We start from the raw sequence: 69,412 nt of genomic DNA on the forward strand, positions 1-69,412 counted from the left end.
ACTCCTGCTCCTGTTCATTCAGGTGGCCTCTCTGCCCTGACCTAGGGAGGCTAGACAACCACTCTGCTGGCTGCTTGGACAGTTATTGCCTATTGAGGAGATATCAGCAGTACAGAAGTCAATAATAGTCACTTTATACAGGGCTCAAGTTTACACTGAGACTTACCATCTAGAACAGACTGATTTCCCAGTTATCTAAAGCAAGATCCTCTAGAGCAGGGGTGTCAAACATGCGGCCCGGAGGCCAAATCAGGCCCCTGAGCAACTACCTGTCATCTGCTTCCTTCTCCCTCTGTCTTGCTTCCTTTTGAATAACAGATTGCTTTGCACGGCTTGCTTAATCGCGCAGGAGCTACAGCAAAACCCTCTGTTTTCTCCATTGGCTGAGGCTTCTCCCTTGGGAAGGAAGGGAGGAGAGGTATAGCTTTCTTTGCCAGGCTCTCTCAGTTGCACAGCAGAGCTACTGAGCCAAGCCTCTCTTCCTTCTATTGGCTGAGGCTCCCCCCCCTCCTGGTCCCCTGGGGAAGGAAGGAAAAAGCCAGAGCTTCCTTTGCCCAGTTCCCTGAATCCTATGGGAGACATACAAAGAAAGCACCTTTAAGACCAGCGAGTGCTAACGTTTTAAGCATGTTTTATTTTAAGGGTTTTTTAAAAAAAATTAATTGTGTTTGTCTGTGTCATTTATAAAGTTTATATCTCTGCTACCTAATCTTAAATAGATACACACATGGACCGGCCTGATATGGCCTGGCCCCACAAGGTCTCATTTATGTCAGATCCAGCTCTCATAACAAATGAGTTTGACACCCCTGCTTTAGAGACCTTTAAAGAGCCAAGTGGAGAACATTTACTTTCTTGAAGGAACAAAGAGGCATATCAAACAAAGCCTGATGCACAATGTAGCACATTTATATTAGTCTTGATCTGCAAACTGCAACAGAAACACACTTTCTGACCCACCAGGTCAGTCCTTGAGTGTCTCTTGACCAGGGACATTGATGTAGTTCTCTTCACTTTTGGTTTCTTTCTGCATTTTTAAATCTTCTTTCCTCATCATAGCCACTTGAGTAAAGGTATCTTTCCACAGAGGCAACCCAAGAGAAGGGGAAGGAGATGGAAGAGAAGGATGGAGGACCTGGAACAGGCAAGAGATCAAGGAAAAGTCCTCATCCCACCCTGGTTGGGAGTGGGAAGGAATCCTGGGAAAGAGCAGAGATCCTGTCACAGGATGTGATGACTGTGGATGTACGTAACCAGTGCTTCCGGCAGTTCCGCTACCATGAGGCTGATGGACCCCGAGAGGTTTGCAGCCAGCTCCATGGTCTTTGCAACCAGTGGCTGGAGCCAGAGAAGCACACCAAGAAGCAGATGCTAGACCTAGTGATCCTGGAGCAGTTTCTGGCCATCTTGCCCCCGGAAATGCAGTGCTGGGTCAGAGGATGTGAGCCAGAGACCAGTTCCCAGGCGGTAGTCCTGGCTGAAGTTTTTCTCCTGAGTCAGGCAGAGGAAAAGAGGCAGGCAGAGCAGGTGAGGGGTGTCCTTTGGTCAGTTCCAGATACTACTTTATTCTAAGGCTTCCCTGCCAGATATTTCTACCTTTAGAGAATTTAGTAGGCTGAGAATAAAACCCAACCCTGATTCTTTGCCCTGTGGTTGAAGCAGCTCTGCTGGTCAATGTACGGGTGAGGATGCCAGAGTGGGGCAGGATCTGAGACACTTCCATTGCTTCTCTTACTAGTCTCCCTTACTGTTGTTTCAGATGTGGGCAGCAGCTGTAAAGGTGGAAGGAGAGTTCTGTGAGGCGGAAGGACCTTGGTCAGAGGAAAGTCAGTGGGAGCAGGCCCAGAAGGATGCCCAAAACGCCCTGTCAAGTGGTAAGGGTGCCTCCTGACCCAATGGGATTGGGGCACATAATCAAGTCATTGGTTAGAAGGTTTGGAGCAGGAGAAAAAGGAAATATTTCAGCTCACTATGCAGACTCGACTTCTGGAATTTAGTGCCAGGGCCAGATATACATATTTTTTGAGTGGGGGCAAAACAAAAAATGATTAAGTGCATAGACTCTTATCTGGGAGAACTGGGTTTGATTCCCCACTCCTCCACGTACACCTGCTGGAGTGACCTTAGGTCAGTCACAGTTCTCTCAGAGGTGTTCCTCTCGAGCAGTTTCTATCACAGCGCTCTCAGCTCCACCTTCCTTACAGGGTGTCTGTTGTGGGGAGGGGAAGGGAAAGAAGATTGTAAACTGCTCTGAGACTCCTTCAGATAGTGAAGAGCAGAATATCTCTTTTCTTCTTTTCCTCCTTCCTGTCCAGACTCAATGGTGCATGGGAGGAGACTGGCATGCCTGGGTTCAACAGGGATATTGTAATCTTTTGAGTTCCAGAGTTCACAGGGCACATTACAGGTCTCACAGAAATTTGAAACATGTTGGCAGCAATTCTAACCACCCCACCCAAAGTCTCATGGGTACCTGGTGCTTCTCTTCCACCTCTCCCATCGTTTATTAAAAATCATTAAAAATGTAACAATGTACAAGGTTGAGGCTAAAATTCAGCCTTCCAATTTTGTCTCCCTTGCAGGCAGTGAAGAGATGTTGTCAAGGTGTCATCTTTGCAGAGGAGCGCAAATGTCTGCTTCCCCTGTGGCCCAGGTAGGGCGGGATGGGGGGATAGTCAGGCCCAACTTGTTTCTCAGGAACACCTTTGCCCCAGCTGTGCAAGCAAGAGAGGCTCTGAAAGCAATCTTTCTGCATCCTGTACCCTCTCAGAATGCCCTGTCAAGAGTGTTGTCTCTGCCTCGAAAGGTCTGTGACAAGGGAATCTGCTTTGTCTTTCAGTCTCCCTTTTCCTTTGAGGAGGTGGCTGTGTATTTCACCGTGGCTGAGTGGGGCCTGCTGGATCCAGGCCAAAAAACTCTCTATGGGGAAGTCATGTTGGAGAACTACGGGAATGTGGCCTCTCTGGGTAAGGATCTTTCATAGGCGCCAATGGTTGTCATTGGGATGATGCACAGATCAAAATATTGAAAAGCAGTTGGTGGTTGTGAGGCCTGTCCAGCTACTTGAGTGGGGTTTGATTCCCCGTTCCTCCACTTGCACCTGCTAGCATGGCCTTGGGTCAGCCATAGCTCTGGCAGAGGTTGTCCTTGAAAGGGCAGCTGCTGTGAGAGCCCTCTCCAGCCCCACCCACCTCACAGGGTGTCTGTTGTGGGGGAGGAAGGTAAAGGAGATTGTGAGCCACTCTGAGACTCTTCGGAGCGGAGGGCAGGATATAAATCCAATATCTTCTCTTCTTCTACTTGCCCCCCACACACACACACACACACTGGAGGCCTCCAGGAGTTTGAGTGGAAGTGAAAACGATCTTCAGCATGGCTGGTTAGAGCATCCGAAGCCCCCTAGCTGATCCAGGGGGAACTGAGGCCAGTGTTGTGGCCATTCCCCAAACCAGAGGGGGTGTGCTGGCTGGTGGCCAAGGTGGGGCTGAGAAGCCCTCAGAAAGGCTCTGGAAAGGGCCAGATCACAATTTCTCAGGTGCCAATCTCTACCTTATGCAATTGCATATCCTCTGACCATGATCAGGAAAGGATCCATCTCCTTTATACTGGTTGGGATTTTGGCCTTTAGTTTTGACCATGCTTCCATCCTTCCGGATAAATTATCCCTCTTCCTTAGATTTCATTCCTTCCCCATCTGAGAAAGATCACTTTCTGGCTCTCTCTCTCTGCCGAAGAAGTCAGGAATGTAAAAGAGACTACAATGGAGAGAGATGAAGGCCAGAGAGTTTTTCAGGAAGATTTCAAAAGCCTTCTTCTTTCTCAAATGACCTTCCTGCTAGTGAGTGTCCTTCTTGGTTATGTGGAGGGAATGGGCACAGAATAGCATGGTACCTTTCCTCTTTACTTCTATGCAACTCTTGGTTTGGTAGAACACTCAAGCCTGCTATGTAAGGAGGGAGGGAGTCCTGGGCCTTGGATGTGGAGATTCAAAATCTCTATCTGGGGCTGAGCTCAGCTATGGCTGTTGAGGGGCTGCACTATTCTTAAATGCCGGATATTCCATGGAGGGAGGGGTTACCTAAGAACAGCCCTCTGGACAAGGCCAAAAGCACACAAACCTTTTCCTCCCGCTGTCTCCTGCAATGCCTTCATTGCTTAGGTGGAGATGGGTCTGAGTACTTTCTTTGGAGCTGTTTTATCTCGATAGCCCCACCAGTTAACACTGCAACCCTAGAGGAACTGACTTTAGCCAAACCACACAGCCCTCTCTGCTCTGGTGAGGGGGGTTGATCCTCATCCCAAGGGGGCGAAATCATGCACTATTGAAGAGATTTCCACTGATTCTATCAATTCGGTAGAGTCAAGTTCTCCGCTGAAGCACAATTGGTTGAATGACAACAGGATAAAGAAAGCACTGTAGCCACCTCCCATCTCCTCAACAGGCAGCAACAAACTCCTTCCCAAGGGCTACCTCCCTTCACCCCCTTGAGGCAGGAAAGCAACTGAAACAGAAAAACAGATATACACAGAGAGAAGAAGCCAGTTAGACCAGTCCAATCAGCGTGCCCCAGTGCTTGGGTTGTTCTCAGGATGGCCAGCACTGTCTTCTTCTGCTCCCAGGGAAGTGAGTTGAGAATGATGACAATGTTGTGCTGCTCTAAGAACTGCCATACTAACTTCCCCACGCTTTCATTCCATCACCCTGGTTAGGCTGATCACATGTTTATCTGTTGGCTCACTGCATGTTGCACAGATTTGGGGAGGATGGAACAGGACAGACTTTTCTGGGGTTGTCTCTGAACTTTTCAGCACTACGCATTCCTCTAGCATGAGTTTCCAGAGAGCCTTCCTCTGCTTTTGACATTTTGTTACCACAAAAATGACCTTGCAGCCTGGTAAGCCAGTCTTCTGGCTCTCTTGCTTTCCAGAGAGGCTGACTCTGTGCTTCTAGGAAAGACAGAAATGCCTGGATGATCCAGTCATGGCTCCACATTACCGAAGGCCCAGAGAATGGCTCAGAGACAGTAAGAAAGTGGTTCTGAGTGTTGGTGCCCCTACACTGCAGGATTGCTTTTCTTATTGGTCATTACCTTCCCTCTTAACAAATGGCACCTCTTCAAAAACTATAGGGTCACTTTGGAAGCTCCTGGCTTCTCACTGCCCCATTGCAAACATATTTCTTGAAGGCTGCGAACCAGCTGCTTCTTGACTTTTATCACATCCAGATGGACATTCTCTGTGTAGTTGCAGGACTAGATATTGTGATAACTTCTTGTATTTAATACTCAAGAGAAGAGAATCAAAAGGGCTGTACAGCATTGTCTTGTGGGAACAATGGTGGAACGAGTCTTTGCCGCTTTCCCCTTTGAAATGTATACAGAGCGGGGATGGAGAGGGGAGGGATAGGCAGCATATGAAATCAACTCTACAGGAGGGTCTTGCACAGATAAGGTGTGACTGCCAGCCGAGTTTCAGGGGAAAGATGATCTGACCAAGGCATTGCACAACCATTCATGAGCAGGGCCTGACTTCTTGCTCAGGTGCTGATGGAAACTCTTTCTTTATTCCAGCAGCAGATGTAGAGGAGACAGCTGGGGGATTCTCCTCAGAACATGTCAAGAATGAAAATGCTGAAGGAGATGAAGATGGACCACAGAGGCAGGAGGAAAGCCCCTCAGGTAAGAGGAGGGATAAGCCCATTAAGGAAATCCCCTCTCCAAGAAGAAAGGTCATTTTAAAGGCCTGCATATGACCAAGAGAATGGAAATGAAAATGCCGCCTTTGCAAAGACATTCAGTCAGACAATGAATGTCATTTCTCAGACCCCGGTTCCCTTAGGAGAGAAACAGAATAAGTGGTTGGAGTGTGGAAACAGCTTCAGTCAGAAAACAGTCCTTACTGTATGTGGTGGAACAGTCTTCCTCATACCTACAGGTCCTGTTCCACCCTCCCGTCTAAGTTTCCCCCAATATCTGGAAGGACTTTCTAGGAATTGCTGAGAGGGTAAGGACTCCCAGCTTCCATTCCAGGTTTTGAGGCCTTGCCACTGTTTCTCCCTCTACCCAGATCCTGGTTACCATGGGGACAGCTTCCTGCCTTGTGCATCCCTGGGGCTCCTTTTAAAACAGCATATCCAAGATAATGGAGGTCTGTGTGGTACAGAGAAACACTACCAGGATCAAAAGTTATAAAGTATTAACAAAAAAAATGTTTATAAGCATACTCTTAGCACAGCACCAGACTTAGAATGGGATTCAAAAGAAATGGGTAAAACACAGTTCCTCTGTCCCTCCCTCTATACATGCCTTCTCAGTTGTTAAATATAAGGCAGGCTCTTTAGCTTAGAAACTGACGGATTACCTCAGGAGTTCCGTTAACTGCAGACCTCTTCCCCAAGTGTAGGCCACCACATGGCAATGGCTGCCTCTTCCAGACCTTAGTCAAGAGCTCTCTCCCCCTTGATGGAATGAGCACAAAACAGCCCCTCCTCCTTTTCCCAAGAGTCTTAACATCTGTCTTTCCACTCCCACTGATTAGGTGAGGCTGGGCCAAAGAAGCTTTTCCTGAAGTGTCCAAAAGTTTGTTCTTGAAGCCTTTCTAGTCTCATTCTCTCTTGCCTGCTCTCTGCAGTGAGAGAAAAACTTTTAAACTCAGAATGATGGCTTTGCTCGCTTCATACCTTCATCCAAAACTTCATTTCCTCCCACTTCACATCTGAGAAGTCACACAGATGGATAGCCATATAAATAATAAGCATCCCAAACAAGCATCTCTGATGCAGGAGGTTTAATGTACTTTGAAAGTGTATTTTATTGTACGCTTCAATGTACAGCAGGAAGAAGACATTGAAATCTTTGGAGTCTGGCTGGAATTTCAGATGCAGATTAGACCTCCTTGCGTGGGTTCTCACAAGATCTCTTTGTTCCAACAGGGGATGATCAGAGGAATGAGGAGGATGAGGAACTGCATTATCTGTTGCCTGATGAAATGAAGAATGAAGACGTGAGAGGAAACTTCAGGAAGAAAGGAAGACCTAAGAGGCAGAAAGGCAGCCACACAGTCAAGAGGAGGGGTAAACCTATGCCTTGCCAAGGAGGGGATTTGCAAGAAGCCATTCACATGGTGGAGGAAACAGACAAGGGCTTGGAGTGTGGAATAAACATCTCATGTGAAACACAATATAATGTCCATTTACCAACGCATCAATGCCTGGAGTATGGAAAGACCATGATTCACAGAGCAGAGCTTCATAGACATCAAAGAACACATGCAGGAGAGAAACCTTGTAGGTGCTCAGACTGTAGCAAGAGCTTCACAGAGAAATCAGACCTTGTTCAGCATCAAAGGATTCACTCAGGAGAAAAGCTATTTATCTGCTCAAGGACTGGAATGGCATTCTCTGATGGAAGAAAGCATAATGTACACTTCCCAAAGCACAGCATAATGAAGGCACATAAATGCTTTCAGTGCGGACAGTACTTCAGGTACAGATCACAGCTCAATGTGCACCAAAAGATCCACAGAGGGGAGAAACATTTTGAATGCTCAGAGTTTGGGATGAGAATCACTTGGAGTGGCCACTTTCCACAGCATCAACGAACCCACACAAGAAAGAAGCTCTTTGAATGCTCAGAATGTGGGAAGAGATTCAGTCACAATAGCACTCTTCAACAGCATCAACGAATCCACACAGGGGAGAAGTCTTTTGAATGCTCAGAGTGTAGGAAGAGATTTAGTCACAGCAGAACTCTTCAACAACATCAGCGAACCCACACAGGGGAAAAGCCCTTTGAGTGTTCGGACTGCGGGAAGAGATTCAGTTGCAGTAGCAATCTTCAACGGCATCAACGAACCCACACAGGGGAGAAGCCTTTTGAATGCTCAGACTGTGGGAAGAGATTCAGTCAGAGTGGCACTCTTCATCTACATCAACAAGCCCACACAGGGGAGAAGCCCTTTGAATGTACAGACTGTGGGAAAAGATTTAGTCAGAGTGGCAATCTTCAGCAGCATCAACGAACCCACACAGGGGAGAAGCCCTTTGAATGCTCAGAGTGTGGGAAGCGATTCAGTCACAGTAGCAGTCTTCAACAGCATCAACGAACCCACACAGGAGAGAAGCCCCTTGAATGTTCAGAGTGTGGGAAGAGGTTCAGTCACAGTAGTGGTCTTCAACAGCATCAACGAACCCATACAGGGGAGAAGCCATTTGGATGCTCAGAATGTGGGAAGAGATTCACTTACAGTGGCACTCTTCAACAGCATAAACGAACCCACACAGGGGAGAAGCCCTTTGAATGCTCAGAGTGTGGGAAGAGATTCAGTCAGAGTGGCACTCTTCAACAGCATCAACAAACCCACACAAAGCCTTTTGAATGCTTAGAATGTGGGAAGAGATTCAGTCGCAATAGCACCCTTCAACTCCATCAAAGAACCCACACAGGAGAGAAGCCTTTTGAATGTTCAGAGTGTGGGAAGAGATTCAGTTACAGTAGTACCCTTAAAAAACATCAGCATGCCCACAAAGGGGAGAAGCCCTTTGAGTGCTCAGAATGTGGGTAGGGATTCTTTCAGGGAGACGCTCTTCAACGGCATCTAAGAACCCACATAAGGAGAAATTATGTGACTACTTAGCCCAGAGTTATCAAACTCATTTGTTATGAGGGCCGGATGGGACACCAATGTCACTTTGGCTGGGCCATGTGTGTCATAAAGCGTAATACCAATACAAGAGATAGGTATTCAGAAAGGACACAGGCAAATCCTATTAATTTTTACTCTGAATATAAACAGACACAGTATTTCCTTTAACATTCTTTAATAACTGGCACATCTTGCTCTGAATTTTTATACGAACATTTGGAGCCAGCATCTGTGCTGTAGGAATCTTCAGTATGCTATTTAGTTGCGTATCTTTAAGCTCAGAATGTACTTTTGATTTATGGACATTTATTACAAAAAAAAAAGAATCTGTTCACAGCCTTAAGCTGGGGCTAATTTGGACCCCAAAAGTGGTAAAATTTGCTAATGCAAACTTAAGAAAACTTGTCCTTTAGCACAGCACCCCAGTGCTCCCCTGCCTACCTGCAATTTGAGGCATCCTTTTATTGGTAGGTGGGGAGCAGCGTGAATGCCCCATTCTGGCAACTACTGACCCACCATGCATAATCTTTCTTGATTAGGCCTCAACTTTAGAGAAACTTTTCCAGTACGTCGCCCTTCTCCCCCTCTTCTGGCTTCCTGGCACAAGTAGTCGTCTTCCCTCTCGGAAAATATAATTTCTCACTACACTAGATCAACAATTTTTTTCTATGTGGCCCTGGAAGCATTTTTGTGTGTGAAGCAGGGTTTCTTCCCCATTTAGAGGGGTCTACCCAAAAAAGCACACATATAATATAAATTCTTCAAGGAACTGGAGCCACCACCCTCAGTACTTGCTCAGTCCACCACAAAAACTGAACCTTCCACAGATTTACCAGCCCACCTGTCCATGACCAGAACTCATAAACCAGCCTTTTTCTTCCACCACCTCTGTGTGGTGGAAGAAAAATCCACTCTTCTCCAAATTTCAGGTCTGCTCCCACTGACTCCTTTCCTTGCACTCCAGACCCACTTAGAGACACCCATACCCACATGGTGCTGAGGTTCAAGCGTGAGTACTAACAACTGGGAGAACTGGTTCATAAGCCTCACTCTGCCATGGAAGTTGCTGGGTGACTTTATGCCACTCATTCTGGCTAACGTGGGAAATCAATTGCTTGTGTCGAAAACAGAAGTTTAGGGGTGGAGCAACACTAGTGAGAAAATGGGTCACACATACACCCTGTGGTACAGAGGTTTGAGCATGTGGACTAACAACAAGGAGAGTTCATAAACCCCACTCTGCCATGGAAGGTGCTGGATGACTTTAGGCCAGTCATTCAGACTAACAGACCTGCACCATTGTGAGAACAACAACAGATGAGACTAATACTTGTCAATGGTTTTGGGACCCCATTTGGGGAGAAAAGCCAGGTACAGACACCTTGAAAATAAAAATGATGCAACAAAATCTCATGAAATCTTGAAGATGGCTCAAGACTCCTGTCAGAGTTCTCTCAGCCCCACCTACCTCACAGGGAGTCTGTTGTGGGGAAGGGAAGGAAAGGAGGTTGTACGCCATTGACTCTGAGTGAAGGGCAGCATATAAATCCAATCTCTATCTCTCCTCTTCTCTTGAAGCCCCTCCGGGCCTGGCAGGGAACTCTGGGAGAGCCTCCAGGGCTGGCCATGACAGTGAAGGACTCAGGGAGACACTCTGGGCTCAGAGCAGTTTCATAGTACTGTTGCTGTCACCACTGGTGGGTAGTGGAGCCTGGAGTCATAATGGGGGGTGGGGAGATGGAATTCTCCCCTCCCCACACACAAAAAAAAAGCTCGTGGCCCTCCAACTGTTTTCTTAAAATTTTATAACATCAGGTCTGATAAAGAGTTCTGGTGAGGTCAAGTTCACAGTGTTTTGTGTCATATTGATTGGTCCTAATACAAAATATTACATGGATTTTGTTCTAGCTCTGCATTTGTTCTCTGGCTGCCAATGCTGGGTTTGGGTTCCCAGAAATCCTATACCAAAGGACATCCCTAGTTACTTATAGAATTTTACAGCAAACAAAATTTCTAGTGAACTCATTCATTACTAAATAGGCACCATGCATTTTGCTGGTTCACATGAAGACATACTATGATTCTGCCCCAAACAGGTTGTGCCATCAGTTCTTCATCACGTTATATGCTAATTTGCTGTTCAGCCCTGTCTGTTTGAATGGATTTCTTCCATTTCATTCAATCTGAAGAAGTGTGCTTGCACACAAAAACTCATACCTTGAAGAAAACTTTGTTGGTCTTAAAGGTGCCACTGGTCTCTAACTTGATTCTCTTGCTTCAGATCAACATGGCTATTCACCTGGATCTAAATCGCTTCCAAGTTATAACAAATTTATGAACTCATCGAATTGTTACCAGCTTTGCTTAGGTTTTGCAAATGGAGGACCATGGCTTCCTTCATGGCCTTCATGGAGGGCCATGGTTTCCTTCATGGCTTCCTCCATCTCAAGTTGGGTCTTCTGCTTTGTGCTGCCTTCAGCTTTTCATGACTTTATTGTTTTTTCCAGTGTGGTGAGCCAGCTTGGTAAAGTGGGTAAGAGCAGCAGATTCTAATCCGGAGAAGTGGATTTGGCTGCTAGGGACAGTTCAGGCTTGATTTGATCTAGAAGTATGCATGTATTTATACTTATTGAATCGCCAATCTGGGCAATGTACAATATCAATAAAAACATACACAATATGAATAAAAACATACACACACAAAACCATAGTAACTAAACAACACGTGATTTTTAAAATGGTGAATTTTCAGACTGCTGGCTACTTTGCAGGCAGGGAGAGGGGTAGTGCAACTGTAGAGAATGGGAGGGGTGCCTGCCAAGATGGAAACGGTCTCTGTCCTCAACTGAAGGCCTGGCGGAACACCTCCACCTTGCAGGCCCCGTGGAATTTAAAAGGTCCCAATTTGTCTTTTTGGTGATCTTCAATGCCACATACTCGGCATCAAATGCATTTCCCGTGTGACCTTCTAGTTCTCCAGGAAAAACAGCATTCCCAGCCTGGGAGTGGCATTTATGTGTGTCAAATCCAATGCCTTTCCTGATATGCTAGATTTTTATGTGGGGGTTATAGAGAAATTGGCTTGAGCTTGGAGGTCTGTACAAAACCTCCTTTTAAAAGTTTTCTCTTTCTTAGCAGAGGAGGAGGAGAAGAAGCCAGTTGCTCACCAGTTCCACCCAACCAGGCTTTAGAAGTGCAAATGAGCCCTTTCCTTGATAGCCCGGGCAAGCCCGATCTTGTCAGACCTTGGAAGTTAAGCAAGGCTGGCCCTGGCTAGTATTTGGATGGGAAATCCCCAAGGAATACCAGGGTTGTGATGCGGAGGCAGGCAATGGCAAACCACCTCAGAACATTTCTTGCCTTCAAGCCCCACTAGGGGTCAACAGAAATCAGCTTGAGTGGATGGCAAAAATATTTAAAAGAAATGGAAATAATAATGATAATAACTATAATAATAATGACAACAATAATAATTGCACTTAATTGATCGCCCCATCCTGGCTTACACCAGGCTCTGGACAATGTACAACATATTACAAAAACAACATACACATTAAAAACTAACGTATCAATGTCAGTTTAAAAATCTTTAAAAACCCAGATTAGGTTTTTATCTATGCTCTGGACTAACCAGGGCATCATTGTGGCGGGAAGAGTGCTTAAAATGCATCTGGAGGTGGGGAGTAGCAAATAGAAGGAGTAGCAAATGGAAGGTCCACGCAGAATCCATGAAGTGGTCAGCACACATTCATACACACACATCCAACTGGAAAGGTGACATCTAGCAGGAACAGACTTTTGGAGGTTGAAAATCCCACTCTGGTATTTAGCTCCCAGATCTAGAAGACGGGATGGAGTGGCATCCTATGTTCTTGGTCTGTCAGGTGTGCCAGGAGCTAGCCTGGTGATGGGAGAGAGAAAGTAAATCCTTGGAGATAAATTGGAAAGTGAGCCTCCCAAGAGCAGGGATTGGGCGGAAGCTGCCACTTCATCCCATTGCAGCCCAGTGCATGTTTAATTTCTTTATATCTTGCTTCTCTCCCCACTGGTGACCCAAAGCGACTTATGACCAGGCCTCACTTTGGATAGGAGTTCACAGGAGTGGAGCTCCGGAACCTCTAAATATTTTTTGTGCTCTTTCTCTCCACACCACCCCGCCCCCCACCACCACCAATACTTGCTTCTGGGCTCCATTGTTCAAACTCCTGTGAGAATTTTGCTTAACTCTTTAAGATTTGACAAACTTTCTAATATTTCTCCCCACAAAAAATGGGAAAATAACCCAAACATATAAAGCAGACAGATGGAAATCTTCATCATGCCACTGTGACCACAAAGGAGAAATTTAAAAAGTATGATGGGAGTAAGTTTTTATTATGACAACTGTAATCCAAGAAGCTGATATAATTTAGTACACCTTTTGGTTATGCTGGGGTGTGTGGTATATGCATGTGAGTTATGCAAATGAGTTGTGCTAATGAGCTCCTGCACCTCTTTTTCTGCAAAATGACCCCTGCTTACAACCTTGTTCTCCCCTCCTCTCTTTTATCTGGGGATGGAGCCTGGGGAGAACAGGGGCTTCAGTGGGGTACAATGCCAGAGAGTCCACCCTACAGAGCATCTATTTTCTCCAGGGGAAACTGATCTCTCTAGTCTGGAGATAAGCTGTAATTCCAGGGGATCCTCAGGTCCCACCTGGAGGCTGGCATCCGTCCACCTGAGAAGCTGGGAGGAAAGAGAAGGGGAGCGGGGATCTTGCAAACAGGCGTACACAGCTAGCCCTTAAAGAGAGGAATAAAACTTTGCTGGTCTTAAAGGTACACTTGACTCCTACTTTGGTATACATTTTCCTCTTCTTCTCCCCCCGCCCCCCGTCACCGCATTTTCTGCGATTGCTGAACAACATGGGACACCCTAGAAGCGCAACCCTGTGCAGTTACTCCCGAGTAGTTCTATTGAGCTGCATAGGGTCCTGCAGATAAGCAGCCTGGCTGAAGTCTACTCTGTCCAGGTCTGGTTGCTGTTCCTGGGGGAAAGGATGAAAACCATTTTTCGTTAGTCTGCAGCACTGAGAGAGTTAAACCAAGCGAGCTGTTTGCTAGAGAGGTCAAGCAAGGAGAAGGGGCGGAAGTGAAAAGGCTCTTTTCCTGCTTGGGGAGGGGAGGGGTTGGCGTCTGAATCGCCAAAGAGACCAAGAAGGGTTCAGTTTGGTATCAGCGGGGGGAGCTAGGAAAGTCTACTCACAGGTAAGACACGGGGCAGGAGGAGGGATATGCTTTTAAATCTTGGGAAAGAGGGATGCTGGCTGTCATGAATGGATTCAGGTGGGGCAGCCGTGTTGGTCTGAAGCAGCAGAACAGAGTTCGAGTCTAGAAGCACCTTTAAAACCAACGAATGCTTAGTCAGGGGGAAAGCTTGAGTGTGCACGCGCACACGCACTTCGGTTGCATTGAAGTGGAAGTTACCAGTCCGTACATATAGGTAGGGCAGAAAATTAATATATATCGCATAATGAAGCCGTTTAACAGATTCCAGGACCAAACAGGAATAACAAGCTTGGTTTATGGTTACCAGTTGTTTGGGTTTAATTTCAGGGGGGGAAGCAAACATTTCAAACATAAACATATCAAAACTGGAGACTTATGGACAGATGTCTCCTTCCTAATTGTGGAATGCTGAGGTATTCACTGAGACCCTGTTCTTAGGCTCCCATCTGTCTCCTTTGAAGCTTAATGCAGGGTCTCGGTTAATTACTCTCAGAGGCTTTAAGTACTTTTGAAATGTGATTTTGTGACATATGATTAATTTGTTAGCTGCCTTGTTGGCCCTTGTGGGGACAGAGAGGTGGGATCTGAGTTTTATAAAGAGAAAAAAATTATCAGCCAGGGAGGCCCAGAAAGGAGTCCCATGCCTGATCAGCTCCTTCACATGCCATGCATTTGAGCCTGTGTCTCCCCCCCCCCCCCCCGATTTGACCTTTCCCTGGGGATTCATTGCCTCCCCCAGCTCCAGTTCACCCAGGTGGCCACTCTGCCCTGACCGAAGGGCAGTCCCTCTGCTGGCTGCTTTGACAGAGCTATTGCCTAATGTTTCCACCTTATTGAGGAACTATGGCAATATAGAAGCTGATAATAGTCACTTTATCCAGGGCTCCAGTTTATATTGAGATGTATCTTTCCATAGTCGAAGGTGACCCAAGAGAAGGGGAAGGAGATGGAAGAGGGCCCAGAAGGACCTGTAAGAGACAAGAGATCAAGGAAAAGTCCTCATCCCAGCTCCATTGGGAGTGGAGTGGAATATTGGCAAAGAGCTATGCCAGAGATCCTGTCTCAGGATACAATGACTGCAGATGTACACAACCAATGCTTCCGGCAGTTCCACTACGATGAGGTTGATGGACCTCGAGAGGTTTGCAATCATCTCCATGGACTTTGCAACCAATGGCTGGAGCCAGATAGGCGCACCAAGAAACAGATCCTGGACCTGGTGATCCTGGAGCAGTTCCTGGCCATCCTGCCCCAGGAAATGCAGTTCTGGGTCAGAGGATGTGAGCCAGAGACCAGTTCCCAGGCAGTGGCCCTGGCAGAAGGTTTCCTCCTCAGTCAAGCCCAAGAGAAGATGCAGGCAGAGCAGGTGAGGGGGCTTTCCTTTACTCAGTTCCAGCAATTACATCCTAAACCTTCCCTGCCAGTTATTTCTACCTTTGGAGAATTATATGTTGTCGAAGGCTTTCATGGCTGGAGCCCCTTGGTTGTTGTAGATTTTCCAGGCTGTGTGGCTGTGGTCTTGGCATTGTGTTTACACCGGCAACTGTGACTGGCAATCTCAGAGGTGTAACCCAGAAAACTGGAGTTCTCTCTGGGTTAGAGAATTCACTCAGCTGGGAAGAAAACCCAGCCCTGATTCTTGGCCCTGTGGCTGAAGCAGCTTTGCTGGTCAATGAACAGATGAGGAGTCTGGGAGTGGGGCAGGATCCATCTCCTCAGCTTCTTCAATTTCTTCTCTTACTAGTCTCCCTTACTTGTGTTCCAGGTGTGCAGACCAGCTGTAAAAATGGAAGAGAAATTTTGTGAGGCAGAAGGAGCTCAGTCAGAGGAAAGTCAGAGGATGCAGGCCCAGAAATGTGCCCAAGATACCCTGCCAAGTAGTAAAGGTACCTCCTGTCGTTGGGTAGAAAGTTTGGGGCAGGAGAAAAAGGGAATACTTCTGCTCAGTATGCAAACTCGACTTCTGGGACTTAGTGCCGCAGGATGTAGTGATGGCCACTCACTTGAAGGGGGAGTAGACAATTCCTGGAAGGCAATTTCATTCTTATTTACATACATTAAAATATTTGTATTTCAGTTTCCTTCCATTAGAGCAGTGGTCCCCAACCTTTTTGGCACCAGGGACTGGCTGGCCCGCCCACCATGGTCCCAGGGCTGGCAGGGTGGGGGAACTGAATTTGAACGTCGCCCCCTCCCCCGGCGCCTCCTCCTCCCTCCGTTTTTTTAATGTTAAGCCAGGGAAAACGCCTTCCGGGCTTTTTAAAAGCTCACCATCATCCCGCAGCAGCAGTGGCGAGCAACCTGCTGAACAAGTGGCACTCCCGTTACCTCTGGAGGCAAGGGCAGTGCTGCTTGTTCAGCAGTGCCTTACCGCTGCTGCCGCGGTTTCCCCTGTGGATCAGCTGATCCGCGGGGGGTGGGGTGAGCTTTTAAAGAGCCCAAAAGGTGCTTTCCGCAGCTTGACATCATAAAAACAGAGGGAGGAGGAAGTGATGCTGGGGGCGGGAGGGCTGCGGGGCACTGTGGGGGGCAGCGAGACTGGCGGCCCGGTTGCTGACGGACCACAGACCGGTCTGGGGCCCAGGGGTTGGGGACCGCTGCATTAGAGGAACTCACTGTGGCTCAGAAAACGAAAGTAAGACAAATGTGGGTGCAGCTATTAGCTGTGGTGAATTAATGGAACCTCCATGTTCCCCTGAGTTGGATGGCCCTGGCTAGCCCAATCTCATCAGGTCCCAAAAGCTAAACAAGATCAGCCCTGGTTAGTACTTGGATGGGAGACCACCAAAGAAGGCCTGGGGTGCTATGCATTGGCAAGCAATAGCATACCACCGCTGTACATCTCTTGGCTTCAATAACTGTGAGGTCCCTATAAGTCAGTTGTAACTTGATGACACTTTTTGCACACGATGCGCACACATGCACACGCATACACACACCCTGCATTGGACTAGATGACCTGAATGACCCCTTCCAACTCTGTGATTCTGTGATTATATTTTCTGGGGTAGCATACCTCTAAAAACCCATTGCCAGAGGCCAATAATTGGGCTTCTCTGCCCCTGTTTAAAGGCTTTCCATGAGATTTTGGCAGGCCACAGTCTGAAAGAGGATACTGGACTGTGGAAGACTGGCTATGGCCTGGCCCTCTCCCTCCCCCCATGAGATTTGAGGATGGCGCATGGGATCGCTGTGATGTCCTTTTGTTGTCTCATTTGACCAGTTACCTGGATCTGAAGTCAGAGCATCATCATATGCCCTAGAATCCCATTGGTAGTAGTACTCTGAACTTTCCAGAAAATCATCTGTTCTGCAAAAAACACATCCGGGTTTTGGGCTGGATGTGCTGACAATGTGGTGTTCAACATGATTTCCAACCCCTCTTTGTCTCCTTCCAGTCCAGACTGACGGGCAAGTGGGCAGGCAACTGGCATGCCTGGGGTTTTGTTCTGATCCAGCAGGATCACAGGGCAAATTTCAAGTCTCACAGAAATTTGAAACATGTTGGTGGCATTTCTAACTGGCCTCTCAAGTCTCATAGGTACCTGGTGCTTTTCTTCCATCTCTCTCATAGTTTATTAAAAATCATTATAAATGTAACAATATACAAGGTTGAGGCTTATATTCAGCCTTCCAATTTTGTCTCCCTTGCAGGCAGTGAAGAGATATTGTCAAGTTGTCAACTCTGCAGTGGAGTGCAAATGTCTGCTCCCCCTCTGGTCCAGGTATGGGGCAGGGGATGAACAGGGGACAGATTAGCCCCACTTCTTTCTCAAGGCCACCTTTGCTCCAGCTGTTTGACCAAAAGAGGCTCTGAAAGCAACTCTCTTTACTCATAGCAAGCTCTGCATCCTGTACCCTCCCAGAATGCCCCCAGGCCCAGCGCTAGGGGTTCTAGCACCCCAGACTGCCCTCGGCCCCCCTGCCCCTTCCTAGCTTTTTCCCCTCCCTCTGAAGCAGGAGAAGGCCAGGCAAAGGCAGCACAAGGGAGGGGGGCAGAGTGAGCATCGAGGTCTGGGCGCTGGTGGTGACTGAGGCAAGGCGACGGGGGAGGGCTTTATTGAAGAACATGTGGCTAGGGCTGCCCCATGCCCGGCCCTCTTCAGCTTCAGAGGGAGCTGGAAAGAGGCTGCCGCCTTCTTTCTAACCTTGGCAAGCACTTCAGAAAGAAGGAGGCAACCTCTTCCTGGCTCTCTCTGAAGCAGGAGAGGGCCGGGCATGGGGCAGCCCTAGCCACATGTTCTTCAATAAAGCCCTCCCCCGTCGCCTTGCCTCAGTCACCAAGGGGTGGCTGGAGCCGCATGTTCGGGTCGGCACAAGCAGGGATGGGGAGGGGGCCCCCGCCCCCTGCCCCTGCGGTAAGGTTGTGCCTCAGGTGGCCGCCTACTTTGCTGACTCCCACGTGCCAGCCCTGAATGCCCCCCATTGAGAGCATCATCTCTGCCTGGAATGGTCTGTGACAAGAGAATCTGCTATGTCTTTCAGTCTCCCTTTTCCTTTGAAGAGATGGCTGTGTATTTCACCGAGGCTGAGTGGGCCCTGCTGGATCCAGGCCAAAAAGCTCTCTATAGGGAAGTCATGCTGGAGAACTACAGGAATGTGGCCTCTCTGGGTAAGGATCATTCATAGGTGCCTATGGCTGCCATTGGGATGATGTATGAATGAAGATATTGAAAAGCAGAATGTGGTTGTGAGGCCTGCCCAGGTACTTGCCCCTCACTGGGGGCCTCCAGAACTTGGGGTGGAAATGAAGGTGACCTTCAGCATGGCTGGTTAGAGCGACCCAGGCCCTCTGGCTGATTCAAGGGCAACTGAAGCCATCCCCGAAGCCAGAGGAAGTGTCCTGGCTGTGTCCAAGATGGGGCTGAGAGACCCTCAGAAAGACTCTGGAAGGGGCCAAGTCCCAATTCCTCAGTTGCCAACTTCTACCACATGCCCTTGCACCAGATGGGCATCCATTTTGATTGTGGTCAGGAATGGATCTATCTCCTTTATACTGGTTGGGATTTGGGGCTTTGGTTTTCAGAAGAATTTTCCTTCTCCCTTGGATTTCTTTCCCTCCCCATCTAAGAGTGATCACTCTCTATCTCTCTCTCTGCCAAAGAAGCCAGGAATGTAACAGAGACTACAGTGGAGAGAGATGAAGGCCTTGTGTCTGAAGAATGGCTGGAAAGTTTCTCAGAAAGATCTCAGGAGCCTCTTTCTTTCCAAAAAGACCTGCCTGCTAGTGAGTATCCTTCGTCAAGGGAAGGGGCACAGAATAGCATGGGAACTTTCCTCTTCACTTCTAGACAGCTCTTCATTCGGTAGAAGAATCAAACCTGCTAGGTTAGGAGGGAGGGAGGCCTTCTAGGCCTGAGATGGGGAGATTCAATAGCTCCTTCTTGGGTTGAGCTCAGCTGTGGCTGTGGAGGGACTATGTCCTTAAATATTCCAGCGAGGGAAGAGTTACCTAAGAACAGTCTTGCTGAACAAGGTCAGATATGCACATCAGCCTTTTCCTACTACAGATGCATTCATTCCTTTAGGTGGAGATGGGTTTGAGTACTTCCTTTAGAGCTGTTCTAGCTTAATAGTCCCACCAATTAACACTGCTACCCAAGAGGAACCAGCTTCAGCCAAACCACCTACACCCTTTGTTGTGGTGAGGGGGATCATTCCCCACCCCAAGGGGGCAGAATCATGAACTATTGAAGAGATTCCCACTGACTATCAACCCAGTAAACGCAGAGTCAAGTTCTCATTTGAAGCACAGTTGGTTGAGGCACAACAGGATAGGGAAGGCACTGTAGCCACTTCTTGTCTCCCCAAGAGGGAAACGACCAATGTCCTTCCCAAGGGCTAAGTCCCTTCTACACCTTGAAGCAGGAAACCATCTACCACAGAAAAACAGACACACAGAGAAGGAGCCAGGTTATACCTGTCCAATCAGTATATCCTGATGTTCAGGTTTCTTTGAGGCTGGCCAGCACTGACTTCTTCTGCCCCCAGGGAAGAAGGTTGAGAATGATGCCAATGCTGTACTGCTTTAAGGGTGTGCCAAACTGACTTCCCCATGCTTATATTCCATCCTCCTTGTCAAGTTGATCACATGCATATCTCACTACACATTGCAAGGGTTTGGGGAGGCTGGAATTTTCAATACTGTATGTTCCTCTAGAGTAGACTTCCACAGGACCTTCCTATACTGTAACATTTTGTAATCATGAAGTGGCCTTGAGGCCTGATAAGCCAGTCTTCTGGCTATCTCTTGCTGACCATAAGATACACTCTTTTCCAGGCTCTGTGCTTCTCAGAAAGGCAGAACTGGCTGGATGATTCAGACATGGCGGCACATTAGCCAAGGCCTAGAGAGTGGCTCAGAGACAGGAAAAAAATGGCTCTATGTGGCCATTTTCTTATTGGTCATTACCTGCCCTCCTAACAAATGGCACCTCTTCAAAAACCATGGGGGTCCCTTTTGAACTCTAGGGTTCATTTTGTGAGCTCCTGGATTCTCACTGCCCCATAGCAGACATGTATTTTTGAGAAGCTGAAAACCAGCTCATTCTTGTTTCTCATCACATCTAGAAGGACACTCTGTGTGTCGTTGCTAGAATGGATATTGTGGTAACTTCTTGTATTGTTAAGAGCAGAGGATCAAAAAATCTGCACAGTATGTCAAGTGGGAACAATTGGGAATGAATCTTTTGGATTGTGAGGCACTCCAAAGGGATGTGTTGAGGCTGGGTGAGTGGGCGTCAACATGGCAGATGAGGTTCAATGTGGCCAAGTGCAAAGTAATGCACAATCGGGCCAAAAATCCCAGCTACAAATACAAGTTGATGGGGTGTGAACTGGCAGAGACTGACCAAGAGAGAGATCTTGGGGTCGTGGTAGATAACTCACTGAAAATGTCAAGACAGTGTGCGGTTGCAATAAAAAAGGCCAACGCCATGCTGGGAATTATTAGGAAGGGAATTGAAAACAAATCAGCCAGTATCGTAATGCCCCTGTGTAAATTGATGGTGCGGTCTCATTTGGAATACTGTGTACAATTTTGGTCACCACACCTCAAAAAGGATATTATAGCACTGGAAAAAGTCCAGAAAAGGGCAACTAGAATGATTAAAGGTTTGGAACACTTTCTCTGTGAAGAAAGGTTAAAATGCTTCGGGCTCTTTAGCTTGGAGAAATGTCGACTGCGGGGTGACATGATAGAAGTTTACAAGATTATGCATGGGATGGAGAAAGTAGAGAAAGAAGTACTTTTCTGCCTTTCTCACAATACAAGAACTCGTGGGCATTCAATGAAATTGCTGAGCAGTCGGGTTAGAACGGATAAAAGGAAGTACTTCTTCACCCAAAGGGTGATTAACATGTGGAATTCACTGCCACAGGAAGTGGCAGCGGCTACAAGCATAGCCAGCTTCAAGAGGGTATTGGATAAAAATATGGAGCAGAGGTCCATCAGTGGCTAATAGCCACAGTATACTATTGGAACTGTCTGGGGCAGTGATGCTCTGTATTCTTGGTGCTTGGGGGGGCAAAGTGGAAGGGCTTCTAGACCCATTCGTGAACCTTCTGATGGCACTTGGGGGGGGGGGTTGCCACTGTGTGACACAGAGTGTTGGACTGGATGGGCCATTGGCCTGATCCAACATGGCTTCTCTTATGTTCTTATCTTTGCTACTTTACTAAAACATACAGAAGATGTGGGGAGGGGAGGGATAGGAAGAATATGAAATTAGCTCTATGGCAGGGATAAGGTGTGACCAGCAGCTGAGTTTTGAAGGAAAGAAGACTGAGTAAGGAATTGCACACTCATTCATAAGCCAGGCCTAACTGGTGGCTTGGCTTCTTGCTTGGGTGCTGATGGAAACTCCTTCTTTATTCCAGCAGCAGATGTAGAAGAGACAGCTGAGGAGTTCCAGGGATTCTCTTTGGAAAACATCAAGAATGAAGATGTCGAAGGAAACTTCAGTGATGGAGACAGACCACAGAGGCCGGAGGAAAGCCCCACAGGTAAGACTAGGGATAAGCCAATTCATTGCCAAGGAGGGGGTTTCCTTGAAATCCTAGTCCCAAAAGAAAGGATAATCAAAAAAAGAAGGGGGGAAAGGCCTGCATTTGAACCAGAGAATTCACTCCATGGAAAAGGGAATCGAAAGTGTGGCCTTTGCAAAGAACTTCAATCAGAGAAATAGTGTCATTTCACAGACACCCATTCCCTTAGGGTATAAACCCTATACTTGCTTGGACTGCAGAAAGAGATTCAGTCAGCCAGAAGAGAAGCCTGCAAAGACTAGCTGGGAAGTTTGGCAACCCTCCCCTCTGCTCCCTGAACTCAGTTTTAGCTCCAGCTAGAACTCCAAAAGGTGAGGACAGGCAGGGGGAGAAAAGAAGCATGTGACGGATTAAAGCTCTGGGCAGGACACTTCTGGCCCAGGGGCTGTAGGTCTGACACCTTTGCCCTATCAGTTGTTAAATATAAGGCAGGCCCTTAGCTTAAAAAGTGACAGATTTTTGCAGGAGTTTCATTAACTTCAGGCATTTTCCTCAGGTGTAGTCCAGCACATGGCAGTGGTTGCCTCCTAGATACCTTAGTTAAGAGCTCTCTCTCCCTCTGTGGAATGAGCACAAAAGAGCCCCTCCTCCTTTCTCTCAGGAGTCATCTACCGTTTTCGCATACAGCTTACCTCGCAGTCACAATCCTGTTCCCTCTGCAGCATCCAGTTGGATTTCCCACCATCTGCGTCGGAGTTACAGGAAGTGCCGCAGCTTCTGCATAGCAAACGTAAACTGGGTTTTAGCGGTTTACGTTTGCTATGCAAAAGCCGCGGCACTTCCTGTAACTCTAGCGCAGATGGTGTGAAATCCGACCGGACGCTGCGGAAGGAACAGGATTGTGACTGCGAGGTTAGCTGTGTGCGAAAACAGTTATCATCTCCCTTTCTCCTCTCACTGATTAGGTCAAGCTTTTCCTGAAATCTCCAGGTTTTTTCCCTGAAGCCTTTCTATTCTTTATTTCTCCAAATCTCTGTTCCCTGCTTTGAGGTGAGGGAAAGAGAACTTGACTATCCCATTGTCTCTTGCTGCTTTCTGCTTAGAGAGGGAAAAAAAGTATCTTAATGACATGAAGCTGCCCTGTAAGGCTATGCTGGCATAATATCATTGGTTAACAAGTGTGGCGGAGTGGGCATGTGCAGATTTATGACCAGCCAAAACCAACTAGAGGGGAGAATGGAAAACCCCCTCTTCTCACACCAAGTTGCTAGCATAAGCAATACTGTTGCTGATATGGATGGAATGCATTTCAGCATCCCATCTCAGGAGCCTGTGCTGCGGTGCTGAGACAGCCTGCTAGCTCTCACCAGTCAAAAATCCTTCCTAGGCTGGCCCAAAGTACTCTGTTGGGCCTGTGTCTCAGAATGAAGGTTTTGCTCAGTTGAAACCTCCATCTAAGAATGCATTTCTTCACACTTTCTCATTTAAGAAGTCACACAGGTGGGGAGACTTATAAATGGTCAGAATCCCAAACAAGCATCTCTGATGCAGGAGGCTTAATGTACTTTGAAAGTGTATATTATTGTACAGTTAAATGTACAGCAAGAACACGAACAAGCCACAGAAATAATTGAGAGGTTGGATGGAACTTCAGGTGCAGATTAGACCTCCTAGTATAGGTTCTAAAAAGGATCTCTCATTTTTTTCCAACAGGGAGTGATGAGAGTTATGAGGAAGATGAGGAACCATATAATTTATTTCCTGATGAAATCAAGAATGAAGACTTGAGGGGAAACTTCAGGAATCAAGGAAGACCAAAGAGTCAGAAAGGCAGCCACATGGTCAAGAAGATGGGTAAACCTATCCTTTTCCAAGGAGGGGATTTTCAAGATGTCATTTATATGGTGGAGGAAACAGACAAGGGTTTGGAATGTGGAATGAACGTCTCAGATCATGCCCAATATAACATCCATTTACGAATGCACAGTGGAAAGAAGACCCATGAATACCTAGAGTGTGGAAAGACCATGATTCACAGAAAACATGCAGGAGAGAAACATCATAGGTGTTCAGACTGTGGCAAAAGCTTCTCAGAGAAAGCAGAACTTGTTCAGCATCAAGGGGTTCACTCAGAAAAAAAGCTATTTTTCTGCTCAGACACTGCAATGGCATTTTCTGAGGGAGAAAAACATAATGTACACTTCCCAAATCACAGTATAATGAAGGCACTTAAATGCTTTCAGTGTGGAAAATACTTCAGATACAGATCACAGCTCAATGTGCACCAGAAGATCCACAGAGGGAAGAAAATTTTTGAATGCTCAGAGTGTGGGAAGAGATTCAATCACAGTAGCATTTTCCAACAGCATCAAAGAACCCACACAGGGGAGAAGCCTTTTGAATGCTCAGTGTGTGGGAAGAGATTCAGTTGCAGTGGCAGTTTTCAGCAGCATCAGCGAACCCACACGGGGGAGAAGCCTTTTGAATGCTCAAAGTGTGGGATGAGATTCAGTCAGAGTGGCCATTTTCAACAGCATCATCGAACCCACACAGGGGAGAAACCCTTTGAATGCTCAGAGTGTGGGAAGAGATTCAGTCAGAGTAGCACTCTACGACGTCATCAACGAACCCACACAGGGGAGAAGCCCTTTGAATGCTCATATTGTGGAAAGAGATTCAGTCGCAGAGGCCATTTTCAACAGCATCAACGAACCCATACAGGAGAGAAGCCTTTTCAATGCTCAGATTGTGGGAAGAGATTCAGTCGCAGTAGCACTCTTCAACACCATCAAATAACCCACACAGGGGAGAAGCCCTTTGAATGCTCAGAGTGTGGGAAGAGATATAGTCAGAGTGGTTCTCTTCAACAGCATCAACGAACCCACAAAGGAGAGAAGCCTTTTGAATGCGCAGAGTGTGGAAAGACATTCAGTCAGAGTGGCCATTTTCATCTGCATCAACGAACCCATAAAGGAGACAAGCCCTTTCAATGCTCAGAGTGTGGGAAGAGATTCAGTCATAGTAGCACTCTTCAACACCATCAAATAACCCACACAGGGGAGAAGCCCTTTGAATGCTCATATTGTGGGAAGAGATTCAGTCGCAGTAGCAATCTTCAATACCATCAAAGAACCCATACAGGGGAGAAGCCTTTTGAATGCTTAGAGTGTGGAAAGAGATTCAGTCAGAGTGGCCATTTTCAACAGCATCAACAAGCCCATACAGGGGAGAAGCCCTTTAAATGCTCAGACTGTGGGAAGAGATTCAATCGAAGTGGCAGTCTTCAACAGCATCAGCGAACCCACACAGGGGAGAAGCCCTTTGAATGCTCAGAGTGTGGGAAGAGATTCAGTCAAAGTGGCAGTTTTCAGCAGCATCAGCGAACTCACACTGGGGAGAAGCCCTTTGAATGCTCAGTGTGTGGGAAGAGATTCAGTCACAGTGGCCATTTTCAACAGCATCATCGAACCCACACAGGGGAAAAGCCCTTTGAATGCTCAGAATGTGGGAAGAGATTTAGTCAGAGTAGCACTCTTCAGCGTCATCACAGAACCCATACAGGGGAGAAGCCCTTTGAATGCTTAGAATGTGGGAAGAGATTCAGTCGCAGTGGCCTTTTTCAACAGCATCAACGAACCCACACAGGGGAGAAGCCTTTTGAATGCTCAGAGTGTGGGAAGAGATTCAGTCATAGTAGCACTCTTCAAAAGCATCGACGAACCCACACAGGGGAGAAGCCCTTTGAATGCTCATATTGTGGGAAGAGATTCAGTCAGAACAGCACTCTTCAACACCATCAGCAAACCCATATACAGGAGAAACCCTTTGAATGCTCAGAGTGTGGGTAGAGATTCTGTCAGAGTGGTGCTCTTCAACACCATCTATGAGCCCACATAAGGAGAAACTATGTATCTAACTTCAGAAAGGATACAGGCAAATCCAATTAACAATATTATTTTTTACTCAAGGTTTGAACAGCCTTACAGTGTTTCTGTTATTTTACAGTCTTTGATAACTGACATACCTTGCTTTGAATTTTTGCATGAGACTTTGTGGTCAGCATCTGTGCTGTACTAATCTTGAGTGTGCTGTTTAGTTGTGTATCTTTAAGCTAAGAATGTACTTTTGATTTATGGTCATTTATCATAGAAATTAGCTAAATGAGCTGTTCACAATGTACGTTGTCCCAATCATATTTATGTATTTATCCCATGCGAAGTTACCCAAAGAAAGCATATCCTATAAATAATTCTCCTGTTGTGGTGGCAAATCTAACCATCCTGATTGGTTGGGGCTTGGTGGGAGTGGCGTATCAGCCATGAAACTATCAGTGAAGAGTACTTGTGTACCATTGGTTGAGTTCTCTCCTTTCTCCCATTCAAGTGGTGGTTGCTAGTCAGCAAAGCTGATTATGTCAGTAAAAAGCAACCACCTTAATTCTGGCAGTTACTGTGGGGACACACTATTGGCTTATCACATGTCGGTCACCATCTCTTGCCTCCCATTGGCTGACTCCCCTGCCTACTGCAGGCCCAGGAATGTTGAACAAACTGCCAAAGGCAGTCTTTCCTCAGAGACAGCCACATCTCCAACTCTTCTCTGTCCTCTGTCCTTCTCTGTATCCTCTCTGTCAACTGGCCTCAGAAGGGTCAGGAGAATTATTGCAGCCTCACAAAAAGCCTCCCAGCACATGCAGCCTCCAAAGGCTGCAGAAATAGCTAGGGAGACCAGGCCCTGCTGGGAGTGTTTCCTTAGAGCCCATGGCTGCCTCCTGGGAAGTGCTAGTCAGAGGCTACTTTTGTCAGGAAAGGGAGAGGCCTCAGGAGAATATAATATCATACAGTCCACCCTCCAAATAAGTTATTTTCTCCAGGATAGGCAGAGAGATCTGTTGTCTGGAGTCCAGATGGCAGAGATAAGCTCCCCTTGGGGGGGCGGGGGAGTGAATGCCTTCACTTGGGTGGATGGGAAGACAACAAGGGGAGACACTCACCCAGAGGCCTTTGGTGATAACTTTCCAGGTTGGTGGGAAATCTCTGGAGATTCTGTGGTGGAGTGTGAGGAAGACATGCCAATTAGGGTTTCAGAGTGGGGTCCGCCAGACTCAGGTTCTTGCTGTAGAAGCTGACTGGTTGATTTTGGAACAGTCACAGACTTTTAGCCTAACTCGCCTTACAGGGTTGTTATTCAGGTCAAAGGCAGGAGATGAGAATGATGTAAACTGCTTTGGTTTCCCCCTCACTGTGGAAAAAGCCTGTCCTTTTCCTACACAGAGGCTGCAGAGAGGGCGAAGGTGATGGAAAACTGAAGTCACAGGCAGATAAAGTGAAGGAGATGGGGTTGTCAACTCCAGGTTATGAAATTCCTGGATATTTAAGGGGTGGGGCCTGGAGAGGGTGGGGTTTGAGAAGGGATGAGACCTCAGACAGGTACAATGCCATTTCCTTTTAGGGAACCACTCTGGCCAATCTCCAGGCAAGGGCTGGAGATCACTCAGAATTAAAACTGCTCTCCAGATGGCAGAGATCAGCTCCTCTTGAGGGGTGTGTGTGTGTGTGGGGGGGAGTGAATGCCTTCACTTGGGTGGTTTGGAAGACAGCAGGAGTAAGGGAGCACTTGACCAGAGCCTCCTCCTAGAACCCATTGTATTTTTCTTCACAATGGGCCTTACTCTTAGTATATATATAAAACACCAGTCTACTGACACTTTCCAGCTCTCCCACTGGCCATTAATGCATACCACATCAGCCATTGGCCCGTCAAATATCACTCAAGTGCACTTGGTTGCATTGACCGAGACTGCTCCTCTCTCCTGCCCTCTGGGTGACTGGGGAAGCTGCTAAGCAGTGGCTGTTGCTAGGCAACCAAAACTTGCTTCTGTCAGTAAAAAGCATCTAACCTTGGTTCTGTCAGTAAAAGGCAAGGGGAAGGAGCCCATTCCAGACCTATTTTGGCCTTTAAGGGAGAACCCATTGGGGTTGCCAGCTCCAGGTTGGTGGGAAATTCCTGAAGACTTTGTAGTGCAGTCTAAGGAACCAGAGTTTGAGAACAGGAAAGACCTCAGCTTAATATCCACTCTCTAAAGCAGTTATTTTCTCCAGGGTGAGTTAGATCTGTTGTCTGGAGTTCAGTTGTGATACCAGGAGATCTTCAGGCTCCACCCGGAGGTTGGCTGCTCTAGGCCAGGCTGCTTGCTCCTGTTCAACAGCAGCCCTGCCCCCCATGACTGCCAGTGTGACGTAGCTCTTAGCACTGCCAGTGTGACATAGCGCTTAGCACTTCAGAGCTTAGCACCAGACCCAGGTTCTTGCCGTGGAAGCTGACTGGATGATTTTGGACCAGTCACAGACTTTCAGTCTAATCTACCACACAGGGTTTTTGTCAGTTGCGTAGCCAGGATTTCATGTTTGGTGGGGAGCCAGGGGGTCACCTGGTTTGACCCTAAACACTTTATCTGCTTTTCAAGTAAAGTGACAACTCCCCCCTCCCTCCATTTGTCTAACTCAGTAAACCTTCCAGGGGGATTTGGCTGGAAGTAGGCTTCTCCCCCCCACCCGTGCCACTCTGAAGCCCCTCCCTGCTGGTCTCTGACCAGGCAAAAGTGAAGCCGCCTTCCCCCCTCCCGAAGGAACTGCCCACCCTCAGATTCCAAGCTCTCCGCTGCTTCTGGCTGCTGAGGATCCAACTAATAGGAGCTTGTTTCTGTTCCAAGGAAGGCTTCCTCCCTCAGCATCCCAATGCTTGGAGAGTCTCTTTCCTGGCACTCTTCTGTGCTGGTGTGGTGAGGTGGTCCCAGGAGTGAGTCCCATCCCTGGGGCATGAGTGCTGGGGAGGGTCAGCCACCACAGCAGCTGCAGGGGCCCGGTTAGAGCACTTGTTCAGAGCGGTGGTGATCAAAGGAGGCAGATTGGAGGCCCTCCAATGGAGGGGGCCATACAGATGGAAGAAGGGGTTGAATGGAGTGGCCTGGCCCTCCCTGGGCACCACTGTAGCTATGGGCCTGGTTGCTGTGCAGATCGAAAGGGGGAGAGGAGAATAAGCGTATTTGGGCCCCACTGTGCACTTTTCCTGGGCAAAGACTGCAGGGATGGGGGGAATAGATGGAAAGCTGAAGTCAGAGGGCAGATAAAGGTAGGTTGATGGTTGGCTGAGAAGGAGATAGGGTTGCCAACTCCAGGTTGGGGAATTCCTGTAGATTTCAGGGGTGGAGCCTGGAGAGGGTGGGGTTTGAGGAAGGGTGGGGCTTCAGACAAGTACAATGCTATAGAGTCCACGCTCCAAGGCAGCCATTTCTTCCTGGGGAACCATTGTTGCCTATCTCCAGGTGAGGGCTGGAGATCACTCCAAATTACAACTGCTCTCCAGATCACAGAGATCAGCTCCCTGGAGAAAGTGACTGATTTGCAGGGTGCACTCTGTGTCATTATACCCTGCTGAGGTTGCTTCCCTCCTGCTTTGGTCCATACTGTGGAGAAAGACTATTTTTCCTAGGCAGAGGCTACAGGGAGTGGGGAGAAGATGAAAAGCTGAAGTCAGATCAATCCCTCTACCAAAAATGGCCTCCTTGAGGCACATACTCTATGTTATGCCATAACACAGCCAGGCCAGGCCAAAAAATCCAGATCATGTCACAAACTCACACTGATGCTAAATGGTGCAAGGCTGAATATGACAGGAAAAGGTGACAACAATGCACTGCAAACAAAAGGAATGCTGCACTTCAGAGTTTGTGTGACTGTCGTGCCCCCCCTAATTATTCATCTTTATCTCTATTCTGGGCCTGTTTCAGGGCTTTGTGCCATCATGACACAGGGACACACACACATGTGGGGAGGGGGAAGCTGGCATCTGTTCCAGCTGCTGGTTGGGTGGAAAGACAGCAGGAATGGGGAGGTGAGTGAAAAGTGAGGGGTGAGTGAATATCATGGGAGGGGGAGTAGTGGAATGCCAAGGGTGTGAGGGTAGTTGAGAGAAAGAGGTGAGTGGTATTGGGGGTGGGGAGACACCAAAGATGGGGAGGAGTGAATGCCTTCACTTGGATGGGTGGGAAGAAAGCAAGGGTGAGGGGGCTCTCGCCCAGAAATTCTTTCTAGAGCCCATTGTATTTTTCTCACAATGGGCCTTATTCCTAGTAATAATATAAAATATGTAAGTTGATACAAAGGGTATGCAGACTGATTTGGCAATCCCCCTAAATACTAATATGTAAATTTTCAATCCACTCAATTGCAGCTGGGGAGAGTTCAGGGAGCTCCATCACATCTCCCTGGAGAGCACAATTGTCACATTCCTGTGAGACGTGGGCTGCACTACAAATGCATTTGGGTCCTGGTATTTTGTCCTATTTAAGTAACTGGTCTTGTTTGTATTCTATTAGCCATCTTCCATATTTTGCGTGGCAAGTCAAATCCTGCGAGCTTCTCATTGTTGTTTATCAGGTTATGGATATTGGGTGGAACAGATTGCATCCACGTTCACAACCATTCATTCCCTAGATCAAAATTTTGTGATTACAGGATTTGTGCAGCTTAGGGGATCAGGGTTTTTGTGCACATGTATATTTTGAAGCCAACACTTTCGCTAGATCTACAAGGTATTTGTTTTTGTGTGAGTCAGGGTTGGATGAGACAGGCAAAGCAGCACCAGCAAAATTACAAGACGACTCAAGCAGTGTTACAGAGATTGAAGTAAGCATAAAGCAAGAATCAAAGATGTGTCATGGAAAGCAGGGGCAACAGAGCAGCATATTAGTACCTCCAGTGGACCGGAGGGTGAGGAAGGTGTCACAGAGGTCGCCCATCTCAGTCCGGGTCAGGTGGCCTTTGAGTTCAAGAAGGCAGCTTAACAAGGTACAGACAGCTGGAGTATACCTGTGTGCATCTCAGCTTTGGAAGACCACCACCAGTCCACTGTCCTTTCCTCCAGTCAGGAGCCAAAGGACCAACTCCTGATCTTCTCAGGAATAGCTAAAAATTCTTCCCTGCAATGTAGACTCACAGCAGGGATTCACAAGAGCTACAGTTTAGTGGTGAGTGGATAGCTAGTTTTAGGCACTGATTCCGTTGCTGGTTGTGGAAGGTCTGATTGTTTCCTTCTGCTTTCTCATCATGAAAATGAGAGATCCCTGAAGTTACCTGGGACACAGTGTACCTCTAAGCTGAATTAGTGTGAGCTAGCTCACAGTTTCTTAGCCTCCAGCTCACACATTTTTGTCTTAGCTCAGGAAAAATGGCCCCAGAGCGAACTAATTTATGCAGTAGCTCACAACTTTAATGCCAGTTCTCACAAAGTAGAATGTTTGCTCACAAGACCACAACTTAGAGGGAGTATTGCTGGGCAGGGTAGTTCCTTTGTGGATCCATCTGTTAGCAAAGCCTGCAGCTGTTCAACTTCAACCTATGAAAGCCATTGACAATTGCTCTGAGGGGTCAACAGCTTCCTCTCAGGCTGAAACTGAAGAGCTACAACCCTTGCTGGCTGGCAACAGGCCTTCCTGCAAGGGAATGTCTTACTCTGCTAAGCAGCCCTGCCAAAGAGAAAAGTGGCCACCATGATCCTCTGGTCCCTTTGAGACTAACCAATACATGCCGCAGGAGGGAAGGTCACATGGGTACAGTCTGATCTTGTCAGATCTTGTAAGCTAATCAGGGTTGGTATATGGATGGGAGACCACCAAGGAAGATTCTGCAGAGGCCAACCACCTCTGCTTCTGGCCTTGGAAACCCCTTGCTCCTCTTTGTCTCAAACCCGGGCTGCTGCTGCTGTTGCTTCTCCTCCTCCTCCTCCATTCAGCCACCCAATTTTCTGAGATGACTGAACAGCACTGGATAACCTGGGTGCGCAACCCTGTGCAGAGTTACTCCCGAGTAGCCCTATTGAACTCCATGGGATCTTACGGACGGCAGCCTGGCTGAGTCTGATCTGTCCAGGTCGACTCTGGGCGCTGCTCCTGGGGGAAAGGAGGGAGAGCATTTCTTGTTCCTCTGCAGCCCTGAAAGAGTTAAACCAAGAGACCTGTTTGCTAGAGAAGCCGAGCAAGGAGGGGCCAGAAGGGTGGAAAGGCTCTTTTCCGGTTGTGGAGCGTGTGTGTGTGAAGGTTTTACTTCTAAATTGCCGAAGAGACGAGGAGGGGCTTCAGATAGGTAACGTAGGGCGGAAAGCCCTACAGCAGGATCCTGGGAAGGTCTCTTCACAGGTAAGATATGGGGCGGGGGAGGGATAAGTTCTTAAATCTTGGGAAAGAGGGATGCTGGCTGCCAGGTCCAGATTCAGGTGGGCAGGCGTGTTGGTTTGAAGCAGCAGAACACAATCAGCCCCAGCGACGCCTTTCAGACCAAAGGATGTTTATTTAAGGGATAAGCTTTCCTGTGGAAGCACATTACTTCAGATACATCGAAGAGGAAGTGACCAGTCCATACATATAGGTAGTGGGTGAGCATAAAATTAATATAGAACATAATGAAGACGTTTAACAGACCCCAGGACCAAACAGGATTAACAAGTTTTGTTCATATGTTTACCATTTGTTTGGGTTTAATTCGGGGGGGGGGGGGGCACAAAAATATATCAGAATTGGAGATCGATGATGCCTCCTTCTTAATTGTGGGATGCTGTGGTAGTTAACTGAGCCCCTGTTCTTATGCTCCATCCATCTCCTCTCAAGCTTAACCCAGGGTCTCAGTTAATTTCAAGGGCTTTCAATATTTTTGGTGTGATTTTTCTGATGCATGTTTTAATTTGTTAGCTTTCTTGGTGGCTCTTGTGGAGACAGAGAGGTGGGGTCTGAGTTTTGTAAACAAAAATAAATTCTCAGCCACAGGGGTCTTAAGGAGGCTCAGAAGGAAGTCCCTTGCCTGATCAGGAGGGGAGAAATCATTAATGCCAGTTGGCTTCTTCACTATGTATTTGAGTCAGCATCCCCCCCCCCCCTCCAATCTGACCTTTCCCTGGGGGTTCACTGCTTCCCCCTTCTCCTGTTCATCCAGGTGCTCCATCTGCCCAGACCTGGAGAGGCTGGACAACCCCGCTGCTGGCTACTTGGACAGAACTATTGCGTAATGTTTCCACCCTATTGAGAAGATATGGCAATACAGAAGCTGATAATAGTCACTATATACAGGGCTCCAGTTTACATTGAGACGTAGCCCCTAGGACAGATTGATTCCCTGACTATCTAAAGCCAATATAATATAATCCTCAACAGACTTTTAAAGAGCCAAATGGAGACTGTTTACTTTCCTGAAGGACCAAACAGGCATGTTTAACAAAGCTTGATATGTAATATAGCACAATGACATTAACCCTGATCCACAAACTGCAACAGTGATGTTCCATCTGATCCACTGGGCCAGTCCTTTGGGGTCGGTGATGTAGCTCTGTTCTCTTCTGGTTTCTTTCTGCCTTTTTGATTTCCTTTCCCCTACCTCTTCATAGCATATGATAAGGGTATCTTTCCACAGTTGGAGGTGATCCAAGGGGAAAGAGATGGAAGAGGAGGATCCAGAAGGCAAGAGTCCTCATCCCACCCAGGCTGGGAGTGGTGTGGAATACTGGGAAAGAGTTGTGCCAGAGAACCTGTCTCAGTACCCTATGACTGCAGAGGTATGTAACCAATGGTTCTGGCAGTTCCGCTACCATGAGGCTGATGGACCCTGAGAGATTTGCAGTCAGCTCCATGGACTTTGCAACCAGTGGTTGGAGCCAGAGAGGAACACCAAGAAACAGATCTTGGACCTGGTGCTCTTGGAACAGTTTCTGCCCATTTTGCCCCAGGAAATACAGTGCTGGGTGAGAGGATGTGAGCCCAAGACCAGTTCCCAAGCAGTGGCCCTGGCAGAAGGTTTCCTCCTGAGCCAGGCAGAGGAGAAGAGGCAGGCAGAGTAGGTGAGAGGGTGTCCTTTGCTCAGTTCCAGCAAGGATCTTATCCTAAGGCTTCCCTGCCAGATATTTCTACCTTTAGAGAATTTACTAGGCTTTGAATGAATTAATATTTGTTTCCAGTCAAAGAACATTATTTACAAGCACAGGCAATTAACCATAGTACATCCTTATTAAAACCACCAAAAATATTCCAAAAAGTATATTTGATCATTCAAACCTTGTAAGAATCCAAAAAGTCTAAAATAAGTCTAAAACGTCAAATATAAAATGTCTATAAAATCATATATATCCTACAATTCCAGCAAGTCATACAAATCATACCGAATCATATTTCTTATTGTGGAATTTTACCAAATGGTAATAGAATTTAGCTATTTGTCTGGAGATAAGCGGATTTTCATCAGCTGAAAGTTTCTCCAGGCAGGCCTTGTCTGCATCTGCTATTGTTCCATCTAAAAATGGGGAAATAAACTTATTCCTATATACTTGATGGAATGGACATCGCAAGAACATATGGATCATTGATTCCCCTTCTCCCATGGAACAAGGCCAACATCTGTCTTCATATGGGATCTTCCTATATTTCCCATATAGCACCTTTGAAGGAATAACTGCACATCGAGTCAAAGTAAAGGCTGTTCTATAAGATAGCACCTCCAAATAGGTGAGGCATTTGGCCATCCTCATGACATGTTTGGACTCAATAGGTGCCAAAAAAGACAGGGCTTGCATTAGATCCCATTGTCACTCTTGACATTTACTAGGCTGGTGTAAGGAAGAGACTGGTTCTGGCCCAAGACAGCAACTCTGAAGAGCTAAAGGAGGCATAAAGAGGGAGGATTGACCTTGCAGGTCACTGCAGGAACTGTCCAGTTTTCATCTTGCTAGAGCACATAACTGAATCATCTTAATTAATAGCTGGACTGGAGGGAGGGAGAGGCAGTTTGTTAACAGGTTAACCTCAGGATAAAGCAAAGCAGGTGCGGGGGTTATCGCATGCTTTTTTGGGCAGGATACTCACCTGCCTTTGAGGTTCGAGTAAGTTGGCTGATTGTATTCATTTTGTTGTAGTTTGGTAGCCTTCAGAAGATGTTTAATCTTTGTGTGAGTAATTATTGTTATTCGAGGACACCTCACCTTCCCTTTAATAATAAAGGAACTTTGCCTGATTTGCTGGACTTGAGTGTGGACCTTAGAGCCGAGTATCTTGAGAGAGAATCTAAAAGCCTGCAGCCCTCCAGCAGAGCAGAAAACCCAACCCAGATTCTTGCCATGGAGTGGAACCAGCTCTGCTGGCTGATGCACAGTTGAGAAGTCTGGGAGTGGGGCAGAATCCAGCTCCTTCAGCTTCTTCCATTTCTTCTCTTACTAGTCTCCCTAACCGTTATTTCAGATGTGGACACCAGCTGTAAAGATGGAAGAGAAGTTTTGTGAGGCAGAAGGAACTCCGTCAGAGGAGAGTCAGAAGACGCAGTCCCAGAAGTGTGCCCAGGATTCCCTGTCAAATGGTAAGTGTGCCTCCTTCCCAAATGGGATTGGAGCACTTAAGTCAGGTCATTGGGTAGAAGATTTGGGGCACTAGTAAAAGGAAATACTTCTGTTCACTACGCAGATTCAACTACCGGGACTTAGTGCCACAGGATGTAGTGATGGCCACTCACTTAAAGGGGGAATAGACAGATTCCTGGAAGGCAATTCCACTCTTATTTAATTAAAATAGTTGTATTTCACTCTCCTTGCATTAGAGGGAGTCAGGGTGGTTCAAAAAAGAAAAGGAAGGCAAATGTGGGTGCAGCTATTAGCCTCTGTGTTCCTCTGAGTTGGATAGCCCTAGCTAGCCCAATCTCATCAGGTCTCAGAACCTAAGGTGGGTAAGCCCTGATTAGTCCTTGGATGGGAGACCACAAAAGAGAAGTTTGAAACATGTCGGTGGCATTTCTAACTGCCCACTGCCCAAGTCTCATGGGTACCTGGTGCTTCTCCTCCAACTCTCCCATAGTTTATTATTAAAAACTATTATAAATTTAACAATATACAAAGTTGAGGCTAAAATTCGCCCTTCCAATTTTCTCTCCCTTGCAGGCAGTGAAGAGATGTTGCCAAGCTGTCATCTTTGCAGTGGAGTGCAAATGTCTGCTTCCTCTCTGGTCCAGGTATGGGGATAAAAGGGGACAGTTTAGCCCACTCCTTTCTCAAGGATGCCTTTGCTCCAGGTGTCTGAGCAAGAGAGCCTCTGAAAGCAGATCTCTTTACTCATAGCAAGCTCGGCATCCTGTACCCTCCCAGAATGCTCCCTGTTGAGAGTGTTTTCTTTGCCTGGAATGACCTGTGACAAGAGAATCTGCTTTGTCTTTCAGTCTCCCTTTTCCTTTGAGGAGGTGGCTGTGCATTTCACCATGGCTGAGTGGGCCCTGCTGGATCCAGGCCAAAAAGCTCTCTATAGGGAAGTCATGCTGGAGAATTACAGGAATGTGGCCTCTCTGGGTAAGTATCTTTCAAGAGTGCCAATTGCTGCCATTGGGATGATGCAGAAATCAAAATACTGAAAAGCAGTATGTGGTTGTGAGGCCTGTCCAGCTACTTGCCCCTTACTGGGGGCCTCCAGGACAGGCTACAGTGGAGAGAGATGAAAACTTGTGTCTGAAGAACAGCCAGAAAGTTTCTCAGGAAGATCTCAAGAGCCTCTTACTCTCCCAAATGACCTGCCTGCTAGTGAGTATCCTTCACAGTTATGTCAAGGGAATGAGCAAGGAATAGCACAGGACCTTTCCTCTTCACTTCTATTGGCTTGGTAGAGTGATCAAGCCTGCTAGGTCAGGAGGAAGGGAGGCCTTCTGAGCCTGGGATGTGGAGATTCAGAATATCCTTCTGGGTCTAAGCTTGGCTGTGGCTGTTGAGGGGCTGCACTCCTTAAATACTGGATATTCCAGAAAAGGGTTTTTTTACCTAAGAACTGGACGAGGCCAAAAGGCACACCAACCCTTTTCTCCTGCAGTCTCCTGGATGACTTCATTCTTTAGGCGGAGATGGGTTTGAGTACTTTCTTTGGAGCTGTTCTACCCTGATAGTCCCACCAGTTGACACTGCAACCCTAGAGGAACTGGCTGTAGCCAAACCACACAGCCCTCTCTGTTCTGGTGAGGGGGATTGGTCCTCACCCTAAAGGTGTGGGAACATGTGCTGTTGAAGAGATTCCCACTGACTCTATCAACCCAGTAAACACAGAGTCAAGTTCTCAGTTGAAGCATAGTTGGTTAAGCCACAACATAAGGAAAGCTCTGTAGTCTCCTCCAATGCTCCCTCTAAACTGTGGAGTTTTGTGAGCAAAAATTCTATTTCATGAGCTGCTGGCATTAAAGTTGTGAGTTACTGCATAAATTAGTTTGCTCTGGGGCCATTTTTCCTGAGCCAAGACAAAAATGTGTGAGCCAGAGGCTAAAAAACTGTGAGCTAGCTCACACGAACTCAGCTTAGAGGGAACACTGGTCTCCTCCTGTCTCCCCAAGAGGCAAGTGACCAACTCCTCCCCAAGGGCTAAGTACCTTCCACTCTCTGGAAGCAGGAAAGCATCTGTAACAGAAAAACAGATGCACACAGAGAGAAGAAGCCAGTTAGACCTGTCCGATCAGCCTGCCCCAATGCTCAGGTTTCTCCTAGGCTAACCAGCACTGTCTCCCCGTCTCCAGGGAAGGCGATTGAGAATGATGACAATGCTGTGCTGCTCTAAGTGCTGCCAAACTAACTTCCCTTCCATCACCCTGGTTAGGCTGATCACATGTTTATGTGCCGGCTCACTGCATGTTGCAAGGGTTTGAGAAGGATGGAACAGGATAGACTCTTCTGGAGTTGCATCTGGACTTTTCAGCACTGTGTAGAGTGGAATTCCAGGGGGCCAAACAAAATGACCTTGAGTCTCTGTAAGCCAGTCTTCTGGCTATCTTTTGCTGACCTTAAGAAAGTCTTCTTTCCAGAGAGACAGGCTGTGCTTCTTGGAAAGGCAGAAATACTTGGATGATTCAGACATGGCTGTGTATTAGTCAAGGCCTAGAGAATGGTGCAGAGATAGCAAGAAAATGGTTCTGTGTCGGTGGCCATACACTGCAGGGTTGCTTTTGTCATTGGTCATTACCTGTCGCCCTGACAACTGGTGCCTCTTCAAAAACCACAGGGGTCCCTTTTGAACTGCAGGGTTCACTTTGTGAGCTCCTGGCTTCTAACTGCCCCATGGATAACGTGTATTTTTGGGAGGCTGAAAATCAGCTTCTTCTTGTTTCTCATCACATCTAAAAGGACGCTCTTTGTGTCATTACCAGACTGGATATTTTGATAACTTCCTATATTTATTTGTCAAGATCAGAGAATCAAAAGTGCTTCAGGGCAAGGGAAATGGGAAAAACAGGGGAATGAATATTTGCCATTTCCCCCTTTGAAGCACATACAGTGTAGAGGTGGAGAGGGGAAGGAAAGGCAGAATATGACATCAGCTCTGCAGGAAGGCCTGGCAAGGATAGGGTGTTACCAGTGCCTGAATTTCAGAGGAGGGCCTAATTGGTTGCTCAGCTTCTTGCCTGGGTGCTGATGAAAACTCCTTCTTTATTCCAGCAGCAGATGTAGAGGAGACAGCTGGGGAATTCCAGAGATTCTCTTTAGAAAATGTCAAGAATGAAGATGCCAAAGGAAACTTTGGAGATGGAAACGGATCACAGAAGCAGGAGGAATGCCACAGAGGTAAGAGAAGAGTTAACCCGGTTCCTTGCTAAGGAGGGGGTTTCCTTGAAATCCCAGCCCAAGAAGAAAAGTCAGTAAAAAAAAAAAGGGCAAAAGGCCTGTGTGTGAACCACAGAATCCACTTCAGGGAAAATGAAAATGAAAGTGGTGTCTTTGCAAAAACCTTTGGTCAGAGAGAATGAATGTCAGTTCACCGACACCAGTTTCCCTTAGGGGAGAAACCGTATAATTGCTTGGGGTGTGGAGGGAGCCTCAGTCAGGAACCAGTCCTTATTTCAACTGGTGGAATGGTCCTGCTACGGCCTGCAAGCCTGTTCCACCCTTACAAATATGGTTTTCCCAACATCTGGAGGGACTTTTTTCTCCTTCTGTTCAACCACCAGCAGCAATTAACCTTTGTGGGGAACTGCCCGCTGAGAAGGTCAGGACTACCACCTTCCATTCTGAGTTCCCTTCTACGTCCTTGCCTCTGTGTCTCCCACTACCCAGCGCCTGGTTACCATGGGAACAGCTTCCTGCCTTGTGCACCACTAGGGCTCCTTTCAAAACAGCATGTCCAAGATGGTGCAGGTTTTTGTGGCACAAAGAAACACTACCAAGATAAAAAGTTATACAGTATTTATTAACAAAAAAAGGCTCATAAGCATAATCTTAGCACAGCACTAATTGAGCAAGGGATTCAAAATGGGTAAATGTCATTTTTTTGTCCTTGCCTCTATGCATGCCCACTCAGTTTTAAAATATAAGGCAGGCTCCTTAGCTCAGAAAGTTAAAGATTTCTGCAGACATTCCACTAACTTCAGGCCTCTTCCCCATGTGTAGGCCAGGACATGGCAATGGCTGCCTCCTCCAAACCTTAGCCAAGAGCTCTCTCTCCTTCGATGGAATGAGCATAAAAGAGCCCCTCCTCCTTTCTCCCAGGAGTCATCATCTCTCTTTCCATTCCCACTGATTAGGTCAGACTGGGATCAAGAAGCTTTACCTAAGGAATCCAGGATTTCCCCCCCAAGCCTTTCCAGTCTTCATTCCTCCAGATCTCTGTTCCCAGTTTGGGGGTGGGGGCAGGGAGAGAACTTAACTATCCCATTTTCTCTTGCTTGCTGTCTGCTTAGAGAGAGAAAGCCTTTTAAACTTAGAATGAAGGTTTTCCTCAGTTCAAACCTTCACGCAAAAGTGCATTTCTTCGCACTTTCCGTTTAAGTAGTCACACACAGGTGGGCAGCCATAAAAATGTTCAGAGTTCCAAACAAGCATCTCTGATGCAGGAGGCTTAAGATACTTCAAACATATATTATTGTACACTTCAGTGTACAGTAGAAAGAAGCCACTCAAGTCTTTGGAGTGTGGATGGAACTTTGGTGCAGATTAGACTTCCTTGTGTGGGTTCTAATAAGATATCTTTATTCCAGCAGGGGATGACCAGAGGAATGAGGATGAGGAACTACATCATGTATTGCCTGATGAAATCAAGAATGAAGATATGAGAGGAAACTTGAGGAATCAAAGAGGACCTCAGAGGCAGAAAGGCAGCCATATGATCAAGAAGAGGGGAAAAGCCATCCCTTGCCAAGGAAGTGATTTCCAAGACGTCATTCACATGGTGGAGGAAAAAGACAACAACTTGGGGTGCAGAATGAATGTCTCAGATCAAACCCAATATGATGTCCATTTACAAATGTCCAGTGGAGAGAAGACCCAAGAATGCATGCAGTGCGAAAACACCATGATTCACAGAGCAGAGCACTGTAGACATCAAAGAACACATGCAGAAGAGAAACCTTATGGGTGCTCAGACTGTGGCAAAAACTTCTCAGAAAAATCAAACCTTGTTCAGCACCAAAGAATTCACTCAGGAAAAAAGCTGTTTAACTGCTCAAAGATTGGATTGGTGTATTCTGATAGAAGAAAGCATAATGTACGCTTCCTAAAGTGCAGTATTATGAAGGCACATAAATGCTTTCAGTGTGGAAAGTCCTTCAGATACAGATCACAGTTCAATGTGCACCGAAAGATCCACAGAGGGGAGAAGCCCTTTGAATGCTCAGAGTGTGGGAAGAGATTCAGTCGGAGTGGCTATCTTCAAGAGCATCAACAAACCCATACAGGGGAGAAGCCCTATGAATGCTCAGAGTGTGGGAAGAGATTCAGTCGGAGTGGCTATCTTCAAAAGCATCAACAAACCCATACAGGGGAGAAGCCCTATGAATGCTCAGCATGTGGGAAGAGATTCATTCGGAGGGACAGTCTTCAACAGCATCAAAGAACCCATACAGGGGAGAAGCCTTTTGACTGCTCAGAGTGTGGGAAGAGATTCAATTACAGTCATGCTCTTCAGCAGCATCAACGAACCCACTCAGGGGAGAAGCCTTTTGAATGTTCAGCATGTGGGAAGAGATTCAGTCAGAGTGGCACTCTTCGACAGCATCAACGAACCCACACAGGGGAGAAGCCCTTTGAATGCTCAGAGTGTAAGAAGAGATTCAGTCGGAGTGACAATTTTCGAGAGCATCAACGAACACACACAGGGGAGAAGCCCTTTGAATGCTCAGAGTGTAAGAAGAGATTCAGTCGGAGTGGCAATCTTCAACTGCATCAACGAACCCATACAGGGGAGAAACCTTTTGAATGCTTAGTGTGTGGGAAGAGATTCAATCAGAGTGGCACTCTTCAACAGCATCAACGAACCCACACAGGGGAGAAGCCTTTTGATTGCTCAGAGTGTGGAAAGAGATTCAGTCATAGAAGCACTCTTCGACAGCATCAACGAACCCACACAGGGGAGAAGCCCTTTGAATGCTCAGAGTGTGGGAAGAGATTCAGTTGCGGTAGCAATCTTCAACAGCATCAACAAACCCACACAAGGGAAAAGCCTTTTGATTGTTCAAAGTGTGGGAAGAGATTCAGTCTCAGTAGCACTCTTCAACAGCATCAACGAACCCACACAGAGGACATGCCCCATGAATGTTCAGAGTGTGGGAAGAGATTCAATCGGAGTGGCAGTCTTCAACAGCATCAACGAACCCACACAGGGGAGAAGCCCTTTGAATGCTCAGAGTGTGGGAAGAGATTCAGTTGCAGTAGCAATCTTCAACAGCATCAACAGACCCACACAGAGGAGAAGCCTTTTTCAATGTTCAGAGTGTGGGAAGACATTCAGAGTGGCACTCTTCAACTGCATCAATGAACCCACAAAGGGGGGAAGCCCTTTGAATGCTCAGCATAAGAGATTCAGTCAGAGTGACCATTTTCGACAGCATCAATTAACCCACACATGGAAGAAGCTGTTTGAATACTCAGTATGTAGGAAGAGATTCAGTTTCAGGAGTACTCTTCAACATTGTTAGCAAATCTACACAGGTGAGAAGCCGTTTAAATGCTCAGTTTGTGAAGACATTCAGTTCCAGAGCCAATTTGGTGTAGTGTCTAAGTGCACAGACTCTTATCTGGGAGAACCGGGTTTGATTCCCCACTCCTCTACATGCAGCTGCTGGAATGGCCTTGGGTCAGCCATAGCTCTTGCAGTTGTCCTTGAAAGGGCAGCTGCTGTAAAAAGCTCTCTCAGCCCCACCTACCTCACAGAGTGTCTGTTGTGGGGGGGGGGGGGGAAGGTAGAGGAGATTGTGACTCTGAGATTCAGAGTATAGGGTGGGATATAAATCCAATATCTTCTTCTCTTCAACATCATTAATCAACCCATACTGGGGAGAACCCCTTTGAATGCTCAGAGTGTGAGAAGTGATTCAGTGAGAAAGGCAATGGCCAAAGTCATCAACAAACCCACACTGGAGAGGAGCCCTTTTAATTATCAAAGCGTGGGATGAGATTCTGTCAAAGTGGCCATTTTTAACAGCCTGAACAAACCCACACAGGGAGGCAGCCCTTTGAATGCTCAGAGCACGGAGAGACTCAGTCACATCACAGTAACACTCTTCAGTGAACCCACACAGGGGAGAAGCCTTTTGAATACTCAGTATGTGGGAAGAGATTCAGTCTCAGTAGCTCTCTTTAAGAGCATTGAAGAACCTACACAGGAGGTCCTCAGAGGGTTTAATGAAATTCTGTCAGAGAGGCGCTCTTGAACAGCATTTAACAACCTACTTAAGGCAAAACCATGTGTCTACTTATCCCAGAGTTCTCAATTTAATTTGTTAGGAGGGCTGGATGGGACATAAATGTCACCGACAGGCTGGGCCATGTAAGTCATAAAATCAAATTCCAGGAATCAAAGTTAAAAACTTCAGAAAGGACACAGGCAGATGCCATTAATGATATCAATTTTTACTCAAAATACAAAAAATCCTACAATATTTCCTTTATTTAGAAGTCTTTTTAATTGACACATCTTGCTCTGAATTACTGCATCAAAATTTGGAGGCAGTATCTCAGCTGTAAAAGCCCTGAGTATGCTGTTTAGTTGTGTATCTTTAGGAATGTACTTTTGATTTATGGACGTTTTATTACAGAAAAGAGCTGTTCACTGATGTATGTTGTTACAAATATATTTATCGATTTATCATATGTCAGAGTTACACACACAAAGCATATAACAATATAAAATAAATAACCAAGTTGATAAAATGGTTTTACAGACTTGAGTAGTTCCCCCAAGATACTACTATATAACTTTTAAATCCACTGAGTCATATCTGGGGAGAGTTCAAAAAGCTGTCACAGCTCCCTGGGAAGCACAATGCTCACATTCCTGAGAGATAGGAAATATTTTGGTAGCCTGCACCACAAGCATATTAGGTTAATAGTATTTTGCCCTATTTTTTTTTTAAGAAAAACAGGTTTGCACAACTAACAAAGCCTGTTCATATTCTATTACCTGGCAGGAAAAACAACATGATGGGATCACAGTTCATAGTAAAGAACATACAGACAAACAACACTGATATGCTGGCTAACATATTTAGTAAAACTTTATCAAAAGTATTATATCACGGTTCTTACAAAGCTATTTGTCATATTAGAAGGAAATACAATGTTACAACAAAATCCATCAAATGAGCACCCGGTTTAGGCTCATTTCATCAAATTCTTTGTCAAGGATGTTCCTGTACATGTCAAGGTTATCAACCTCCTGTTATATTATATGTATTAGGAGCAAATCAGTCCATAACTACTTCTAAAACAGATGCAAAAGCCTTCTGGTTTTGATTGGTAAATGCTCTCTGTAATCTCTTTGTTTCTTTCAAAATTATCATCCCCTCAGTATCACTTGTGCTTAAATTTATATGCCACTTTTAAGTCAGTCCTGAACCTAATCTGTTGCAAAAGCCTTCACAGATTAGGTGGCAGAATGCTTTTTTTGACTGGCAAATATGCTCTCTTTTATCACATAAATGGTTTAATTTTGGAGCAAGATAGTTCTAAATTTCTTTAACAGATACAATAATTAGAAGGTTTTGTAAGAATTGTGATATAGTACTTTTGATAAAGTTTTACTAAATATTTTAGCCGGCATATCACAGTGTTGTTGTCTGCATATTCTATTATCTGTCTGCTGCCCTTGAAGGAAGGTATAAGAAAATTCTATCTGCTCAGAGACTCTGCCAGTGCGAGTTGCGAGAAACAGAAACAATTGAACATGTGCTCCTAAAATGTCCTTGGTATAGTATAGCAAGGTCAGAAGTCTTCAGCTTCCAGAGATTCCAGAAGTCAACGCAAAGTCCATGGTGCCCAGAACATAGGCGCAAGTGTACACCAGCCTGGAACACCAACAAGGGATAATGGCCAGGTGGCTTGGAGAGGTCGAACACTGAGGTCAGCAGGAGCTGAGGATCTTGTGCTACAAGCTGACCAAAGTGGTGAATGAATTCAGACTGCTGGAGGGATTCAGACTGGAGATCTGCAAGACACGATCAATCCTTTTATGGTTAACAAATGCAGCAGATTAACTTGATGAACTAGGACCAAGGCTGTAGTTGGGAGAAAAAGATTTCTGTATTCATACTAACTTCTCTATTCATTTAATAAACTTTATAGAAAAAATTTATAACATTTGACTGGTTCCTTGTGTGCTCCTGCCCTGGGAACCCCTGGAGCCAGCTTGATGACTCCTTGAGATGCAGAGTTCTAGCTCGCCTCCTTGTGGTGCAACCTGAATAATGCTAAAAAGCTAGAACTTTTGCCTGCCAGACAGTCCTAGGATCTCCTGGCTACACAGCACACATGTAGCCAACAATCAACCAATCAAACAGTCCTTCTCAGTACTACTTGTTAAGGGAATATTGAGGGTATAAGCAAGTCTAAATGCCAATACTTGTCCCAAACATAGAATTTTAGCTGCATAAGCCTTAAGGTGGGGGTAATTTGGACCCCAAAACTATTAAATTTGCTAATGCCAACTTCAAAAAGCTTGTCCTTCAGCACAGCATCCCAGTGCTCCCCCACCTTTCTGCGATTTGTGGCATATTTGGATTGGTAGGTGGGGAGCAGTGTGAATGTCCTATTCTGTTAACTGGGACCCACTATGAGCCATCCTTCTTGAATACACCTCCCACTGTAGAGAAACTTTTCCAGTGTTTCTCCCTCCCTTCTTGGCTATTAGGTCACACCCCTGACACCAAGCCAGCTGGAATTGTGTTCTTGCTAAAAAAAGAGCCCTGAATAACATAACATAAGGGATTGGGAGAAGGAAGCAAGAAAAATGAACTTTCTCCCTTCCCCATCACACATATTATAATCCTTAGAGTAGGGGAAGGTACAATTCCCAGTGGTAGCCAAGAACATAACTTCACTTATAAAAGGTTAGTTTAACATCAAATACTGGCGTCACTTAAATATAAGAATTGCAGATTTATACCTCGCCCTTCTCTCTGAATCAGAGCCTCAGAGAGGCTTACAATCTCCCATATCTTCTCCCCCCACAACAGACACCCAGTGAGGTGGGTGGGGCTGAGAGGACTCTCACAGCAGCTGCCCTTTCAAGGACAACTGCGAGAGCTATGGCTAACCCAAGGCCATTCCAGCAGCTGCAAGTGGAGGAGTGGGGAATCAAACCCGATTCTCCCAGATAAGAGTCCATGCACTTAACCACTACACCAAACTGGCTCTCTATATGGGTTTGGAAGAAGGAAGCACACGTCACAGCAAAAAAAGACATTTTAATTTTTTTTTAAACTAGACATTTTGTTGCTTTATTTACATCATTTGGCCTTTAAAAAAAAAAAGCAAAAGTCAAAATGTTTAGAAAATGCTCAGCCAGGGAAGTGATGCTGGGTGATCAACCCATTGGGTAGTGCCAAGTAGTCGTGATCAGGAACAAAGGAGGAAGGAGCTTCTCACTGTGCCTTCTGGGCTGGCAAAGGTAAGAGTGCTTGCCTTGGCCCTGTTCTGGAAAATCACTAGTCTGTAAGAAAGAAGAGAGACCAGCTCTCTACACAAGTGTTGATGGGGAGCATACTTGCTCTTGGAGAGGAGGCAGCTGAGAGGTGATATGATCACCATCTTCAAGTACCTGTAGGGCTGTCATATTGAGGATGGTATGGAATAGTCTTCTGTGGCCCCAGGAGGTAAGACCAGAACCAATGAGTTGAAATTAAATCAGAAGAGTTTCCAGCTCATCATTAGGAAGAACTTCCTGACAGAGCGGTTCCTCAGTGGAACAGGCTTCCTCGGGAGGTGGTGGGCTCTCCTTCCTTGGAGGTTTTTAAACAGAGGTTAGATGGCCATCTGACAGCAACGCTGATCTTGTGAATTTAGGGGGAGGTATTTGTGAATTTCCTGTATTGTGCAGGGGGTTGGACTAGATGACCCTGGAGATCCCTTCCAACTCTATGATTCTGTGATTTTCTGATTCCGGGGGCCTTGCTATGACGCCATCCAGGATGATGGCTCACTTGCTTCCCTACCTCATGGGCAGAGGGTCACACCAAAAGATGTCCCAAAGAGCAGCCATCGCCCTTAGGGTTAATGCAGCAGGTGGGAAAAAGGGCTGGGACTGTCAAACCCCCCAAGAGCAGGGACTGGGGGGAGGCTGCCATCATGTCATGTCATGTCATCGTGTTGCAGCCTCTTGCTTCTTTTCTCCCCAGTCCGCAATGGTGACCCAAAGCGACTTACAACCTTGTTCTCCCCTCCTCCCTTTGATGGGGATGGAGCCTGGGGGGGGGGACAGGGGCCTCAGTGGGGTACAATGCTAGAGAGGCATTGGTTGACAGAGAGTGGGGTACAGTGCTCACCCTCCAGAACATCCATTTTCTCCAAGGGAACTGATCTCTGTAGTCTGGAGAAAAACTGTAATTCTTGAGGATCTCCAGGTCCAACCTGGAGGCTGGCATCCCTAAAACTTGGCAGTACCAAAGTCATCGGGAGTTTTTCCCAAATCAGTACTGCAATACAGTTTGGTCCTCCTGAGAAGCCGCGCGGGGTGCACGAGGAGGGGGGATGCAGAGCAGAGCCGGCCCTAGAATATCTGGTGCCCTAGGCAAGGCTAACTTCTGGTGCACCCCCCCCCCCCCCGATAACCAATTTTCAAAAACATGAGTTGTGGGGAAAATGAAAAGCACTAATGTACACTTCCATGTTCATACCCTGTGTTAGCTGCAGGGATTAGGGAATGACACCAGCTACTTTGAAAATAACTTCTATTGGGGGGCAGCGAATGCAGAACTCACTGTGTAAGGGGGGGGGGGGGGGGCTGGACCACTGGGGAGGGCCACTTCTTCCCCTGCATCCTGAAACAGACCTAATTCCTGCAGGGGAGGGGAGACATCAGCATTACAAGCAGTGTTCCCTCTAATCTGAGTTAGTGTGAGATGGGTCACAATTAAACCTCCAGCTCATACATTTTTGACTTAGCTAAGAAAAAATGGCCCCAGAGCACACTATTTTATGCAGTAGCTCACAACTTTAATACCAGTAGCTCACGAAGTAGAATGTTTGTTTATAAGACTCCACAGCTTAGATAGAACTCTGATTACAAGCTCTCCCCACCCCAACCCCCGTCCAAAATTGAACCAGTGCACATGGAGACCAAGCTAGTTATGGTATCACACCAGTTATGGTACAATCTATGACCACTTTAAAAATCATGGAGAGGCTTGACACTGTGTGTGGGTGTGGAAGAGAGAGAGAACTGATGCATCAATGGGCTTTGTGTAGCAAACTGCACAAATAATGCCAATCGCATTCATAAAAGATTTTATACCACTTCTTTATTTTAAATAGTTTCAAGGTGGTTAAAAAACCAAAATCTTATTAAAACTGAAAGATCAAAAAGATTAATAGCTAACAGTGAAAGGACTATGCTGTGTGGAATATTACTTTGTTAATGGTAACAAGGAAGCACATAGGTCTTCAGTAGCCACACAAGTAATCCTATTTTAATCCATGAGGAAATGGAGAATCATTCTAACAGAAATTAAGGCTGTTGACACAGTCCCTCACCCACAGGAATTAAGCTCTCACAAGAACAGAGCTAAAGTTTCCAAACCTAGCTGATGACTTCTTTTCTACACACTGCAACACCTGAATTCTATCCGCCTAGCTACATATTCCCAAAATTATATGAAAATATCCAAAATTCACTGTTGATAAAGCACTGAATTAGGGCTGTATTTCTTAATCCTCTCTTGTATTTGTAGATGTTATTCAGCTCTAAAAAAGAATCTTGATCTTCAGAGCTTATCTTCCAGGAATTACAAATTATTATACTTATAGACAGATACAAATGCAGTAGCACATCTAAAACTTCTTCCAAAATTATAAATAGACCCTCTCCTATTAATACTACAAGCATCTTAAAAGGACTATATGAACGGTTATTAGGATATGCTTTGGCAGACTGTGAAAATCTATCAGAGAGAGGGAGAGAGAGGAAGAGAGAGAACTAGATTTTTTTAAAAAGGCTGTTTTTTCCAACTTGACTGTTGGGGGAACAGTCTATCTACTAACCTCCCCCCCAAAAAGTGTGCCAGTTTGGGAAGCCTCTCTGCCCGGGGGGCGGGGGCGGTGTTTAAAGAAAACACTTTTTTTTTCCTATTCAACCATCCCATTTTCTGAGTTGGCTGAACAGAATTGCATACCGTGGGTGCAAAATCCTGTGCAGTTACTCCAGAGCAGTCTCATTGAGCTGCAAAGGATTTAAGGGACGCCAACCTGGCTGAAGTCCGCTTGTTTAGGTCTGGACGCTGCTCCTGTCCTGGGGGAGAGGACGAAAAATATAGTTGCATTCATCTGCAGCACTGAAAGAGTTAAACCAAGCGAGCTGTTTGCTAGAGAGGCCAAGCAAGGAGGGGGCGGAAGTGGAAAGGCTGTTTTCCTGTTCGGGGAGGGGAGAGTTTGGCTTCTGAATCGCCAAAGAGAACTGGAGGGGCTTGAGATGTACATCAGCAGAGGGAAGCTGGGAAGGTTTCCTTACAGGTAAGACGCGGGGCGGGAGGAGGGATAAGCTCTTTGGATCTTGGAAAAGAGGGATGCTGGCTGTCATGACTAGATCCAGGTGGGCAGCCGCATTGGTCTGAAGCAGCGGAACAACGGTTAACTCCACTGGCACCTTTAAGACCAAGAAATGTTTATTCAAGGTATAAGCTTTTCTGTGGAAGCTCATTGCTACAGATAAATTGAAGTGGAAGTTACCTGTCCATACATATAGGTAGGGGGAGAGCAGCAAATTAATAATATATAACATAATCTAAATGTCTGGTGAAGCCTGCTTAGAGCATACGAAAGCTTACATTCTGAATACAACTTAGTTGGTCTTAAAGGTACGACTTGTCTACTGCTTTGTTCTGTTGCTTCAGACCAACACTGCTGCCCACTTGGATCTATAATCAAGATGTTTAACAGATGCCAGGACCAAATAGGATTAACAAGCTAAGTTTATATGGTTACCATTTGTTTGGGTTTAATTCCAAGGTGGAAACTTTAAAATTGGAGATTGATGGGCAAATGGGTTCTTCTTAATTGAGGAATGCTCAAGAAATTAACTGAGACCCTGTTGTTATGCTCCATCCTGCTCCTCTCAAACTTAGTACGGTCTCAGTGAATTACTCTCAGGGGCTTCAAATACTTTTGAAGTGTGATTTTTGTAATGTATGTCTTAAATTTGTTAGCTGTCTTGGTGGCCCTTGTGAGGACAGAGAGGTGGGATCTTTGTAAATGAAAAATTCTCATCCAGAGAGGTCCTAGGGTGGTGCAGAAAGGAGTCCCATGCCTGATCAGGAGGGGAGGAATCATTCATGCCAATTCAGCCAGTGTTCCCTGCCCCATCTGACCTTTCCCTGGGGGTTCAGTGCCTCCCCCTGCTCCTGGCAGCGCCTCTGCCCTAACCTGGAGAGATTGGACAACCCCTCTGCTGGCTGCTGGGATGAAGCTGTTGCCTGACACTTCCACTTTATTGAGGTAATATAGGCAATACAGAAGCCAATAATAGTTGCTTTATCCAGGGCTCCAGTTTCCATTGAAACATAGCCTCTAGAACAGACTGATTTCCCAGTCATCTAAAACCAAGATAATATCATCAGCAACAAACCTTTAAAGAGCCAAATATAGAGAGGGTTTACATTCCTGAAGGACCAAGCAGGCATATATAACAAAGCTTGATACATAATATAGCAGAATGCCATTAGTCTTGACCCACAAACTACAACACTGATGCTTCTTTTAATCCACTGGGCCAATCCTTTGATGTCTTTGGCGATGGTCAGTGCTGTCGCTCCATTCCCATTTGGTTTCTTTCTGCCTTTTTGATTTCCTTTCCTCTTCGTAGCCATATGAGTAAGGCTTTATGGCCAGAGCTGGAGGCACCCCAAGAGAAGGAGATGGAAGAGGAGGATCCAGAAGGACCTGAAAGAGGCAAGACAGCAAGGGAAAGTCCTCATCTCACCCAGGCTGGGAGTAGTGTGGAATCTTGGGAAACAGCTCTGCCAGAGATCCTGTCTCAGAACACAATGACTGCAGATGCACGCAATCGATGCTTCCGGCAGTTCTGCTACGACGAGGTCGATGGACCCCGTGAGGTTTGCAGCCAGCTCCATGGACTCTGTAATCACTGGCTGGAGCCAGAGCGGCGCACCAAAAAGCAGATCCTGGACCTGGTGCTCCTGGAGCAGTTCCTGGCCATCCTGCCCCAGGAAATGCAGTGCTGGGTGAGAGGATGCGAACCAGAGACCAGTTCCCAGGCAGTGGCCCTGGCAGAAGGTTTCCTCCTGAGCCAGGCAGAGGAGAAGAGGCGGGCAACGCAGGTGAGGGAGTGTCCTTCACTCAATTCTAGCAATGACCTTTTCCTAAGGTTTCTCTGCCAGATAGTCCTATCTTTAGAGAATTTGCTAGGCTGAGAAGCAAACCCAACCCTTATTTTTGGCCCTGTGGTTGAACCAGCTTTGCTTTCCAATACATGGACGAGGAGCCTGGGAGAGGGGCAGGATCTGTCTCCTGAGCCTCCTCCATTTCTTCTCTTACTAGTCTCACTAACTGTTGTTTCAGATGTGGGGACCAGCTATAAAGAAGGAAACAAAGTTCTGTAAAATAGAAGGAGTTCTATCAGAGGGAGGTCAGCGGGCACAGACCCAGAAGCATACCCAAGATTTCCTATCAAGTGGTAAGTGTTCCTCCTGCCCTGATAGGATCAGGGGCCCTAGTAAAGTCAAAGGTTTGGGGCAGGAAAAAAAGGAAATACCTCTGCTCAGTGCTCACCATGCAAACTCAAGTTCTGGGACTTTGTGCCACAGGATGGAGTGGTGACCACTCACTGGAATGGGGAATAGACAGATTCATGGGAGGCAATTCCATTCTTGTTTGCATTCATTGAAATATTTGTATTAGAGGGTATCATGGTGGGTCATAAAGGAAAGCAAGACAAATGTGAGTGCAGCTATTAGCTGTGGTGAATATGTGGAACCTCCGTGTTCCCCTGAGTTGGATGGCCCTGGCTAGCCCAGTCTCAGTAGGTCTCCGAAGCTAAGCAAGGTCAGCCCTGGTTAGTACTTGGATGGGAGACCACCAAAGCAGTCCAGGGCTGCTATGCAGAGGCAGGGAATGGCACACCACTCCTGAACATCTATCTCTTTGCTTCAATAACTGTTGTGTCCCCATAAGTTGGTTGTATTTTGATGACACTTTATAAACACCCATGTTCTAAGACAGTGTGCCTCTGAAAACCTGTTTCCAGAGGCCAGTAATTGGGCTTTGCAGCCCCTGCTTAAAAGCTTTCCAGGAGTTTTTGGTAGGCCACAGACAGAGGATACTGGATTGGGAAGACAGACCATAGTGTTCAGCTCCCCCCGTGAGGTTTGAGGATGGAGCATGGGTGTCCTTTTGATCTTTCACCCATCAAAACCCACCTGGATGTGAAGTCAGAGCATCAGCAGACACCGTTGAACCCCATTGGTAGTACCCTCACGTTAAGATGCTAAAATTACATCAGGGTTAGGGGCTGGATGTGCTGACGATATGTAATGTGATTTCCAGCCCCTTGTTTTCTCCTACCAGTCCAGAGTCAAGGACAAGTTGGAGGGCCCCAGTGGTCAGGAGACTGGCATACCTGGGGGTTTTGTTCTGATCCAGCATGGATGCAGTAGCCTTTTGGGCCCCAGAGTCCACCTGGCACATTTCAAGTCTCACAGAAGTTTGAAGTGTGTCAGCAGCATTTTGTAACTGTCCTCGAAATTCTTATGGGTACCTGGTGCTTGTCTACTACCTCTCGCATAGTTTATATAAAATCATTATATATTTAAGATACAGGGCTTTTTTTTGTAGCAGGAACTCCTTTGCATATTAGGCCACACACCCCTGATGTAGCCAGTCCTCCAAGAGCTTACAGTAGGTCCTGTAATAACAACCCTGGAAGCTCCTGGAGGTTTGGCTAAATAAGAGGGGTGTGGCCTAATATGCAAAGGAGTTCCTGCTACAAAAAAAGCCCTGTTTAAAAATATTCGAAGTCTAGGCTAAAATTCACCCTTCCAATTTTGTCTCCCTGGCAGGCAATGAAGAGATGTTGTCAAGCTGTCACTTTTGCAGTGGAACACAAATGTCTGCTCCTCCTGTGGTCCAGGTATGGCAGGGTGAAGCGGGGGCTCCACTCCTTTCTCAAGGATGCCTTTGCCCCAGCTGTCCAAACAAGAGAGGCTCTGAAAGCAACTCTCTTTACGCACAGCAAGCTCTGCATCCTGTACCCTCTCAGAATGCCCCTCGTTGAGAGTATTGTCTCTGCCTGAAATGATTTGTGACAAGGGAATCTGCTTTTCTTTCAGTCTCCCTTTTCCTTTGAGGAGGTGGCTTTGTATTTCACTGTGGCCGAGTGGGCCCTGCTGGATCCGGTCCAAAAAACTCTCTATAGGGAAGTCATGGTGGAGAACTACGGGAATGTGGCCTCTCTGGGTGAGGATCTATCATAAGTGCCAGTTGCTACCAATGGTATGATGCATGAATCAAAATTTTGAAAAGCACTATATAGCTGTGAGGTCTGACCAACTACGTTCCTCCATCTTGCGCACACACACACACACTGGTGGCCTTCAGGACTTGGGGTGGCAGTGAAAGTGACATTCACCGTGGCTGGTTAGAGCGACTCAAGCCACTTGGCTGATCCAGGGGCAACTGATATCAGTGTTGCAGCCATCCCCCAAGCTAGAGAGGGTGTCCTGGTCTGTGGCCAAGGTGGGGTTCAGAGGCCCTCAGAAAGACAGTGGAAGGGGCCAGAACCCAGTTTCTCAGTTACCAACCTCAACAATATCCTCTTGCCCCAGATGGGCATCTGCTTTGACTGTGGTCAGGAATGGATCTGTCTCCTTTATACTGTTTGGGATTTGGGGTTTTGGTTTTGACCATACTTCTATCCTTCTAGATGATTTTTTCCCCTCTTCCTTGGATTTCTTTCCTTCCTCATTAAAGAAAGATCACTTTCTGTCTCTCTCTCTCTGCCAAAGAAGCCAGGAATGTAAAAGAGACTACGATGAAGAGAGCTGAAGGACTTTTGTCTGAAGAATGGCCAGAGAGTTTCCCAGGAAGATCTCAAGAGACTCTTTCTTACCCAAATGAACTACCTGCTAGTGAGTACCGTTCATGGTTGTCAAGGGAATGAACAAGAAATAGCATGGGACTTTTCCTCTTCCCTTTTATGCAACTCTTGGTTTGGTAGAACACTCAAGGCTGCTATGTTAGGAGGGAGGGTAGCCTTCTAGGCCTGGGATATGGAGATTCAGAATCTCTTTCTGGGACTGAGCTCAACTGTGGCTGTTGATGGGCTACACTGTCCTTAAATACTGAATATTCCAAGGTCAAAGGTACTGTTGGATACTTTCATTCTTTAGGTGGGGAGGGGTTTGAGTACTTTCTTTGGAGCTGTTCTACCTCGATAGTCCCACCAGTTAAAACTGCAACCCAAAAGAACAGCTTCAGCCAAACCGCACAGCACCCTCTATTCAGTTGAGGGGGGGGTTGGTCCACACCCCAAGGGGGCAGAATCATGGGCTATTGAAGAGATTCCCATTGACTCTGTCATCCCAGTAAACACAGAGACAAGTTCTCAATTGAAGCACAGTTGGCTGAGCTACAACAGGATAGGGTAGGCACTGTAGCCACCTCCCGTCTCCCCAAGAGGCAAGCGACCAACTCCTTCCCAAGGGCTAAGTCCTTTCTACCGCCTTGAGGCAGGAAAGTATCTGCCACAGGAAAACAGAGAGAGAAGAAGCCAGCTATACCTGTCCAGTCAGCATGTCCTGATGCTTGGGTTTCTCCTAGGTTGGCTAGCATTGTCTCCCCATCCCCAGGGAAGAGGGTTGACAAGGATGACAATGCTGTTCACTGGCAAAGTAGCTTTCTCATGCTTACATTCCACCACCCTGATCAGGCTCATCATATGCATATTTGCATGGGTTTGGGGAGGATGGAACAGGACAGACTCTTCTGGGGCTGTCTCTGGACTTTTCAGCACTTTTCAGCACACAGGGAGCCTTCCTCTGCTGCAACATTTTTAACCAAATGACCTTAAAGCCAAATAAGCCAGTCTTCTGGCTCTCTTGCTGGCATAAGATAAACTTCTTTCAATAGAGACCAGCTGACTCTGTACTTCTAGGAAAGGCAGAAATGCCTGGATAATTTAGACGTGGCTGTGCATTAGCCAAGGTGCAGAGTGACTCAGAGACAGGAAGAAAATGGCTCTGAGTGTAGGTGACCCTACACTGCAGGGTTACTTTTCTCACTGATCTTTACCTGCCCTCCCAACAAATGGCAAGTCTTCAAAATTCATGGGTTCCCTTTTGAACTGTTGGGTTCACTCTGTGAGCTCCTGGCTTCTCACTGCCCCAAAACAGACATGTATTTTTGGGAGGCTGAAAACTAGTTCCTTCTTGACTCTCATCACATCTAGAAGGACACTCTCTGTGTAGTTGCAGGACTGGATATTTTGATAACTTCTTGTATTTAATAATCAAGAGCAGAGAATCAAAAGAGTTGGAAGGCATGTTAAGTTGGAACAGTGGGGGAACAAATCTTTGCCACTTTCCTCCTTAAAAGTCATACAGAAGGGGATGGGGAGGGGATGGATAGGAAGAATATGAAATCAGCTTTACAGGAGGGCCCAGCAAGAATAAGATGTGACCAGGGGTTGAGTTCTGGAAGAAAGGAGATCTGAGCAAGGAATTGCATAGGCCTGACTAGTGGCTTGGCTTCTTGCCTGGGTGCTGATGGAAACTCTTTATTTATTCCAGTAGCAGATGGAGAGGAGACAGCTGGGGAATCCCGTGGATTCTCTATAGAAAACGTAAAAAATGAAGATGCTGAAGGAAATGTTGAAGATGTAGATGGACCACAGTTGCAGGTGGAAAACTATGCAGGTAAGAGGAGAGATAATCCCATTTCTTGCCAAGCAGGAGGCTTCTTTGAAATCCCAGTCCAGGGATGGCAAAACTTGCTTAATGTGAGAGCCACATAGAATAAATGTCAGATGTTTGAGAGCCGCAAATAGATAGAGGTAGAAAGAAAGCAACTTTAACTTTAAATGCTTTCTCCAAGCCGGCTGACAGGGTGGGGTGGGGGCTTCAAGAGCCACACAGTATGTGTGAAAGAGCCACATGTGGCTCCTGAGCCGCAGTTTGGCCACCCCTGTCCCAGTCCAAAAAGAAAGATCAATGGGTAAAAAAGAAGGGAAAAAGGCCTTTGTAGGAACCAGAGTCCACTTCAAGGAAAAGAAAAATGAAAGTGTGGTCTTTACAAAGACCTTCAATCAGGGAATGAACATCATTCCACAGATGTCATTTCCTTTAGGGGAGAAACCATGTAATTGTGTGGAGTGCAAAAAGAGCTTTAGTCACAAAACAGTCCTTACTTCATGTGGCAAAACTGTCCTGCTCCATTGTGAAGGTCCTGTGCTACCCTGCCCTCTAAGGCTTTCTCAACCCCTGGAGGGACTTTTCTCTCTCTCTGGTCAACTGGGTGCTGATTGAAACTCTTTCTTTATTCCAGCAGCAGATGTAAAGGAGACAGCTGGGGAATTCCATGAATTCTCTATAGAAAATGTGAAAAATGAAGATGCTGAAGGAAACTTTGAAGATGTAGATGGACCACAGATGCAGGAGGAAAGCTATGCAGGTAAGAGCAGGGATAAGCCCATTTGTTGCCAAGCAGGAGGTTTCTTTGAAATCCCAGTCCAAGAATGAAAAAAAAAAGAAGGGGAAAAAGGCTTTTATATGAACCAGAGAATCCATTTTAGGAGAGAAGGAAAATGAAAGCGTGGTCTTTACAAAGACCTCCAGCCTGAGAATGAATGTCATTTCACAGATGTCAGTTCCCTTAGGGGAGAAACCGTATAGTTGCTTGGAATGCGAAAGCAGCTTCAGTCACAAAACAGTCCTTACCATGTGGTAGAATGGTCCTGTTCTAGCCTGTGGGCCCTGCTCCACCCTGCCCTCTAAGGCTTTCTCAACCACTGGAGGGACTTTTTTCTTTCTCTGGTCAACTGCTGCCATTACCTGACTTTTGTAGGAATTGCTAACTGAGAGGGTCAGGACTACCATCTTCCATTCCAAGTTCCATTCCAAGTTCTGAGGCCTTACCTCTGTGTCTCCTCTTATCTGGCACCTGGTTCCCGTGGGAACAGCTTCTTGCCTTGTGTACCCTTGGGGCTCCTTTTAAAATTGCATGTCCAAGATGATGGAGATCTATGTGGTACAGGGAAACACTGCCTAAAAAAACCTTTTAAACTTAGAAACAAGGTTTTGCTCAGTTCAAACTTCCATCCAAAAATGCATTTCTTCACACTTCACATCTAAGTCACACCTTAGAAATGGTCAGAGTCCCATACAAGCATCTCTGATGCAGGAGGCTTAAAGTACTTTGAAAGTGTATGTTATTGCACAGTTCAGTGTGCAGCAGGAACAAGCAACTAAAATCTTTGGAGTCTGGATGGAACTTCAGGTTCAGGTTAGACGTCCTTGTGTGGGTTCTCACAAAATCTCTTTATTCCAACAGGGGATGATCAGAATAATGAGGAGGATGGGGAACTGCATTATCTATCACTTGATGAAATCAAGAATGAAGACATGAGGGAAAACTTCAGGAATCAAGGAAGACCTAAGAGGCAGAAAGGCAGCCACATAGTTAAGAAGAGGGGGAAGCCCATCCCTTCCCAAGGAGAAGATTTCCAAGAAGTCATTCACATGGTAGAGGAAACAGACAAGGGCTTGGAGTGCAGAATGGACATTTCAAATAAAACACAATATAACATCCATTTACAACTGCCCAGTGAAAAGAAAACCCATGAATGCCTAGAGTGTGGAAAGACCATGATTCACAAAGCAGAGCTCTGTGGACATCAAAGAACAAATGCAGGAGAGAAACCTTGTAGGTGCTCAGATTGTGACAAGAGCTTCTCAGAGAAATCAGACTTTGTTCAGCCTCAAAAGATTCACTCAAGAGAAAAGCTATTTATTTGCTCAGACACTGGAATGGTGTTCTCTGAGGGAAGAAAGCATAGTGTACACTTCTCAAAGCACAGTATACTGAAGGCACATAAATGTTTTCAGTGTGGAAAGTACTTCAGGTACAGATCACAGTTCAATGTGCACCAAAAGATCCACAGAGGGGAGAAGCTTTTTGAATGCTCAGAGTGTGGGAAGAGATTCAGTCGTAGTGGCCATGTTCAACAGCATCAAAGAACCCACACAAAGGACAAGCCCTTTGAATGCTTAGACTGTGGGAAGAGATTCAGTCGGAGTGGCCATTTTCAACAGCATCAACGAACCCACACAGGAGAGAAACCCTTTGAATGCTCAGAGTGTGGGAAGCGATTCAGTCTCAGTAGTACTCTTCAGAAGCATCAACGAACCCACACAGGAGAGAAACCATTTGAATGCTCAGAGTGTGAGAGTAGATTTAGTGACAGTAGCACTCTTCAACGTCATAAGCGGATCCACACAGGGGAGAAGCCCTTTGAATGCTCAGAGTGTGGGAAGAGATTTAGTCGGAGTGGCAATCTTCAAGAGCATCAACGAATCCACACAGGCGAGAAGCCCTTTGAATGCTCAGAGTGTGGGAAGAGATTCAGTCAGAGTGGCAATCTTCAGCAGCATCAACGAACCCACACAGGAGAGAAGCCCTTTGAATGCTCAGAATGTGGGAAGAGATTCAGTCAGAGTGGCCATTTTCTTCAACATCAGCGAACCCACACAGGAGAGAAACCTTTTGAATGCTCAGAGTGCGGGAAGAGATTCAGTGAGAGCGGCACTCTTCAAAATCATGTAAGATCACACAAAGGAGAGAAGCCATTTGAATGCTCAGAGTGTGGGAAGAGATTCAGTCAGAGTAGCAATCTTCAAAAGCATCAACAAACCCACAGAGGAGAGAAGCCTTTTGATTGCTTAGAGTGTGGAAAGAGTTTTAGTCGGAATGGCACTCTTAAACAGCATCAACGAGCCCACACAGGGGAGAAACCCTTTGAGTGCTCAGACTGTGGGAAGAGATTCAGTCAAAGTAGCAATCTTCAACAGCATCAACGAACCCACTCAGGGGAGAAACCGTTTGAATGCTCAGAATGTGGGAAGAGATTCAGTCACAGTAGCAGTCTTAAAAAGCATCAACGGACGCATACAGGGGAGAAGCCCTTTGAATGCTCAGAATGTGATAAGAGATTCAGTCAGAGTGGTGCACTTCAGCGGCATCAACGAACCCACCAGGGGAGAAGCCCTTTGAATGCTCAGAATGTGATGAGAGATTCCGTCAGAGTGGTGCCCTTCAGTGGCCTCAACGAAGCCACCAGGGGAGAAGTCTTTTCAATGCTCAGGGTGCAGGAAGAGATTCAGTCAGAGTGGCACTTTTCAAAAGCATTAACAAACCCACACAAGGAAGAAGCCCTTTGAATGCTCAAAAATGTGGGAAGAGAGTTAGTGACAGTAGCACTCTTCAACAGCATCAAAGAACTCCCACACAGGGTAGAAACTCTTTGAATGCTTAGAGTGTGGATAGAGATTCTGTTACAGTAGGGCTCCCAAGAGCATCTAAAACCTGCACATCCTGAGAAACCACATGACTACTTAGCCCAGGTTTGTCAAACTCATGTCACTTTCTCATGCTATGTCTATCATAAAATACTATAAACTTCATGATCTATCTATTCTATAATATAATAAAAGCTCTTTCATGTTGACAAAATTGAGCACCCTGATTGGTTGAAACTGGGTGGGACTGTGCTGCATCAACCTTTGGCCTGTCAAACCAACGCTCAACTGTTCTTGCGTCGCATTGGCTGACTCTGCTCTCCTCCACTCACTGCTGGCCCCAGGACAGACGAGGATTGGCCCTCTGGGGAAACTGGTAGGCTGTGGCTGCTAGTAGGCAACAAACCTTGCTTCTCTCAGTAATGAGCAACAAAGTTTAGGTTTCTCAGTGAAATGTGATGGGGGAGGCCCTTTCAAATCCTGTTTTGGCATTTGAGGGAGAAATCATTGGGCCTAGTCCTGGCTACAGCTGCCATTTCCAGGTTGGTAGGAAATTCCTGGAGATTTTGTGGTGGAGTTTGAAGAGAGCAGGGTTTGGGGAGGGGAAAGGCCCCAGCTAAATATAATTCCATAGAGTCCACTCTCCAGAGTAGCTGTTCCCCCCCTCCAGGGGAAAGAGATCTGTTGTCTGGTGTTCAGTTCTGATACCAGGAGATCTTCAGGCTCCACGTGGAGGTTGGCTACCCTAAGCTCAGTTGCTTGCTACTGTTCCAACATAAAGTAGGGTTTCAGCATAAAAGTGAAACTAACAAGCAAACTGCTGAAATAATGGGAGCCCAACAGTGTCCCCAAATACTCAGTCGAAAGTTTATATACTTCTTGAATCCTTCAAAATATAACAATATTATTCATTTAAACATACATGTATAATAAATCATGCAGTCCTCCTCGTGGAGAAACTGTTCGTTCATTGTTCATTCACTGTGACAGAGCCTCTTAGGTGCGAGTCCCACTTCCACGGTTCAATTTCCTCTTAAAACTGAGTGGTCCCAAAGGTACCGATGACTTTTTCTTCTACAAGTAAATACTTCAATATGCACAAATGAAGACTGAAATCTGAAATTCATCACAGAAATGATGGACGCACCTTCTTGTTAGCCAGGTGGTTTCGATGCTACTTTCTAAATGTTTTATATTTAAACAGAAATCTTTTTTGGTGCTGGTACAAAACCAACAGAAAGTGCAAGTATTCTGTTATACAACCAAATTCTTCAAATGTACAGAAAAAAACCACACCCACAGGAATAATTTTTAAATGGATTTACGATTCATTTTTTGTTTTGTTTTCCAGTCCCAAAGGCTCTTAAATGTTCATATCCTGCTATTGTTTTTAAATACCCTCTGTTACGCAAATAGCTTGCAGCTGTACTTCTGTAAGAAAAGTTTTTAAAGAGAAAGTACATAATATCTCAATGGTTTAAATAAACAAAGATGCAAGAGTCATATTTTAGACATTAAACCAATCTTAAATGGAAATATAAGAACACCGAATACCAATATTCCAGTTCATCCCTTTGGCTTTTAATGTGCCTAACTTACATACCCAAAAGAACTCTTGTTGTAAGAGTATCTTGGTAACATCCTCAATAGCATCGAAACCACCTGTCTTCCTCCTCCTGCAAAGATGGAAATTAGTATAGAGCAAGAATCAGCTGCATCATGGAGCAGGGGCGGCCGAGCAACATATTAGTATCTCCAGTGGATTGGAGGGCGAGGAAGGCTCTTCGGCCTCTGAGGAGGGTCAGAATTGTTCAGCTTCTAGATGGTCCAGAAGTTGACGCAAAGTCCATGGTGCACAAGATGTAGGGGCAAGTGTGTCCTGGCCTGGAACCCCAGCAAAGAACATGGCCAGGGGACTGGAAGAGGTCAAACACCAAGGTCAGCAGAAGGTGAGGATCCCGTGCAAACAGCTGACCAAAGTAATGAAGGTGCTGCTGGTGGGGGGGAATCAGTTTGGAGACCTGATCAAAGGTTTTATGGATTTACAAATGCAGCAGATTAACTTGATTAATTGGGACCAAGGTTGGAGTTGGGAGAAAAAGTTTCCTGTATTCATATTAACTTCTCTATTCATATAACAAACATAATTTTTAAATAGCATCTGATTGGTCCCTAATATGCTCTGGCCATGGAAACCCAGGGGGCCAGCCTGTTGATTAGCTTCCCTTCTCATGGTGTATCCTGGAAAATGCTAAAGAGCTAGAACTTCTGTCTGCCAGACAGGCATCTCCTGGCTTCATGGAAGCAACCAAACAGTCCTCAGGCTAAATGGAAGCAGTCAACCAATCAAACAGTCTAGGAGACTGCATCCGAATCTGCCAGATAAATATTGAGGGTATAAGCAAGTCTAAATGCCAATATTTGTCCCAAACACTGACAGAACTTTAGATGCAAAAGTCTTAAGTTGGGGGTAATTGGTACCTCCAAACTGATAAAGTTTGCTAATGCCAGCTTCAGAAAGTTTATCCTTCAGCATAGCATCCGAATGCTTCCCCGCCTGCGTGTGATTTGTGCCGCCCTTTCATTGGAAGGTGGGATTGTCCCATTCTGTTGACTGTACTGACTCACTATGTGTCATCCTTCTTGAGTACACTTCCCACTGTAGAGAAACTTTTCCAATATTTCTCCCTCCCTTCTTGGCTACCTGGCACCAGTAGTCTTCCCTCTCTGAAAATACACTTTCTCGCTACACTAGATTGGCAACTTTTTTTTCTGCAGCTTTGGAAGCATTTTTGTGTTTGAAGCAGGGCAAGGTTTTGTTTTTTTTTTCCTAGAAAAAGAGGTACCAACTCTCAAGAAGGAAATGAAGGAGAAAGACATGGGTGCACTTCAGGAACTTTTACACATTTTTTGAGATTTTTGTTTCCACAAAGAGGTTCTGGAACTCCATTCAACTGTGTTCCCCCAGAAAAAAGGCCCTGAAGCAGGGTTTCTTCCCCACTTAGAGGTCCACCCCCAAAAGAACCGCCAGAGAGTCACCCGCCACCTGTTTATGACGCATTTTTTCATCTTAGGCGGGCAAGGCAGTTGGCCCCTTTCCTGGAGGGCGACGACCTGGCAACAGTGATCCATGCAACGGTCACCTCGAGGCTGGATTACTGCAATGCCCTCTACATGGGGCTGCCCTTGTGCCGAACCCGGAAGTTGCAGCTAGTGCAGAATGCCGCTGCCCGGCTGTTGTTAGGGCTCCCTAGACGGGAGCACATCCAGCCGGGGCTTCGGGGACTGCACTGGCTGCCAATAACATACCGAGTTCGGTACAAGGTGCTGGTTATGACCTTTAAAGCCCTTTATGGTCTGGGACCTGCCTACCTTAGGGACCGTCTCTCCCCACATGTCCCCCAGAGAGTGCTGAGGTCGGGGTCTCAGAACCTCCTTACAATCCCTGGGCCAAAGGAGGCCCGTCTGAAAGCGACCAGGGACAGGGCCTTCTCGATTGCAGCTCCCTGTTGGTGGAATCAGCTCCCGGAGGAGGTGAGGGCCCTGCGGAACCTTGAACAGTTCCGCAGGGCCTGTAAAACAACCCTCTTCCGGTTGGCATATAATTAACTGTGAGTAGAATGCCTGAATATTAAATCTTAAACATCAGATTACTGAATATTGGAAATTTGAAGGACTGATTTAAGGAATAGTAGCATAGTGTATATCGATGTGAGTTTTATGTATTTTTAGGTTTTTATGTATTTTATTGTATAATTTTAATCATATTTAAATCGACCTCTGTTAGCTTTTATTGTTGTAAGCCGCCCTGAGCCCACCTCGGTGGGGTAGGGCGGGATATAAATCGAATAAAGTAAAGTAAAGTAAAAGTAAAGATCTCCTAAACCCCGGCTTTTCCTCCCACCACCTCTGTGTGATTAATCCACACCAATCCACTCTTTCCCCAAATCTCAAGTCTGCTTCCCCTGGCCAGTCTTTTCCTTGCAGAAGAACATAAGAGAAGGCATGCTGGTCAGACCAATGGCCCATCCCCCACTGTGGTTTTGAAGGTGCAGAGAGCCCCACTGTGCTGCGTGTTAGAAAAATAAATCCTGTACTTTAAAATTAGTGCTTGCTGGGAACTGTAGTTCAGTGCTCTTTTGGTCAAATGCTCTGAAAATCTTTCCCTGATTGATTAGTTAAGCCCTTTTCCTAGTGCAAGCACCATTTTTGCCCCCCCCCCCACGAAAATCTCCAATAGCTAGAGATAGATAGGGCCATCTCTCTTCACCATGAGACATACAAGGGACTTTATCATTAAAGCAAATTAGCTGGGATAGGGCAATTCATCAAGGCTTTCTTCCTGGCCAGGGTCCCTCAGTCACACAGGAGAAAAGGCAAGCCTTGTTTCCCTTCCATTGGCTGAGGGTCCTCCCCTTTGCTCAACTGCCTCAATCACATGGGAGAAACACAAAGCGCAAAGTTGTATTCAAGGTATGAACTTTTGTGTGCCTTGCTACAGCGCGTGTAATTTTGGGGGGATTCATTATGCTGTGTGTGTGTATTTCGTTCCACTCCTTATATTATGGCTCTCCTAGGGACAACTGGGTTTGCCTCACCTTTATCACTGTATTCATGCCCTCATGATCCAGCCTTTCTCAGTAGGAAAGCAACGTGAACTATTTAGAAGTGTAAGCTAGTGAAGTGGCCGTGTTGTATACTCACCTCCTTCTCATCAAGTGATTTTAATACAGGAACAAAGCTGGAAGCTTTGCAGAGAGATTTAGCTTGTGGGATGGTCAGTTTGGATGGAAGTGATTGCAAGCATCAGCATTTAAATTATAAAATGTTTTCTGGAAGCTTGTAGAAACAAGTGGGACAAAGTACGACCATGTCGCGTATCATTCTTGGTGCCTTGCTGTACTGAAGTCATTTGGAGCACTGGTCTTTGTGAAGAAGTTTACCATTGGAATTGTCACCTGCACCCATCTGATAAACATTTGAGTGACTTTGGGTGTGGGTGTTGACGTTCCTTATGTTGTATTGTTTGAATTGTCAGAAGTATGTGAACATTTTTTGAATATCATATTTTTGTAGTAAATTTCAGTCTATATTATTGGAAGCTGGTCTTCGTGGAGGTTTATGTAACCTTTCTTTATGTAACCTGCTCCATTATCTGCGTTGCTCTTTTTTGGTTGTTCAATCCCCAGGTGGGGGCAGGAGATCCCCAGTTTGGAGGCCATCCCCCCCCTCCAGCATAAGGGTCATCAGAAACTGGGGGAAGGGGAAATGTCTGCTGGGTACTCCATTATTCTCTATGAGACCCCATAGGGTATAACGGAAAATTGATCTGCAGGGCTCTGGGGGTGGGGCTGTTTTTTGAGGCACCAAATTTGCAGCATAGCGTCTGGGGCTTCTCCTCAAAACACCACCCAAGTTTCAAAAAGATTGGACCATGGGATCCAGTTCTGTGAGCCCCAAAAGAAGGTGCCCCTATCCTTCATTATTTCCAAAGGAGGGAAGGCTTTTAAAAGGTCCCTTTAAATGTGTGGTGTGCAGTCCCTTTAAATGTGATGGCCAGAACTACCTTTGGAGTTCAATTATGCTTTTCATAACCTCGCTCCTGGCTCCACCCCCAAAGTCCCCAGATATTTCTTGAATTGGACATGGCAAAGAGACTAAATCCTTGGAAATGAATATGGGACAAATCCTTTTTGCTCTGCCAGTGGGGGGGGGGGGGGGCGCCCAAGCCACCTGGCCCCACCAAGGCAGCTGGAGTCTCCGCTGGCGCCACCTTCCTGCGCAGCCCGCGGCCGCATCCCTGCAGCCACTAAGCGGCTCGCTGGTGCCTTGCCGCTGGCCGCTCTTCTGTACTACCTCCAGCAGTGATGCCCTCGCTCCTTTGGTTGGCACCCATGGTCGGGGCTCTGCTACGCCCAGGTGTCCGCTAGGTGGAGGTGGGAGAGGGGCAACCAACCTCTTTCGCTGCCAGCAGCCTGCCTGAAGTCTGGTCAGTTCGGGTTTGGGCCCTGCTCCAGGGGAAACGACGAAAAGTATTTCTCATTCATTCGTGGTGTAAGTGGAAAGCCTGTTTGGAGGGAGGGGTTTGCTTCTGAAACACAAAGAGACCATAGGGGCTTCAAGTGTATATCAGTGGGAAAAAGCCGTAGAGCTGGATCCTGGGAAGGTCTCCTCACAGGTAAGACACGGAGCGGGAGGAAAGATAAGACCAACAAAAGTTTATTCAGGGAAAATGCTTTTGGTGTTCAGGCACATCACAAAGCTTTTTTTGTAGCAGCAACTTCTTTGCATATTAGGCCACACACCCTTGAAATAGCCAGTCCTCCTGAAGCTTACAGTAGGCCCTGTAATAAGAGTACTGTAAGCTCTTGGAGGATTGGGTACATAAGAGGGGTGTGGCCTAATATGCAAAGGAGTTCCTGCTACAAAAAAGCCCTTCGCACATGTACTTCAGATACATTGAAACGGAAGTTCCCATACGCAGCAGCAAATTAACACACAACATAATGCAGCTGTTTAACAGTCTCCTGGACCAAACAGGTAGGGTTGCCAATCACCAGGTGGGTAAATAATAGCAAAGCGTGTGGCAGATTGGTAACAGTGGGGGTGGGGGAGCTGGGAAGGTCTCCACGCAGGTAAGACATGAAGGGGTGGGGGAGGGATAAGCACTTGACTCTTGGGAAAGGCTACGCATGCTGGCTTTCAGGTCCAGATTCAGGTGGGCGGCCGTGTTGGTCTGAAGCAGAAGAACAACGTTCGAGTCCAGGGGCATCTTGAAAACCAACACAATTTTATCTAAGGGAAAAGCTTTCATGTGCAATTGCACACCGCTTCAGATACATTGAAGTTACTAGTCCATACATTTAGCTAGGGGGTGAACAGCAAATTAATAGATAACATTTTAACAATCTTACATTGATGTTTTTAACATTCCTGGGAAATTGCCCAGACCCCCCTGTATTTGGGGATTGGGTGATTACAAATCTAAAATATAAAGAAATAAATGTGATGTTTAACAGATCCCAGGAACAAAAGGAATAACAGTCCTGAACTTTATCCCAAAATATCCTTAGTTTGATAATCTGCACTTTTTAAGTATATCATTACTGGCAAGTTAGATGTTACAGATTTGTTATATTATTATTTTTATTATTGTACTGGCTGTATATTTTGTTTAGAAATAAACATGTTTAAAGGTTTTTTAAAAAATCTTGTTTATATAGTTACAGATTGTTTGGGTTTAATTCTTGGGGGGGGGGGAAGATATATCAAAATTGGAGATTGATGTGCAGATGTTCTCTTAATTTGCGGGATGCTGAGGCAATTAACTGAGACTGTTGTTATGCCCCATCCAACTCCTCTCAAGCTTAACGCAGGGTCTCATTTAATTACTCTAAGGGGCTTTAAGTACTTTGAAAGTGTGATTTTTCTGATGTATGTTAGCTGCCTTGGTGGCTCTTCTGGAGACAGGGAGGTGGGATATGAGTTTTGTAACTGAAAAGAAATTCTCAGCCACAGAGATCTTAGGGAGGCTTAGAAACAAGTCCCACACCTGATTAGGAGGGGAGGAATCATTCATGCCAATTGGCTCCAAATGACATGCATTTCATATGAACGTTTGAAGCTGCCTTATACTGAATCAGACCCTGGGTCCATCAAGGTCAGTATTGTCTACTCAGACTGGCAGCGGCTCTCCAGGGTCTCAGGCTGAGATTTTTACCACCTATTTGCTCTTTTTAGTTGGAGGTGCCAGGGATTGAACCTGGGACCTTCTGCTTACCAAGCAGTTTCTCTATCACTGAGCTACCATCCCTCCCCTGCCAGGGTTCCTCACCCATCTGACCTTTCCCTGGGGGAATTGCCTAATGTTTGCACCCTATTGAGATGATATAGACCAGGGGTGGCCAACGGTAGCTCTCCAAATGTTTTTTGCCTACAACTCCCATCAGCCCCAGCCATTGGCCATGCTGGCTGGGGCTGATGGCAGTTGTAGGCAAAAAACATCTGGAGAGCTACCGTTGGCCACCCCTGATATAGACAATACAGAAGCTGCTTATAGTCACTTTATCCAGGGTTCCAGTTTACACTGAAACATGCCCTTAGGACAGACTGATCCCCTTGTCATCTGAAGCCAAAATAGTATCATTTGCAACAGACTTTTAAAGAGCCCAATAGAGAGGTTTTGCATTCCTGAAAGGCCAAACAGACATACCTAGCAAAGCTTGTTGTGTGTAATATAGCACAATGACATTAATCCTGATGCTCAAACTTCAACAATGACATTCCTTCTGATCCACTGGGCCAATCCTTTTGTGTCTGTTGACCTGGGTTGGTAATGTCAATCCATTGTCTTCGGGTTTCTTTCTGCCTTTTTGATTTCCTTTCGTCTTCATAGCCACATAAGTAATGGTATCTTTCCACAGTCAGAGGTGACCCAGGGGAAGGAGATGGAAGAGGAGAATCCAGAAGGACCTGGAATGGGAAAGAGATCAAGGAAAAGTCCTCATCCCACCCAAGCTGGGCATGGCAAGGAATACTGGGAAAGGGCTGTGCTAGAGATCCTGTAACAGGACACAATGACTGCAGATGCATGCAACCGATGCTTCCGGCAGTTCTGCTACCATGAGGCCAATGGACCTAAGAGGTTTGCAGCCAGCTTCATAGACTTTGCAACCACTGGCTGGAGCCAGAGAGGCGCACCAAGAAGCAGATCCTGGACCTGGTGATCCTGGAGCAGTTTCTGGCCATCCTGCCCCAGGAAATGCAGTGCTGGGTCAGAGGGTGTGAGCTGGAGACCAGTTCCCAGGCGATGGCCCTGGCGGAAGGTTTCCTCTTGAGCCAGGCAGAGGAGAAGATTCAGGCAAAGCAGGTGAGGGGGCGTCCTTTTCTCAGTTCCAGCAATGACATTATTCTAAGGCTTAACTTCCAGGTATTTCTACTTTCAGAGAATTAACTTGGTTTGGAAGAAAACCCAACTCTGATTCTTAGCCCTGTGGTTGAAGCATATCTGCTTGTTAATATTCATAAAATCATTAGGCACCCTCAATTCACACCTTCTCCCTTTTACGTTTTGACTTCTCTCCCCAGTTTCAGTTCTGCCTGCCAAAAATCCCTCTAATCTTGACCTTGAAACTCCAAGTAGTGTCTGTTTGGCAATGGCAGCCAATGGCATACCACTCCTGAATTTTCTTCCTTTGAATAAATGTGGGGTCCCCATGAGTTGATTGTAACTCGATGGCATTTAACACATGCATGCTTGCACCACCAATCAGGGTGGTTAAGTGTGTGGACTCTTATTTGGGAGAACCAGGTTTGATTCCCCACTCCTCCACTTGCAGCTGCTGGAATGGCCTTGGGTTAACCATAGCTTTCATAGGAGTAGTCCTCGAAAGGGCAGCTTCTGGGAGAGCTCTCTTAGTCCCACCCACCTCACAGCGTGTCTGTTGTTGGGGAAGGAGATAAAGGAGATTGTAAGCGCTCTGAGGCTCTGATTCAGAGAGAAGAGTGAGGGAGGTATAAATCTGCAGTTGTTTTCTTCTGTTACTGTGTGTTGCTGAAGCCATAATTTCTTAAGCATCCTCATTCTTTTAGAATGTCTCTTTTGCAGAATAACTGCATTCACGAAGTTTAACCCTTTATTTACTTCAGCTCATATCCAAATTCATTTCCTTCAGGGACCAGCTGTAAAGATGGAAGCAAGATTCTGTAAGGCAGAAGGAGCTCCATCAGAGGAAAGTCAGAGCGTGCAGACCCAGAAGGATGCCCAAGATTCCCTTTCAAGTGGTAAAAGTGCCTCCTGTCATTATTGTTATTCGTTTATTTATATCCCACCCATTCCCCCATAGGGGCTCAGAGCGGAGTAATTCAGTATAGGTAGTAATAATATCACAATAAAATCACAAAAAACCCAGTTATAATATTTAGTTAATAGTTGGGTGGAAAGTCTGGGGCAGGAGAAAAAGGAAATATTTCTGCTCACTAATCAGAGTCAACCTCTGCGACTTAGTGATACAGGATGTAGAGGTGGCCAGTCACTCGAAAGGGGAGTAGACGGACTCATGGAAGGCAATCCCATTCTTATTTTAAGTCAAATATTTGCATTTCACTTTTCTTCTATTAGAGGACCTCAAGGTGGCTAAGGAAAGGAAGACAAATGTGGGTGCAGTTATTAGCCATTGTGAATACATGGAGCCTCTGTGTTCTCCTGAGTTGGATGGCCCTGGCTAGCCCAGTCCAATCAGAACTCTGAAGCTAAGCAGAGTCAACCCTGGTTAGTTCTCAGATGGGAGACCACAAAAGAAGTCCAGGGTTGCTCTGCAGAGGCAGGCAATGGCATACCACTCCTGAATGTCTCTTCCTTTGAATAAATGTCGGATCCCCATGAGTCGGCATTTTACACATACGCACACTTTGCATTATACAATCTGTGATTCTGTGATTAAAAGTTCAGGGACAGCATACCTCTAAAAACCCATTGCCAGAGGCCAATAATTGGACTTCTTGGCCCCTGCTTAAATGCTTTTCATGGGC

At 46.3% G+C, this 69,412-nt stretch overlaps 5 protein-coding genes across 7 annotated transcripts; all 5 read left to right on the top strand.

The window, feature by feature from the left end:
* Positions 1-1,233: 1,233 nt before the first annotated feature.
* On the top strand, positions 1,234-11,348 carry LOC132585766 (zinc finger protein 883-like). Its single transcript, XM_060257652.1, has 7 exons — positions 1,234-1,245; positions 1,760-1,874; positions 2,583-2,653; positions 2,771-2,966; positions 5,571-5,678; positions 6,932-9,775; positions 11,012-11,348. The coding sequence occupies exons 1-6, from the start codon at positions 1,234-1,236 to the stop codon at positions 8,560-8,562; spliced, it is 2,133 nt and encodes a 710-aa protein (XP_060113635.1). The 3' UTR covers positions 8,563-9,775; positions 11,012-11,348.
* Positions 11,349-13,789: 2,441 nt separating this feature from the next.
* Positions 13,790-26,166, top strand: LOC132586470 (zinc finger protein 14-like). 3 transcript variants are annotated; one of them, XM_060258559.1, is made up of 8 exons: positions 13,790-13,889; positions 14,827-15,276; positions 15,676-15,796; positions 17,565-17,635; positions 18,396-18,522; positions 19,015-19,137; positions 21,789-21,914; positions 23,610-26,166. In XM_060258559.1, exons 2-8 carry the CDS (start codon positions 14,857-14,859, stop codon positions 25,742-25,744), a joined length of 3,123 nt encoding a protein of 1,040 aa, XP_060114542.1. In that variant the 5' UTR covers positions 13,790-13,889; positions 14,827-14,856; the 3' UTR covers positions 25,745-26,166. The 3 variants fall into 3 exon arrangements, with proteins under 3 accessions (XP_060114542.1, XP_060114544.1, XP_060114543.1); XM_060258561.1 differs by having other exon boundaries at positions 13,809-13,889; positions 19,018-19,137; XM_060258560.1 differs by lacking the exon at positions 13,790-13,889 and adding an exon at positions 13,970-14,124.
* Positions 26,167-33,380: 7,214 nt separating this feature from the next.
* LOC132585767 (zinc finger protein 665-like) lies at positions 33,381-40,373 on the top strand. The gene is made up of 7 exons (XM_060257653.1): positions 33,381-33,497; positions 35,170-35,284; positions 35,859-35,929; positions 36,134-36,260; positions 38,379-38,504; positions 39,917-40,130; positions 40,319-40,373. The coding sequence occupies exons 1-7, from the start codon at positions 33,381-33,383 to the stop codon at positions 40,371-40,373; spliced, it is 825 nt and encodes a 274-aa protein (XP_060113636.1).
* An 18-nt stretch (positions 40,374-40,391) lies between these two features.
* On the top strand, positions 40,392-41,619 carry LOC132586477 (zinc finger protein 135-like; the record flags this gene model as incomplete). The annotated part of the gene is made up of 1 exon (XM_060258569.1): positions 40,392-41,619. A coding segment is annotated over exon 1 (1,176 nt), but the record flags the coding sequence as incomplete, so codon positions are not given.
* Positions 41,620-48,627: 7,008 nt separating this feature from the next.
* Positions 48,628-59,096, top strand: LOC132586472 (zinc finger protein 135-like). The gene is made up of 9 exons (XM_060258562.1): positions 48,628-48,872; positions 50,221-50,695; positions 50,937-51,051; positions 52,433-52,503; positions 52,703-52,829; positions 53,381-53,500; positions 55,160-55,285; positions 55,914-56,039; positions 56,919-59,096. Exons 1-9 carry the CDS (start codon positions 48,832-48,834, stop codon positions 58,802-58,804), a joined length of 3,087 nt encoding a protein of 1,028 aa, XP_060114545.1. The 5' UTR covers positions 48,628-48,831; the 3' UTR covers positions 58,805-59,096.
* The last annotated feature ends 10,316 nt before the right edge of the window (positions 59,097-69,412 follow it).

The sequence above is a fragment of the Heteronotia binoei genome, chromosome 17 (assembly GCF_032191835.1).
Source record: "Heteronotia binoei isolate CCM8104 ecotype False Entrance Well chromosome 17, APGP_CSIRO_Hbin_v1, whole genome shotgun sequence".
Classification (NCBI taxonomy): Eukaryota; Metazoa; Chordata; class Lepidosauria; order Squamata; family Gekkonidae; genus Heteronotia; species Heteronotia binoei.

Bases quoted from the DNA above. Each gene is read 5' to 3' on its own strand.
- LOC132585766 (XM_060257652.1), top strand. The intron at 1,875-2,582 runs GTAAGGGTGCCT...TCTCCCTTGCAG, and splicing joins CCAAAACGCCCTGTCAAGTG to GCAGTGAAGAGATGTTGTCA. The intron at 2,967-5,570 runs GTAAGGATCTTT...TCTTTATTCCAG, and splicing joins CGGGAATGTGGCCTCTCTGG to CAGCAGATGTAGAGGAGACA.
- LOC132586472 (XM_060258562.1), top strand. From the start codon at position 48,832: ATGTACATCAGCAGAGGGAAGCTGGGAAGGTTTCCTTACAG. The intron at 50,696-50,936 runs GTGAGGGAGTGT...CTGTTGTTTCAG, and splicing joins AGAAGAGGCGGGCAACGCAG to ATGTGGGGACCAGCTATAAA. The intron at 51,052-52,432 runs GTAAGTGTTCCT...TCTCCCTGGCAG, and splicing joins CCAAGATTTCCTATCAAGTG to GCAATGAAGAGATGTTGTCA.
- LOC132586470 (XM_060258559.1), top strand. From the start codon at position 14,857: ATGGAAGAGGGCCCAGAAGGACCTGTAAGAGACAAGAGATCAAGGAAA. The intron at 15,797-17,564 runs GTACCTCCTGTC...TCTCCCTTGCAG, and splicing joins TACCCTGCCAAGTAGTAAAG to GCAGTGAAGAGATATTGTCA. The intron at 17,636-18,395 runs GTATGGGGCAGG...TATGTCTTTCAG, and splicing joins CTGCTCCCCCTCTGGTCCAG to TCTCCCTTTTCCTTTGAAGA.
- LOC132585767 (XM_060257653.1), top strand. From the start codon at position 33,381: ATGGAAGAGGAGGATCCAGAAGGCAAGAGTCCTCATCCCACCCAGGCT. The intron at 35,930-36,133 runs GTATGGGGATAA...TTTGTCTTTCAG, and splicing joins CTGCTTCCTCTCTGGTCCAG to TCTCCCTTTTCCTTTGAGGA. The intron at 36,261-38,378 runs GTAAGTATCTTT...TCTTTATTCCAG, and splicing joins CAGGAATGTGGCCTCTCTGG to CAGCAGATGTAGAGGAGACA.